This window comes from Dermochelys coriacea, chromosome 12 (genome assembly GCF_009764565.3).
Source record: "Dermochelys coriacea isolate rDerCor1 chromosome 12, rDerCor1.pri.v4, whole genome shotgun sequence".
Taxonomy (NCBI): domain Eukaryota; kingdom Metazoa; phylum Chordata; order Testudines; family Dermochelyidae; genus Dermochelys; species Dermochelys coriacea.
The window spans coordinates 33,274,057-33,330,758 of NC_050079.1; the positions used below are offsets into that span (position 1 = coordinate 33,274,057).

The window sequence follows — 56,702 nt, forward strand, 5'->3', positions numbered from 1 at the left end:
AGATGCAAATGTTTTTGTGAATCCCAGTCAAGCCTGATTCTGGGATTTAGGTACCTAAAGTGGCAGTTAGGCACCTAAATCCTTTTATGGATCTAGCCCATAATATCAAAATGGCTTGAAGCCAGACTCTAAATTAATCATGCAGTTTTGGGCATCCAACTATTTGCATGCACTCAAATAGATTTCTACCCTAAAATTTAAAGAGCCATTTCACAATGTGATGTGCATGCACAAATAGTAGTCTGAGGTTTTCAAGACATACATACACCACTCCTCTCCCAGTGTCCTAGAACTTGACCCACTAAGGAACAGATTGATTACCATTTGTGATACAGCATGGCCAGAAAGCAGCAGGAGAGTGATATAAGAGAGACATGCAAGTCCCAGGATGAGGAAAAGCCTTATTCCCTGTAGAGGGAAGAAAGGTTTCTATAGATTAATTAAAAGCACCTGAAGCCAATTAGAGCACTTGAAGCTAGTCACCTGATTAAAAAAACCCTGCTTCAATCAGCTAGGGGAAGGAGTTGGAGCAGTGCTGTGGCTGGCTAGAAGACCAAGACCCTAGGTAAAGAGACACCTGGCTTGTGCAGAGAGGGCAGGAAGCCCCACAAGCTGAAGAGCAGGAGAGGGAAGTAGCCCAGGGGAAGGAAGTACTAGTTCAAGTGGTTTACCACTATCCCTTAGGCTGGGACCCGGAGTAGAGGGTGCGCCCGGTCCCTCCCTCTCCACTACCCTTCTCTGGGTTCCTAGTGGGATAGTAGATACCCTAGTTCAGGGGCAGGAAACTGTGCCCTGAACACAACCCTCCCCCCAAAAGAAGAGGAAGTGCGGGACCCATCATAATCATACTGGCAATTTGCCACACATTTGATAAGTAACACAATAACACCACCAGTGTGGAAAACTACACTTACAATAAGAGCGATTATTTCCATTCTTTGGAGAGTGCCATTTTAAAAGAAAGCCAACCTACTGCCCTTTATCTGCAAACATTCATGTAAAATAACTCTCATCTTTACAACTTGTTAGGCTTCAGCCTTCAAGTGAAAAAACAGGTGTTTAACCACCACTGCAGGCTTCACTTTAGTAACGATGTGGGGTTTGGACTCCATCTGTAGTAGAAAACTCATTGTTCATGTTAATTACCATAGACTTGGTTGTCAATGTACAGTAAATGTGATTCTTAACCCAGTCAACTTCTTTAACCTAGTCTGCTTTGGGACTTTCTGACACTGGTAGACATAAAATATGGTACAGAAAAATGTTTTCCAAGAATAATTCAGATCTGTCTACTAATTTCTAAATAAGTATTTGGGATTTATGTTGAAGTTAGAAAAACAGTCAAAAGTCATTGTAAGACTTATTTTCTTTATTCATCGCTTTATTATGCCTGAGCTGCTCCATACATATTGGGTTATGTAATGCAGGGCGTGTTAACATTATTTCTACTGTCTGATTAAAATGAGAAACAGTACAAATGAAGAAAATTTTCAGATTCAACTAAAAGCCACTTACCAACCCAAAAGTATACTCCAGCTCCCATTGACTTGAAAGCAAGATGGTTTGGGCTACAACTTTTTAAATTCCCAACCTACCCATCCAAATTGATCCCTGTGGAATCAAGAATAAAATCACCCAAAAAGTTGCTCCAGCAGAATTGTGGAAGAAGTTTCTTCTTTTAAGATGTAACTTGTGGCTAATTATGACAATACTGTCACTTGTAGGCTGAGAATATCAAGGAGTGTGTGTTTTTGCAGACTGGGACAGGGCTCACTGATTACTCTGGTGTGGCAACTTGGCATAAATCTATGCCAGTGGAAAGGATATGTAGTAATCAGATGTATATCACAATGACTTGGACTCCTGCCATTCTTCATTATGAACAAAACTGAAAGGCTTCATTCTCCTCTTGCACCAATATAGATCTAGAGACTACCAGTGTAAGTCAGAGGAGAATCTAGCCTGGTGCCTTCAAACTGTAGTAATGTAGTTTAACTGGCCCCAATCGAATTTAGAAAACAAGAAATTATTGTGCAGCAGAATCAGGCCAGTCGGGATATAATTACTCCGGAGATGTGACCATTGGCCCTCTAACTGGTACCAGTACTCGTGATCTTTATCAACTAACCCAAATGTTTCATTAAATGGCCCAAACAACAAAGCAGGACAATTATTTTGTCCTACTAAAACTGTGTATTATTTGTTACATCTTCCCTTATTGACCTACATATACTATATGAGGAACTAAGTCATGGTTTACTAATTTGAAGGAAAACCAGACACACAACCATGTTTTCCCTATGTAATAACCCACGCCGCTGGCAGTAGAAACATAACACCTTACTTGTTTTTAAATAAATCAGGCCACTTAATGACAGCTTTCAAACTAATTTATTCAAAGCACTACTCCCTTGGTTACGCAAGCCCCAAAGTATGAGTTATAATGTTCCTTTCAATATATACTGCAGGTGCAGAGTGCTTGCAACTCCCACCCACCTCAACAGTTGAGGGGCCTTAGCACCTCCTTGAGTCTCCCCAGCCCAACCCCACCCAGTACCTTGCACCCAAGTGGAAGATTTAGCCTGCTGATATTTAAAAATATATATTTATCCATGTTTTATATCACACTGACCATGTAGTGGAAAGTATTTCACTGCTGGGGTTCTAAATCACGTAGTACCCTCTATTTTTGTGTTTTTCTTTCTTTCATGCTGTACAAGGACATTAAGCACATACTCAGTTTCTGGCAACATTCTTTTTCAGATGTGCACAACAAACCTGGAACATGATATTCTTGTTCTGTGACACCCATTCAGCAAAGCACATCAACAAGTGTCTAACTGTAAGTTTTGGCTTCAATGAGCCTATTCACATATTTAAAAGCTAAGTACTTGCTTCAGTGCCTTGCTGTACCAGGGCCTATCGTGCAGATCTCCCAGCGCCATCACTAGATCTGTGCCTTCATGAAGAACAAAATATCATAGTCTACGGATGCTGTGTGGCTTGGAGAGGAGAAAGTTGCCTTTGCAAAACCACTCATTATTTCACCTTCTCATGTTAAAATTTTATTTAAGGCTATTACATTTTGATTCTTCCGGTAGCAAGACAGTTGAACAAGACACCATCAAGCTGTTTAAGCCATACACTTAACATATGATAAAAGATAGTATAAATTTATGTCCTCCTGATTTCAAGTATATTTTTGTTGTTAAAATAATTTCTGATCTCTGCTTTAAAGAAAAGCGAGTAACAAAAATATGCATCTGAGCTGGTATATAAGGGGATCAGACACACTGTAACTTTGATAGAGCAGCATCACAGTTTTTAAGGCATTTGTATTCACTGCCAAATTGTAATTTTGATATCACTTAAACACTGAATGTTATTAAGGAAAGGAGAATCAGCTGGAATCAGGCCATTTCCTAATGTGCAATGAAGGCATGTTAAATATATGGCCTGAAAATCTTGTGTAGAGTTCTTTTTTAAATAAAGTCTCTATAACTTGAAAAGGGCCAGCCTCTGGTTCCCTTCTGGGAAGGTTACTTTAGCTGGCAGCTGCAGCTCTGAAAAGAATGAATGAATCCAAATAAATCTTGCTTTATTTATTTCTTATTTTCTTAAGTTTTTTCTTGTTAATGGTTAGTCTTTAGTTTCTCCTAATGTGAAAAGATGTCTTTCCAACAAAAGTATCAGATTATATAGAAAAAACATAAATATTGTAAAAAGCAGAATAAAGATTGAAGATGTGAACCTGAATTTGGGTGACTGATTTCCAGAACCCCCCCCAAAAGGAAAAACTGACTCACCAGCCTTATTTTATTTTTGCCTCAGCTTATTGCCCCTCCGTTTTAAAATTACCCTAGCAATACTGCCTTCAGGGATTTCCACTACCCAATAGTTCTGATAGAAAAGAATTGAAGGTCCAATCTCGCATGTTGCCATAAATTCTCATTGACATCAAACCCTTGGGGTTCTCCTGAGACTATCATGAGGAGGAAGAGGTGGAATTATATTTTAACTTTTGAGATAACACAAGTCCATTGAAGCTGGACTAAACCCACCATTTCATTTCCCAAATAAAAACTGAGGTAGACTAAAACCACCAATATATTTCACATTGGGCATTGGATAGCGTCAAATACTCTGGTGGTTTAAGACTTTGCCCTCAGCACAAAAACTACCATAACACTCCATCCCTTCCCCATTTTTGGCAAATTTCAGCATTAAGAGCAAGAATTGAATGGTATGAGCAAAGAGACAGAACAGACAGATCCAGGTCAAAGTTGAGGCACATTGGCAGGAAAATTTAGTGAAGCTTGCCCAGTAGTGCCTGTGCTGTAGCTGTTTTGAAGTGGAATTCTTCAATCTCTAACCCAGTCATGCTGCCACCTTTCTCCTGTGTCTCTCAACTATGGTCAAACAGACTGTCACCTTTTTTCAAAGCCAAATTCACTTTAAAGGAATACAGGCCAAAATTATTTTTATTTTACAAAACTATTTCCTCTCCTGTGTTGCAAACAACAATTTGATTAGACCTGGAAGAATATTTAAATCTAAATTTTCTTCACTCTGCTTTCCATTCTTTTCTGCTTCAGCAAGGTAAGTGAGTCAGTTTCTTCTTTGGGTCTCATGCACTAGATAGGATATGGCATTGTTTGGTTGGAGATTCTGTGAGAACTCTGTCCATTTTAACTTTGTTTTTAAAACTTTTACAACCCTAAAGACCAATAGAAATGTTTGTATACTGGAAAACAACACACAGCAAGACACACATTCACAACCCTTCCCCCCACAACTCCCCAAATTGAACATTGGGCTGAAAGTGACCTGATAATAACCCTTTAAAGCAATTTGTGATCTATAGAATTTGCCTTCATGGCATTGCACACCTGAGTCATATACAGAAGTGGTGTGCTTCTAGCTAGTTAAAGCATCCCCTAGGACATGTATACCTTTAATAATAGAATGTAGAGTTTGGAAGGGGCTGAGTGCATATCTTTCAAACCCTACATTCTATTATTGAAGGTATACATGTTCTGGGGGATACTTTAGCTAGAGGTGTGATCGTGTCCTGGGGCAAACTAAACCAATGTAAGGCCTTGTCTGTACACAAAAGTATATGATTAAAGTGGTATAACTGCCCCTAGCGTAGCCAAGCTGCTATACAATCCATTTTGGCTTTCTCCCACTTGCTCTTTGTCAGTCCAAGGCGAGAGCTGCTGAGTTTTTCCAAAAGCCAGCTTTTGTTAGGTGCAAACTGTTCGGTCCTTGGGGCTCCATTGTCTTTCCTGATCCTCCACTGATATGGTTTCAGCCAGTTTCAGCCAGTCCTCTAATGACCCTTTTATATCACCCCAAATGGTTCTGTAACACCCTCCCTCAGGTCTCCAGCTCTGCCTTTGGCACCCAATGGAGAGCAATCTCCAGTCAAATTACTACTGGCAAGCATATTATTCATGAAAATATTATTAAAAATTCCCACTGTGTCACATCTCTTTCCCCTTTGAGAGCAAACTGAGTGGGGTCACTTTAACCAGTGACCTAGGGAAGTTTGAACCTCCAGTCATTATTCATAGACGTTACAGCATAGTTCCCATCCACTTGGTAGCTATCCTATGGGGCACTTTCAAGATTCTTATGTACAGCACAGTTTTCATAGCACAGTACGGAGCAGTTCCACATCCTCCCCTTAGGACTTGTCTGAGATGACACTAGTAGTGTGCATATAGGGAGTTTTATGTACCGCTCTACTCTTTTGCCATCCCAAAACCTTTAGCTTTGAAACTGGAATGGGATCCTGCCATCACCTCTGCCCACTCACCTTCCAGGGGGTGAGGAGGGCAGTGATCCCACATTCCTCCATGTGTCAGCCATCTTGGCTGCAGCCTGGGGTGTCCTTACCTCTAGTGGGGGTAGGAAATGACCCCCCTCTTGAGCATTTGGGGGGATCCAGGTAGGTTTATTCACCTGGAAAGCTCATCTTAACCTAGCCATATTTCTGGGACTCTGGAGAGGCAGGATAGCATGGTGCTCCCCAGCACTGACAGACCCCCCCCGCCCCGGAGTTGTGTCTTCAGCCCAGGATTGTGCATATGGGAGGAACACATTTCCCCTTTTGGGATCAACCTGTTGCCCCCCACCCGGTAGGAAGTGATTTGGGGATCTCTTGGTTAAGAGAACCCACCATGACTATGGCCACCACATGACAATATGCTTCTTTTACTAGCAGCATTCTGGTTGCTTTACTTTTCTCTGGGGCTTCTCTCATGCCAAGACAGGGCAAACATGTTTGGCAGTCCTCGTTCCCTGCATGTGTCTCCTTGTGCTCAGCTCTGCCTCTGCTTCTGAGTAAGGATAGGCAGTGAGCTTGCTCCTTTGGTCATAGCATTGGGCTCGAGGGGCGTCACTCCTTAGCTAGTGTGACTCACGCATCCAGTGTGGAGATGCATGGGAGCTCTTCTTCCCACCACCCCACTCAGTTTCAGGTGTGTGCTTACGGACAGGAAGGTGTCCTGAGCTTAACAGCCTTTCCCTTGTGTTATCGTAAAGGGGAAAAAACCCCTCCTGCCAACCACTCCATTTGCATTTTGGCTAACACCTTGTGTGCAGCTCTCTGGCTCCCTGTCAGCGCCTGGTTCAAGCCCTTGGCTGTTACAAGAAGAGTCACTGGGTTTTGTCTTAAAGTGATGCAGTCATTCCTAATGAGGATGTCAAAGGCGAGATCATGAGGAACCCTGCTACCGATCGCTCCTGTGTCTGTACAGGCATTCAAGCAGTAGGCAGGGCACATGGCTTCACATTTGGAACCTTAATCCGAGTTGTACATCCCTTCAGCGTTTGATGGAGTTTTACCACACAGGGTTTGCCAAGAGTTCTCTGCCCCAGAATCTCTCTACCACATGAATATCTCCCCATTAACTATCACCTATCCTCCAAAGCACTTACAATCCCTCCCAGCTCGGTATCATATGCAAATTTTATAAGTATACCCTCTAAGCCATTATCTAAATCACTGAGGAAGATATTGAACAGAACCAGACCCACAACTGATCCCAGTGGGGTGTCACACCATTGGTGTTTTGCAGATCCAGAAACTTTTTCCTATGAGCCTCAGTTGTCAATTCAAGCTTAATCAGTAGAGCCTTTTTGAACAGTTCATAGTCCCCAGTATCACCTCCATCCATTTGGCTATATGCCTCTATCACCTTGGGAGCAAGTATGGGGGTGACGACGGTGGTGCCAGTCCACAGGATCAACCTAGTTCAAACTAAAGAAGTACCTGTGGCACCTTAGAGACTAACAAATTTATAAGAGCATAAGCTTTCGTGAGCTACAGCTCACTTCATCGGATGCATTTGGTGGAAAAAACAGAGGGGAGATTGATACACACACACACACACACACACACACACACACAGAACATCATCAAGTACTCCTTTTCTTTTTGCGAATACAGACTAACACGGCTGCTACTCTGAAACTAGTTCAAACTGCAAGCCTTCTCAAAGGCAGTGAGATAGTCATCTATGTCCCTCCCACACCTTAAATTGAGGCCACAATTTGGTATGCAGGTTTCCCCTGGTCTCTCCCATCAGTGCAATATCACACCTTTAGTTAAACAAGTACAACTTTTCATTTCATAAAAGCATACAATATCAGGGTTGGAAGGGACCTCAGGAGGTCATCTAGTCCAATCCTCAGCTAAATCGTCCCAGCCAGGGCTTTGTCAAGCCTGACCTTGAAAACCTCTAAGGAAGGAGATTCCACCATCTCCCTAGGTAACCATTCCAGTGCTTCACCACCCACCTAGTGAAAAAGTTTTTCCTAACATCCAACCTAAACCTCCCCCACTACAACTTGAGACCCTTACTCCTTGTTCTGTCATATGGTACCACTGAGAACAGTCTAGATCCATCCTTTTTGGAACCCTCCTTCAGGTAGTTGAAAGCAGCCATCAAATCCCCCCTCATTCTTCTCTTCTGCAGACTAAACAAACCCAGTTCCCTCAGCCTCTCCTCATAAGTCATGTGCTCCAGCCCCGTAATCATTTTTGTTGCCCTCCACTGGACTCTTTACAATTTTTCCACATCCTTCTTGTAGTGTGGGGCCCAAAACTGGACACAGTACTCCAGATGAGGCCTCACCAATGTTGAATAGAGAGGAATGATTATGTCCCTCGATCTGCTGGCAATGCCCCTACTTATATAGCCCAAAATGCCGTTAGCCTTCTTGGCAACAAGGGCACATTGTTGACTCATATCCAGCTTCTCATCCACAGTAACCCCTAAGTCCTTTTCTGCAGAACTGCTGCTGAGCCATTCGGTCCCTAGTCTGTAGCGGTGCCTGGGATTCTCCCATCCTAAGTGCACGACTCTGCATTTGTCCTTGTTGAACACCATCAGATTTCTTTTGGCCCAATCCTCTAATTTGTCTAGGGCCCTCTGTATCCTATCCCTACCCTCCAGCATATCTACCTCTCCTCCCAGTTTAGTGTCATCCGCAAACTTGCTGAGGGTGCAATCCACGCCATCCTCCAGAACATTAATGAAGATATTGAACAAAACCGGCCCCAGGACCGACCCTTGGGGCACTCCACTTGATACCGGCTGCCAACTAGACATGGAGCCATTGGTCACTACCCCTTGAGCCTGACGATCTAGCCAGCTTTCTATCCACCTTATAGTCCATTCATCCAGCCCATACTTCTTTAACTTGCTGGCAAGAATACTGTGGGAGACTGTATCAAAAGCTTTGCTAAAGTCAAGGAATAACACATCTACTGCTTTCCCTGCATCCACAGAGCCAGTTATCTCATCATAGAAATCAATTAGGTTAGTCAGGCATGACTTGCCCTTGGTGAATCCATGCTGACTGTTCCTGATCACTTTCCTCTCCTCTAAGTGCTTCAGAATTGATTCCTTGAGGACCTGCTCCATAATTTTTCCAGGGACTAAGGTGAGGCTGACTGGCCTGTAGCTCCCTAGATCCTCCTCCTTTCCTTTTTTAAAGATGGGCACTACATTAGCCCTTTTCCAGTCTTCCAGGAAAACCAAGTCCACATGGATAATGCTTTGCATCCAATTCCAGCCCTTCGATAATGTCAAAAAAGCAAAAGTGATGATGTTCCCCCCCCCCCCATAACTTTCAAAAATAAACAGTTCTCCAGTTTGTGCAGGCCAAGGCACCTTGCACCCAAACATCCGGAAGGCCATGAGACCAGCTACATGAATTCAGAACTGCCCTTGGCAGGGACCTACAAGACTCCCTAGCCTCGAGAACCACCTTCCTTCCCATGTCAGAGCAGTTACAACGGCTGGTGCCAGCAGGAAGGTCCCTGCTTCCTCGGCCCCACAGTGGGGCTCAGGGGAGGCCTCAGAGGGCATGTCTACCCTGCACTACATTGTAACGCCAGGTCGATGGGACCTGGCCTTGCAGACTCACTGTTTCCAAGCCCAGGCTGGCGCACCCACGCTGCCCTGTAAACCTGTGTTTACGCCCGAGTCTGAGGCGCTCACACATCCACGCTGCACTATGCCGCCCTTCTCGCCCGGGCCTATGGCTTGAGCGGCACCCACCCAGCAAGCCAACAGGGCTTGTAGCTAAATCCCAAGCAGCCTCGGCCCTGCGCCACCCCCGCAGCGCAGCCCTAGAGCCAGGGCCTGAGCGCCGGCTGACCCTGAAGGGGGCTGGGGCTCAGCCCTGAGGCGGAGGGGGGACGGCCCCAGCGCGGGAGCGGCGGGCGGCGCGCTGGGAGGGCCGGCCGGCCGGCAGCCTCTCCCCAGCCCCCCGGCCGCCTCTCCCCAGCCCCCCGCGCCTCTCCGGCTCCTCCCCGCCAGGCGGGGCCGGCGGGCGCAGGGAGATGATGTCAGCTCCGAGCCGGGCCGGGGCGGTGAGGGAGGAAGCCGGTAGCCGAGCGAGGCCGAGACGGAGCCGGCCCCGGTCTCGGCGGCGGCATGGCGGGACAGAGCGCGGTGAGCGACCCCCGGCACGCCGCCCGCCTGCTGCGGGCCCTCAGCTCCTTCCGCGAGGAGAGCCGCTTCTGCGACGCGCACCTGGTGCTGGAGGGCGAGGAGATCCCGGTGCAGAAGAACATCCTGGCGGCCGCCAGCCCCTACATCCGGTGAGGGGGCGGCGGGGGCACGTTGACGAGGCCGGGAGCGGGGTCCTGGGGCGCGGGCCGGAGCCTTCGGAGTTGGAGGGAGGCGGGGCCCTGGCGTGTCCGTGAGGGAACGGGGGCCCCGGGCCGCGCTGAGGCGGCTGCTCGGGCCCTGCCTCCGCCTCAAGACCCTCCGCTCCCATCGGCGGAGGCGGGTGAGCCCCGGGCGAGCCCATTGCCCTGCGGGAAGGGCAGCGGGCACAGGGGCCCTGCAAAGCGCAGCTTCTCCCCCCGCCCGAAAGTAAGTTCAGCCCCGCGCGCCAGCCTGGGCACTTGCTGTGTGGGTGCGGGCTCTGCCAGTTCCCCGCCCAGCCCCTCTCTTCCTAGGAGGCCGCCAGGAAATCGATGCGGGAAGGCTGATTTTTCCTTCTGTTTTGTTTACCAACATTATTTATTTAAGTGCTTATCAACTTGTTTCCACTACAACCTGGCAAACACAATCTCAGCTGCGGAGGGACAGGTTTAATTTTGAAAATTTAAGGGGAGAAACATTACGCATTTAGCTTTTTGTCATCCTCCCAGGGGAAATAATTAGAAGGTGGGTGGTTTTTGTGTGTGTGTGTGTGTGTGTGTGTGGGTACACTTGTGGTCATATAACTTTTAAAGCAAAAAAAGCTTTTGTTTTTAAGGAGGAAATCTAATTGCCCTTGGCATTTTGGAGACAAATTGTAAACACCTGAGATGGAAGTTTCGCTATCTGCTATATAGCTATGCTGTCAATTAGATTAAGGCTTTTAATACTTCTAAAGAGAGAGCTGCGACAGTTTAGTGATTAAAACACACAAAAATACATTTTATAAAAGAAAAGTTTAACTTGACCAACTCTGCAATTCAAGTTGATGAAAATTATATAACTGAGTGTAGAATGGTCTGAAATGCCTTTGGGGGAAAAATTATATTCTGTTGCATTAACCCATGCCTTTATTATGAGGTTATTTGTTTGTTAAACAGAATATGTCCCAAACTATTACACTCTGAATACATTTCTCAGACCTGAAGAAGAGCTCTGTGTAAGCTGGAGATCTTGTCTCTCATACCAACAGAAATTGGTGTAATAAAAGATAGTACCTCACCCACTTTCTCTTCCGAACTACTGAGGCAATATTAAGGGCATGATTTAAACCAACAAGCCAGGAAAACAAACGTTAATACTGAGTGGTAGGGAGATTATGAAAGTAAAGGACAGTGTTTCAGTTTGGTTTGTTGTTTCAATAGTATGTACTTTGTATAGTGCTCTCAGAGCAATGCACATATGCTAAGTAATTTCATCTTATAAAGGCTGGGTTTATTGTCTGTCAGATGCTCTAAACAAAGTCATCACTGTAGACTTGGTTATTTGCTTATTGTAAATTCATGTGACGGTTTGGCTCTTCCAGGGTTTGTAAACTAATCATTATCCTGCTTCACTGTTGGTTTAAAGATTTTTTTTTTTTTAAAGCTTGGTTTAGCATTAAATGTATTGCCTGTGTCACAGATGGTGTCAGATGTTTTATTTCTGGCAATATGTAAGCTTCCAGCAGACACTTATTGGTCCTGAAATACACCTATTTTAACTTTAAAACTTTAAACACAATATGAATGGGTTGCTTCTTTCTTTGTACAAAATTTTGCACTTCTCTTAACGTAACAATATAATGAAATGTTCTTTGGATCTCACCAAACATACCATAGCGGAGTCTGCACTGCGAAAACTGGCTGTTGTTGGCAAGGGGGTCACAGTTTAACTGCAAGTGTAGGACAGAACAGACAATAGTCAACACAATCCTGGTTTCTGAATTGGTGCTGAACAATTTGTTCTGGACTGTGCCCACAGTTAAACCATAATTACATTGGGTTCTGGTGCAGCCATTGCTAGCAGTGGGAAACTTTTCTAGTGTAGTCAAAGCTTAAGAATCCACTTATGTGACAATTTTGCCTTTGATGGCAGGGTATTTACAGTATGTGGCAGTGTGTGACTCAGAGTACATGAACTAAAAATGATTTCCATAGATTATTTTTTCAACATTTTAAAGGATTGTACGACCGTTAGCAGGTGACAAATGTCTAATTCTCTTCTTGTACCTGAAGAATGCTCTCTATGGAATAAAAAAAATATCATGCATTTTGAGAGCACATGCACTGCACCCCTCGATAATGTGCTAGAAGAGTTAAGGTTACTTAAGCACAAATCCCACCTTCACAAGGAACTTGCTAATTAAAAGTAACCTTCATTGACATATCTTAACGCTCAAAGATCATGTTACTCTGTTTCCTCATCTCTTCAGTGAATTCCCTTGGGCTTCCAACATAAAACCAGGTTCTTCCAAATCAAACTCTAAAATATAACTGTAATTTTGCCCCTCCCCACCCCCAACCACTTTTTACCAAGGCTGCTCATCTTCCCTACTTCCACCCTTCTCCCTGCCTCCTATACTCTTTTCCTTTTCTTATCCCAGCTGTCTAGCCTGACTTCCTGACTTCTCAGGGTCTTTAGTTGAGCAAAACTGGTAAGGCAGGATACTAGCATTGGAGAACAGAAGTGTCGAGCAGAACTTGACAGTTGAGCAGTTTTTCCTTTCAGATGAAATAGGTCATGGCAAATAAGGGAATTATCTCTTCACATCTAAACGAAAAATTTAGGAAGTAGCCTGTGACTGAGATGTTATGGGAATGTGTGTGTGAAATGTAGAAAGGCTAAAAGCAAGGCAAAAAACAGCTTAAAAATAATGTAGGTCATTTTTATGCATCATAAATGAGTGGTAAAGTGAAAATGATTTTATTACTTTGCTCTGTAGCTCATCTTTAACTTTTATGTAGGTGCTGTGAACATTAGTCCCATTTATTGTTGTACAAACCATATTAATTTTTAAATGGTACTGCATTTCTGAGATCTGCTTGATGTTTGCTATGTTTGGTGTCACTGTAAAATATTCTGGAGCTTGAAGTCATAGAAGCATAGAGTATTGGGTTTGGAAGAGACCTCAGGAAGTCATCTAGTCCAATCCCCTGCTGAAAGCAGGACCAACACCAACTAAATCATTCCAGCCAAGGCTTTGTCAAGCTGGGCCTTAAAAACCTCTAAGGATGGAGATTCCACCACCTCCCTAGGTAACCCTTTCCAGTGCTTCACCACCCATCTAGTGAAATAGTGTTTCCTAATATCCAATCTAGACCGCCCCCACTGCAACTTGAGACCATTGCTTCTTGTTCTGTCATCTGCTACCACTGAGAACAGCCAAGCTCCATCCTCTTTGGAACCCCCTTTCAGGTAGTTAAAGGCTGCTATCAAATTGCCCCTCACTCTTCCCTTCTGCAGACTAAATAACCCTGGTTCCCTCATCCTCTCCTTGTAAATCATGTGCCCCAGCTCCCTGATAGTTTTCGTTGCCCTCCGCTGGACTCTCTCCAATTTGTCCACATCCCTTCTGCAGTGGAGGGACCAAAACTGGACTCAATACTCCAGGTGTGGCCTCACCAGTGCCGAATAGAGGGGAATAATCACTTCCCTCCATCTGCTGGCAATGCTCCTGCTAATACAGCCCAATATGCCATTGGCCTTCTTGGCAACAAGGGCACACTGCTGACTCATATCCAGCTTCTCATCCACTGTAATCCCCGGTCCTTTTCTGCAGAACTGCTGCTTATCCAGTCGTCCAATTTAAGCCTAGACTAAGGATTCTAAATGAGGCCTTGTGTGTCTGTCTTGAGAACTCAGTGCCAGACACCATCTGCTAGGTCTAAACACAATATGGGTTCACTTAACTTCAATGTATAGGTCCCAGTTTAATGTTTAGAATTAATGAAACAATCCTAGAACCTTACCCTAGCCCGGAAAAAGTGGGTGGTTATGCTTGGGAAATCAGATTTGTACTTACCCAGTATGTGAGGTGATACTTTAAATGTAACCAAATTGGGAAGAAGTAGAGATAATCCTTAGAGCACAGGAGTCAAGACTGGAGTTCTGGTTTCTATTTCTTGCTGTGTCACATGCACTGAAACCTTGGGCAAGTCACTGGTGGTCAGATTTTCCAAAGCTGTGTACTGTCTGCCCAAATCAATGTGTAAATACTTAATTTAGGGTGTGTCAGAGAGAGAGGCTCTGCTTGGCATGGCTACAGAGAGGTGCATGGCCTGTTTTTAGATTTGCATGGGGATTGCTTAGACTGATGGTTTTGATCAGGCACATGTATGTCTGGAGGCAAAGATGAGGTGGTTTTCCACTGGTCCTCTGACAAATGGATTACCCACTGAAGTTAAAAATAGCAGCTGCTAAAGGAAAGGAAAGAAGGGTCTGGCAAGTATGCAGCAATTCTGAACCTGCACGGGCTTACCATACAGAAGGTCTACGTATGCTAGTTCCTATCTGCCTTTGCTTCCATGTGGACACCCATATTGCATTAGCTAGGATGCAAATAAAGGAAGTCTGCTTAATCCATGAATATTCGTTGGCTGAAGTGGCAGTAAGGTCTTCACTGCTGAGTTGTCCTGCGGGCTTGTCATGATCTTTCATCTAATCACATTTGTAATACTATGAGGGCAGTGAGATCCAGGGAGGCTGGGTGAGTGCTTCCAAAGGCACTTTATAGATGCACATATTTATCTGATGCCACAATGTGTAACCAGGGCAAAGTTTCTCACTCGCAAGAGGCGGAAGACTTCACCTGCATCTCTGGCACCTGAATCTTGTACATCACTAGGCTTGAGCAGAGGAGAATTACATCATACCATTTTGCAGCCTCTGGAAATGGCCCTTTTGATATCTTGATGTGTGCAAAGGGACTCTGTTACACAACCCAGGGAAGGTGAATAGAGCTAGGTCTGTACTGCTGGTTAGGGGTGTGATGGCTTCTTACAACATTTTTATACTGGCAGAAGCTCTAGTGTAAAAATAATACCTACCCCTTTCATAGGATGTTTCATCATTAGTTCTGAAAGTGCTGTACCAAATGAAATCGCATCATTATCTCCATTTTACAGATGGGAGAAACTGAAGCACAGGGAGGTGAAGTGATTTGCCCAAGGTCACCCAGTAGGCTAGTGACAGAGCCAGGAATAGAATCCAGGTCACCTGAGGCCCAATCAATACTCTAACCACTCGGATCCCCTGCCTCCTGTCAGGGAACTGGTATAAGCTATACCACCAAAAGCATTCTTTTACTGGAATAAGATGCATCTGTATTAAGATTCTTGGCTGGTAGTTTTACCATAATTTTCAATGTGCATACCTAAATCTTTGAAAATCTTAACTGTCTTACATGTGCAGAACAGCAAGGGCCTGCAAAGGCCTACAAACAATGCTGTGTGCTTGCATGAGACTCATTGAAAACATAAGCCTTACTCCCTCTGTGCCTCATTTTTTCCATCTGTATAATTGCTATAATAATGCTTTTCTACTTCACAATACTGTTGGGGCTGTTTAAATTAATATTTGCACTTCTATAGTATCTTTCCTCACAGGATCTTAAAGCACTTTACAAAGTTATTTCTCTCCTTGAATGTTGTGATCTCTTCTGCCTTTTTTAAAAAAGTGATATTCAGTAGGTAACATGCAAAGATTATTTGTCCTAACCTGGGTAATAGCATATTAAAGAACACTATTTACACTGGGCTGGACACTTGGGTACATCTCCACAGCAGTTAACTCAGGTTGTTACTTGGGTGTTGCCCCTTGACCCCCCTCCCCACTTGTCCACACACACGAAAACCCTCTCATGTGTACTCTTGAGTTTAGTGATGCTTTAAATTCCAGGCTAGCTGATCTGGCTGGGGGGGTGTAGGTTAGTGCTCAGCCTAGTAGCTGGCCCACTTTGCACTGAGGACAAAGAATAAATTATTCGAGTACTGATAGTCCTCCAGTGTCTTCCCACAATTGCTCCCATGTACCCAGAAGGACAGACAAGTTCTTCCACAATTCACTGGGAAAAAAATTGTACAGCAGCTCAGCTTACTGCATGCAGCACATGGAATATGACCAGGACTCCTAGCAACACACATGTGATTGCAGCACTGAGGATGCAGTAACTTGATTTGGGATGTGCATTATGGCTGTTCACTCCTGATCTAGGCTGACTTGGGTGCTAAGCACCTGAGTTGACTGCAGTGAAGACATAGCCTAGGATCATTAAAATGATCCTCTAATAGGATCAAATCAGTTCATTTATTTTATGGTAGACCTTGCTGTGTATATGCCTGTGGGGATTATTGTTAACAAAGAAAATTTTTCTGAGGTCATATTTATAGATAAAATAAACTTTATTATACAGTCAGTGCTTTGAAGGATTAAATATTGTATTTGAAATGAAATTTAGACTTTCAGCTACATGGACATGTTTTTGTCCTTCGTTTTCAAACTGTTGCTATGCTTAGCTGCAGTTGACATATGCACATGGTGCTATTACTAAATCTCCTAATTTAGTAATATATCTATTATCACATCTTACTTTTTCTCTAGTAATCTAATTTGGTTTGTCTCCAGTACAATAATCTATGTAAAAATAAGCACACAGTATTTTTCAATTTATTTAAAATTAACTCTAACCCCAGACTCATGGAAATAGCTTTCAGGCAAACAAATACTGTAGTTTATGTATTTTTGGTCATGTGCAAACTTTTCCATTCAAAACTTGAGACCAACTCATCTCATGGAGGTTCTTAAGTAGAACAAGCCTTGAAACTAACACGATATTTGCTGCCTTTACACAATTCACTCTGCCTGTGTTGTACTCCTTCCCTTATCCTGTGTCAGTCTGGTCTATTTAGACTGTAAGCTCTGAGGGGCAGGGGCTGATTACTATTCTGTTTGTGCAGTGCCTAGTGCAATGGGGCCCTGTTCTCTGTTGGCACTACTATAATGTACATTATTAACAATAAACAACCTTAGGATATTAACCTGTCAACATTTAACTGAACTGGATTTGAATTGGAGACCCAACTGTGAAAGGCTTTGTGTTACATTATTTATCCCGTGTTTCCTTCTATCCTAAGTACTGTTGATTTACAGCATTTTGATTTATTGTTGTGAAGTCTGTGAGAAGCCAGATAACTAAAATGTCTTACTCATTGTATACATTTAGTTCTAAGCATTGCTTAACACTGGACTTAATAAACAAGTGCTATTCAAAATCAGTCATAGAATTTATGTAAGATTTTAATTAGGAAAAATAATATAGCAGCCACAGTATCATTTGTCTTACAGCATTTATTGGCTAATATAAATGTTGTCTTTTTTCCTCATGAGTGCTGGAATCTTCTCTCTGCTTTTTATTTGTTCATTTGTTCAGTTTCTCTCTGCAGCTACAAAATTTCTATAGATGTTTCATAAACATTTCTATTTGAAAACAGTCTCCTTAACTGAATGAGATTGTGACATTAACAATGAAGTAATTTAATGCTAAATGCTGCTGTAGTTAAAGTTGCAGAAGCACTCTTGATACAAGGCCTTGTTTTTTTCCCCGACATGTACTGATAAAACTAACTTTAGGGATTGAAATTTCCTATACTTACCCACAGTCCAAAGTTCAACTCTCACCCTTCCTTTCAGCTCAGCTACTTTTTAATTACATACACACAAACCATGATATACAATGGTAATACATTCTTCAATGTGCCGGGTTTGAAGCCATTCTGTAGTCCAGGGATGTTATGGGAAGCTAGTTTTCACCTTAGCTTCTTTACCAATCTCCCTGCATCTTAGAATAGAATTTTTCTAGGATGTTTGGAATAAATCACAAAAGTACTTTTAAAAGTAATGGGGAGAAATCCTGGCCCCACTGAAGTCAGTGTAAAAACTCCTATCGACTTAAATGGAGTTACTTCTTAAACGCCATGCTTGAAAATTTATCTGAGTTGTTGACTTTCTGAAAAACTTTCTCTAATTTTCATTTGGTTTACCATATCCCAAAAAATAGCTTTGCCTAGAAACTCAATGTGTCTGGCCTTCCTGAGAAGTGCTTTTTAAGAATGTATTTATTTGGATGGAGGCATGGTGGAACATAATGATATACTGTATATAAAATGAGGTTGTAATGGAGTATACAATGCTCATGCTAAGGTTGATAAGGAAGATGTTAATTAGGGGCTTGTTAAAGCAGGACTATACAAAGAAGGCCTCACTGGCAGAAATTTAGGTACCTAAGGGATTTTAAGTGCCTAGATTATTGGACATCAGCTAAGCAAGGTTTTAAGAATCTAAATTTTTGATTTAAGTGCCTGAGTCCCTTTGTGACTCTAACCCATTTTGATTTTACACAAAAAGTTGTAATGCTAAAGAGACAGAGGTCACTACGATATGAGTGTCGTCTAATCTGTTATCTTTTATACTAAACACAATTGATTCCAAAAATGTATATTTACTGCTCGAGTCCTTAAGAATGTAGAGCCATGGAATTGGTGAAGGTCTGTGCAGTACCCTAGATGCAGAGTTTATTGAATTGATAAACTTGATTTTGTTTTCAGTGGCCTGTTCTACACAAAGAGACTACAGTAACTCTTTAGTCTTCAGTGGCTGGTTCTACACAAAGAGACTACAGTAACTCTATTTAAAGTCATCCCAATTAATGTTTCGTCGTTAGGCTGCTGATCAATTTAGGGAACATGCTTGTTTAAAGTTGTGCAGTGCTCCCTTACAAAGTCATTGGCAGCCACCTGCTTTGTCCACTGCTTGCAGGAAGAGCAGCCCGTTGCAGCTAGCTGGTGGGGGCTTGGAACCAGGGTGAACCGGCAGCCCTGGCTCTCCTCCCTCCATTCATGCTGCCTTGTAGAATGTGAGGCTACATTAACAACAATGAGTTAACCCTTGAGGGCTCAGCTGATTGCTAGTTCATCATTTAGCAGTAAGGCATTCCCTGGGAAATATCCCACCCTCTGACTTCACCGCCTCAACCAAGCTTCACAATCATCATCGCTGTGTACAGTATTAAATTGTTTGTTTAAAATTTATACTCTGTGCGTGTGTACATACGTACACACACACACACACACACACACACACACACACAGAGTCTTCTGTCTGGTGAAAAAATTTCCCTGGAGCCTAATCTCTTTCTCTCCCCCCCCCCCCATTTACATGAATTCTTATGGGGAAATTGGATTTGCTTAACATCGTTTCACTTAAAAGTTGCATTTTTCAGGAACACTACTACAACGTTAAGCGAGTTACTGTATTTTCTTTATTTGGACAAGAGAATTCAAATTTGAGAAACCAATTGAGAATCAAATAGCGCTCTCTTCTAGCTCCCTTGTCAGTTCAGACCAATTGTTTCCTCCACTGTACGTTCTCCTTGATCTCAAACTCTCTTTCTACCACACTTCTATTTATGTAAATCAGCCTGTCACTACCTAGGAATTGTCATCCTGGACCAGACCATCAGTTTATAGTGTCTGGTATCCTGTCTTCGGAAGTACCAGATGCCATAGAGGAAAATGCAAGAAACCCTGTAGCGTATGGTTATGGAATAATAAGAGGGAGATACTTTTTTACAGTTTTATTCTATCTAGTGCGACTGTAGCTATCTTTGCAAATATTTACCACCCCCCCCCTTTTTTATTTTAATCCTCCTAAATCTTGGCTTCAGTGGGTATGTCTACACAGCAAAGAAAAACCCGGTGCCAGCTGACTCTGGCTGCGGGGCTCTTTCATTGCTGTGTAGGCTTCTGGGCTTGGGCTGGAGCCCGAGTAAGCTGGCAAAGGTTTTTCTTTGCTGTGTAGACCTACCCAATATCTTCTGCCAGCGAGTTTGCACTCTGCAATACTGGCTGTGTGCATCACTGCCTTTGCTGAAATCCTCATCTGAGCTCTTTTTCTCCTTGACTGTCTCATGTTCCTTCCTCATAGCCTCCCAAGATCTCAGTTGTCCAGCTGACTGTCTTCTCTCATCTACAGAGTAGCATGATCATGTCACCCCTATCTTCACACTGTTTTACTAGGTTTTTTTTTTATAATTGATTTTCATTCACACTGCTTCATCCTACAATTGCTATAAAGGTTGGCTGCATTTTGCTGCTTTCTTCTTTCAGGTACCATGGTGATGGGCATGTATAAAGACCTGAAAAAATAGATTTCTCTCTGGTAACTCAATAAGGCCAATGTTTTCCAATTATGATGATCTCATAAGGTTGCAAGTTCTAAATTATTAGCCATCTCATATTTTTAATATACATCTTTTTTCTATAATGTGTAGAGTTAGCAACCCTAATCTGCAGTTGGTCTTGTTCCTTTCTAGTACATGTTGGTAAGATGTTTGAGAGCAGAGTGAACAAATTGGCAGACAGTTTGTATTTCTAAGCAAGGCAAAGGCCCAGCTCACATGGTTAAGAGCCAAACTCCAGGCATGGCATCCTTTGAACAGAAGTGGAGACGACAAAGTAGACAAGTAATAGTTTCAAAATAATGCCTAATACATATGGAAATGTTATAGTAAGAATCTGCAAGCTATTTTCAATTTCAAGTTGTTATGAAGTGGAAGTTAGAAAACATGAGCTATATAATGACCAAATTTAGGTGGCACCTGCAGCAGAATGATGGCTTGAAGCTTTATAATTGAAATGCTAAGTTAAAGTTAATCAAAGAGATATAATGACGACTAGTTTTTTGTGTTTTGTTTATACTAGCGAAGCTGGTACCTGTTGAATAATATTGTATGGGTTTTGGTAGTTTTTTTTTTTAAAGATTACTTTAGAATAGTTCAGTTCACTTTCCAAATGCGTTGACACAAAGGTTAAGGATTTTTAATATGTGCTTCTAAAATAAGAGGATGTGCCTCAAGCCTTGTCTATGTGCAGAATGTACCCATAGCTGAATTAGTTCTGATCACAGTTCAAACGAACACAAGCTGTGATCAACACTTTCAGTACGCCTGTTGTCACTAATGAGTGTATTTATCGTGGACAAGGTTTTCTAGTTGGGATTAATTATGATTTTCTCTCAGTGGCCAGCAACCTGTGTAACTGCATGAGTACAAATCACAAACGTAGACAAGGAAAACTGCAATTTGTACCAGTTGAGATTATCTAACTTTAGAACCAAGATGAACTCAACTGTTGCAAATTGTAGCTTCTTTGTCTGTGCTTGGGTTTTGCACGGGCATAGCTAAGTAGTTTCTGCCCACTGATAAGAGTGGATAAAAAGAAGTGATTTTCTTGGGGGGGGGGGAATCAAAATTTTTTTTTTCATTTACATTGGATATTTTTCATGTTTTTATTTAAATTATAATTTTTCTTTTTAAAAAATATGCTGAATCCCCATAAACCTTTATGAAAAACTTCAGTTAGGGGCTACTTCTCTATTATATAAAGAAAAATCAGGGGAAAACATCTAACTTTTGAGATCAAGCTTTATAAATATGTCGCAATAGGTCATGTACTATATTAAGGGCTTGATCCTGTGGGGGAGCTAGAGGTTGTGCTACCGGGTGCAAGAGACTGGAAAAATCATCACAAGCATTGGGATACACCATCATTAGGATCGTCCATTGAGCTCGCCCCGGTGGTCTCATGCACTTATTTTATAGTCTCTTTTCCTACGCTTTGCTTGGCTCAGTTCTCAAGTTATGAATATTTATGATTCCACCCATCATTCACCATTTTCTAACATATTAACAATGTTCAGCTAATAAGAATCTGAAAATAGTAAGCTATGTAATTGCTTAAATAAATGTATATAGTTACAGCTTATCCTCCTAGGTAGCAAAGAAGATGTACTAAATTGAATATAAAGGCTCTGTTTAGTTGTAAATCAACATGTTTTAGTAGTTATATCAACCAGTGAGACTGCATCTTTTTTTAGAAAATAACTGAAGAACAAATAGAAAAGTTGACTAAAATGATAATTTAAATCAAGGCTTTCCACATGGTAGTTTAAATCAATTCATCTTGCCACTGACAAGGCCTCAGGCTTGACGGCCAGATTCCAGTCTACACTGGCTGTAAATTCTAAATCCATTGACTGCAGCAGAATAATATCAGATTTCTAGTGGGGCAAATAAAATCATGATCCAGCACAATGCCTTTAAAACACAGTAAAATGAAGCAAAAATTCCAGTGACATTATAGAAGTGGGGCCCTAACTTGGTAATGCTGATAGTGCTAGAAAAACATGCTGAATGCTATGTATTAACTGTCTCTGTGGTTGCTGTTGAAGGAATTGTCTTGTTCCTCCTATAATATACAAACAATTATCTAATTTTTAGCCAAACTTAATTTTTCTATACTCCGAAAGACTTTAAACTATATGCAATCCTCTTCTCCTCCTCCTTACAAAACAAAAAATAAAAAAACAAAAACAAAACAATTCTCCTTTTCCCCTCCCCCTCCACTTTTTTATTTTTTGCACTGAGCTGTTGTTTAGATTATTTGCCTTGGGATCTGACATTCGTTACAGAGCACCTAAAAACCAAGTACGTCGGCAAAATATTTGGAAAGCTGGCACTCTTTACAGGGTGTGGTGAAGACAGATATCTTTCATGTGTGCTGCCAAAGGGCCAGGGTGTGACCTGAAAAAGAAATCCTACTTGTTTCATTGTAACATGTATTTTGGAGGAGGGGGTGGATGGTATTAAACTGCTTCATCATGTTTCTATGTCTGACCTATTTTATAATGTGATCTAAAAAATTTTGCACGCGCAAAATTCAAGCTTAATGAGAGGAAAGTGTTACAGGTATAAACCCAAACACATTATCAGATATCTAGCTTTTTTAATGGTAAAATTAAACAAGACTTAGTGTTAATGTGGGGAGGTGGTGCTCTGATGTCTCTCAAACCCATATGTGGGACTTGAATTGGGAGGAGACCAAGTTAGCCTTAATTGTGTCTTGGCGTGAGCAGGTTTGTACCTAAATCTGCAGAGGAGGTTTCAATGCTTATTATTGATGGGGATTCTGGAGTATTGCCTTGACATGTCAAATCTCTCTAACTAGTATTGAGTAGAGCTCACTTTCTGAAATTTGGGATTGAGTCACTACGACAAACATGTTTTAGCCTTAGGCTAGGTCTACACTAGAAACTTGTCAGTACAGCAGTGTTGGTAAGGGATATTCCTTTTTTTGGCACTTCTGAACTGCCCAAAGTCAAAGTGTAGATGCAGTTATACCAACAAAAAACTGCTTTTGCTGGTATAGTTTGTTTTGTTTTTTTTTGTTTTTTTTTTTCCCCAAGGAACTGGTATAAGTTATACCGGCAAAAAAACCTCTTTTGTTGATCTAAGCTGTGTCTATGCTAGGAGGGTTTGCAGGTCTACCTATAGTTTAGTTATGGCTTAGTCTTCCTGGTGCAAAGTGATAATCTGGGAAGGAAGGTGGGAGTTTAAGTGAGAAATTGTAGGTGTTTGTTTCTTGATTTTTGTTTTTTGCCATCCTACAATAGCTTTGTAGGCATTTTTATGAAGCTGGGTGGTTTTCAATGTGAGATAAAGTAGCTGAGAATTTTTTTACTGTTCAAAGGAAAGGAGTACTTGTGGCACCTTGGAGACTAACAAATTTATTTATTTACTGTTCAGTTTCAAAGACAAGATTCATTTCTTATTGTAACCTATCAAAGGTAAAATAACTGGCCATGAAGACTGTGCCCCAGACTTCCTTATTGTAACCAATTGAGGTACACAAGAATAGGGCAGTACTCTTCAAAAAGGCTGAAATTGCATCTCTTTTTTTGAGAGTGTGGAGCCTTTGCAGACATATGTCCTCCACTTAGGAATTTTTTTTTATTTTGTCATTGAGGAACATGCCAGCATTCTGAAGGTTAGAACTGTATTATAACTGGTGTTACTATTATAGAAATATATACTGTTATCTTGTTACTGTCAGTTTACAATTAGTAAGCTATGCATTTTATTCATATTTTTTTCCCCTTTCACAAATATGTCTGACTTGGTTGGATATTAGAGACACAAGGTGAGTGATGCAATATCTTTTATTGGACCAACTTTTGTTGGTGAGAGAGAGACAAGCTTTTGAGCCACACAGCACTCTGCTTTAGGTGTGGGAAAGGTATTCCCAGTGTCCCAGCACAATGGAAGGTGGATATGTCATTAAGTAAAATGTTTATTTCTAGATGTGCCTAGAAGGATCAAACTTAAATTGACCAAGAGTAATGTCACTTTGAGTTTTACTGATTTGAAATGGATTGAATCTGCTGGCGTCATTTTATACCCTTGGTTGTGAATGTGTGGTTCTGGTCAACTTCAGACTTTGTCCTTAAACATGGGCCTTTTCTTTTCATCGGAAGTACTCCTTTATATATGTGAATTGTTATATGTTTACTGAACAGCTGTCATTCTGTGTTTTCATATTGTCTTTTTTATATTGTTTTTCAAGAGCAGATTCTGGATTTGCACATCTGATATCACACGCTTTTTTTTTTTTTCAGATATCCTACGTACACTGTTGCTTCCTAACAGGAAGATGGGATTTCATAATTTTATTTATTTATGGGTATCTATACATAATTGCACACACAACATTTTGTATTTATTATTACTGAATAAATAGGAAGCAACTTCACGGTATTATACTGATATTAGAAATTAAGCACTGTATTCAAATTTTAAGTGGAAGTAGGGAAAACAAATTCTCAAAATATCCTAATAAAATATGCTGTCAACCTGTTGCAAATTAAATGGTTTAAATTTAACCTTTCTCCCTTATTTTTCTTCTACTCTTCCTCTTATAGAAATCTCTCTCTCTCCACTTCAGTCAGCAGGGCTCTTCTCCCCAGGATAACAATAATATACTTTTGCTTACATTGTTTTCAAAGGTGAATTTGGAACAAGAGGCTGTACTTACTCCCAGGGCATACAATGTAATAACAAATATTGCAGCTATTCTGGTGGGGAAAAAACTTGATGCTCTGGAAGGGGAGGGCAGAGTTGAGAAGTGGACAAACAAAAACTCCGCTTTAGCCCTTCTTCCCTACTCTAATTTCCCTTTTTACTGGTTGTTTTTTACTCTTTACAATGTTTTCTTGGCTGTTTTGATATGTTGAGGTGTTCTTGTTTTTGTGGGTGGTTTTTTTTTTTTGTTTTTTTTGTCTTGCCTTGCATGTAAATCTTAGTGTTGTATTTCCTTAAGTTGAAATAAGAAAAGCTGAAGCAGCCTTCTCTGTTGATGCCAAACTCCTCCAAAGTTCAGAGTATTGTATAGGAGCCAATCGGAGAAAAGACCTTTGCCTATTCCCAAATTAGAGACTGAAACAACCAAACTGCAATTATGTAAATCAATGTACGCTGGTTTGCTAATAACAACTGTCAGCCTCCCCAGTCACTTAGATGTATGTGACTATGCAGCAGGTATGCAACTCAGACACTCAGAATAAATCAGTGTCCTGGGAATTTTAATTAAGTATCTGCTATTCTACCATCCGTGTGTACTTACTGGCTGAAACATCTCTATTTAAACAATTTCAAAATCTTTTACAATTAAATTATAGAAATTCACAGTTAAGCACAGCCCAACCTCCATGCCTATACCTACTTTTTTTTCACACACTGAGAACAAATAGAAATTCCAAGACCACTTTATCTATCACATAAATTAATTAAGATTAAAAGTAAACTATTAACATTTTTGTCCTCACTGATAAGGTTAACCTGTCTAATGGATAGATGATGTGGTCTAATTGTTTCCAGTTGTCCTCAGGATAGAATATGGGGATAGAGTTAAGGTTGAAAGGGGTATATTCAGTGTGCATTTGCATGTTCTGAATAGATATGTTTCTGGGCTTCTTATATTTGTACTTTTTCTCAAAAACATAATAGCCCATTCCCTAAAAGTACAATGTTCTCAAGATTTTTTTTTTTTCTGTTCTTGTTTTTTGGATTTGGGCTGAAGTGATTTCAGGTTAACCATTATTATGGCCTGAAATAGGACATTGTTTAAGACAGTCGTACATTTGGTTAGATCTGAAACCTCTAAACTGCACCGTCTCATTAATAGGAGAGTTTCTGTGTGAAGTCCATACAATGAAGTGATCTAAGTAGGGTGTGTTCTGATTCTAAGATCAGCACCAGTGGAGGTCCTGGGCGTGCTCCGCCCCCCTGAGCACCCAGGTTTTTGTCGGGTATATAGTACAAGCCGTGGACAGGTCACAGGCTGTGAATTTTTATTTACAGCCTGTGACCTGTCCATTACTTTTATTAAAAATACCCGTGACTAAAATGTAGCCATAATCATGATTACTGATTAGTCGGACTAACCTCTTAAATTATATTAACCTAATTTCCCCAACATAGATGGTATAAAGTCTGTTTGTTATATACATTACATCTAGATTCGGATCCCCTCACCCTGTTGGAATGCTCAGGTATCTGTGTAGGATATCACAAAAATACCTTTCTTCTAACAATATTCTGGTACCTTGCTTTGAGAACTTCTGCAAGGAAGTACCACCCATGATGTTCTGGTAACCAGATACTGCAGACTCATTGGTTATTGTTTTCCTCCTAGAACAAAATTGAACTATAATCCTCCAAAGGATGATGGATCTACATATAAGATTGAACTCGAAGGGATCTCTGTCGAAATCATGAGAGAGATACTGGATTACATCTTCAGTGGGCAGGTACAGTGTTTAACAGAATTATTGCATCTCTCACTGTCTAATTCAGCAGCACCATTTAGAGATAAACCCCTGTTTTTTGTCTTAACCTGTCATCCAAAAAAGGCAGTAATAGTGAACTTTGTGCTTTAAGTCTTTGCTATGAAATGACTTCTATATGCCAGAATGCAGGCTACTGGTATGAACCAAAAATAGATTGTAAGCACTTCAGATGTGCTTCTCTTGCTCTGCTTAATGTCATGTATCCCAAGACACAAACTTTAAACAATAAATGTTAAACTTAAAAAAACCCCCAAAAAAACAAAAAAGAAAAACCCTACTAGTTTCTTCACTGAGTTGGTTTTAAAGCATGTATGATTTGATACTTGTGAAAGGTGTCTGGATTGGGAGACTGAAGACCTTCCCACAGAACATTTTCTATCTGGGCAGTCCATGCTTCCCACCTCATTGCCTCGCTGGTATCCATCAACTCCAGCCATTTAAGGCTGGCAAAGTTTTATTTGTCTCCACAACCGTTCAGTCTTCCCTAGTTCCCTAGTTCCTACTAAGACTCCCAGCAAAACACAGATTAAAATCCGCTTTTGTCCATCAGGATCCAGATTGACATTGTCGAGGTCTCCAGACAGGCATCAGGTGGCATCGGCTCTTGGTTAGCTGAAACCATTTTTTTAAAAATAGTTTCATCATCAAGGCCACAATAAAGAAGAAAAAAGTGCAGTTGGGGCTGTAATGTCTCTTTTCTGTGTGTGCTGATTTGTCTTACCAGCAAAATATAGTTCATTTTCCCGGATGAGTTTAACAATTTCATGGTTCCTTTAGACAAAACACCCCTTTAGATGCCCTCTACCCAGCTTGCACCCTCCCTCTCCCCAGTTAAGTTGCCCACCAGCAGTGGCTTTATCCTTCTGCATGGTAGTTTCGAATCATCTACACCTATGTTATATTCCGTTATTCAGCCTCTAAGGGCAAGTCTGCACTGAAGCCTACATTGGCGCAGCTGCAGTGCATCTGGTGAAGACAAGCTATGCCGACAGGAGAGCACTCTTCTGTCGACATAATTACTGCACCTCCGTAAGGTGTGGACAGCGCTTACGTGGATGTAATTTATGTCATTTAGGGGGCTGTCTTTTTTCATACCCTGAGTAAGTGTGAACATCAACGTAAGTGATAGTGTAGAACAGCCCTAAGAATCAGTTATAAAGTTATATCAGACAGAATTGTGAATTGTAGTTGTAACTTTTTACAACAAACTCTTGCAGATCAGGCTAAATGAAGACACTATCCAAGATGTTCTGCAGGCAGCTGATCTCCTGCTTCTTACAGATCTTAAAACTCTCTGCTGTGAGTTTTTAGAAGGTTGTATAGCTGCTGAGAACTGTATTGGTATTCGGGACTTTGCACTGCACTATTGTTTGCATCACGTTTACTACCTTGCCTCGGAGTATCTGGAAACTCACTTCCGAGATGTCAGCAGCACAGAGGAGTTCCTGGAACTGAGTCCCCAAAAACTGAAAGAAGTGCTATCCCTGGAAAAGCTGAATGTTGGAAATGAAAGATATGTATTTGAAGCAGTAATTAGATGGATCTCCCATGATTCAGAATTAAGAAAGGTTAGAATGCATTAAATTAAGTAGTTTGTTTAGTAAATTGGGCTCACATTCTGTGCTTGTTTAAAATTCCCTGATGGGAATACAGTGCAGATAAATTTTCTTTTTCCTGTATTCTTGCATTTCTAGGATTTAGATTTTACACTATGTATATAGATGGAAAGTAGATTGGGGCTGTTGAGCTGAGGTCTTGCTTATACTGTAGCTGCATCCCTTCTTGTTGCAGATAAAAACACTGAATGAAGTTGTTAGTCTTTGTGTTTTTGATGTATGAGCTTATTGTTGGGTGAGGGAAGTAACCATTGTTTGCCACAAGACCTAGAGACTTAAACTGTGCTTTCTAAAATAGTTTTATTTAGAAATTAAGTTGTTTTATCCATAAAATATTTTTCAGTATTTTCTGTGTATAAAATAAATACATCACATAAGAATTCTCTTGGAGCTATATTCTAAAGTATGGTGAACAAAATTCTGTCTTTTAAACTGTTCTGGAAATATTTAATTTTTCTGGTTCTCTAGGTTCACCTGAAGGATGTCATGTCAGCAGTGTGGGTTTCAGGATTAGATTCAATTTATTTGCTTGAGCAGATGATGAGTGAACCACTGGTACGGGAGATTGTCAAAGAATGTAACAACATTCCACTCACTCCACCACAGCAGGGGGAGGCAATGTTAGCCTCTTTCAAGCCCAGAGGTTATTCTGAGTGTATTGTGACTGTTGGTGGTGAAGAAAGAGTGTAAGTATTCAGTATGTTACTGACAGAAATAACTTGCACTATTTAAGCAATTAGTGGGACGATGGTAACTTTCATAAAAATTGTGTTATATTGCTTCTATATAAATCCATGGTACACACAGATCTTGAATTCTGCATGCAGATGTGGTTGCCACATCTCAAAAAATATATATTGGAATTGGAAACGGTTCAGAAAAGGGCAACAAAAATTATTAGGGATATGGAACAGATTTCATATGAGAAGAGATGAAGAAGACTGGGACTTTTCATCTTGGAAAAGAGACGACTAAGGGGGGATATAATAGAGATCTATACAATCATGACTGGTGTGGAAAAAGTAAGGAAGTTTTATTTACTACTCCTTCTAACTCACGAACTAGGGGTCACCAAATGAAATTAATAGGCAGCAGGTTTAAAACAAAAGGAAGTATTTTTTTCACATGACACACAGTCAGTCTATGCAACTCCTTGCCAGAGGATGTTGTGAAGGCCAAGGCTATTAAGAACTAGATAAGTTCATGGAGGATAGGTCCATCAATGGCTATTAGCCAGGATGGGCAGGGATGGTGTCCTTAGCCTCTGTTTGCCAGAAGCTGGGAATGGGTGACAGGGGATGGATCACTTGATGATTACTTGTTCTGTTCATTCCCTCTGGGGCACCTGGCATTGGCCACTGTCAGAAGACAGGATACTAGGCTAGATGGACCTTTGCTCTGACCCAGTATGGTCAGTCTTATGTTCTTATGGTCTTATTAATGATAAAGAAGTGAAGTTAATATTAGCCCACTTAGTGCTGAATTAATTGAGCACATTTACAAAACTTGCTTTTTAGCATGGTTAGATGTGCCTAGAACACCCTGATGTTTGATCCATTTTAGAATGTCAGATTTCTTCAGTGAACGAGTTACTTAACTTAAACCTCTGAAAATCCATCTTTATTTGTATTTTAATACTTGTTAAATATTTAGCATTATCCTAGTCCTTAGACACCATACAAACAAAAACTGCTCTAATCACATTTAATCATAAGTCCATTGATTGGCTGAGTGAGGTTTCTGAGAGACCTTATAATAGCAGTGTGGTTCCATAGCAAACTTCGGAATAAAACATCCTTCGTGTTGATAGTTGTTGTGTCTTCGGCTTTTGCCTCACTTTTTGTGGTACCATATGCTGGTGCCAGAAAAATTTTGTTCAGACTTGTAAACTGAGCAGGTTTGATGTGAAAGTCCTGAATAAGAATAAATATGGAACACCAAAAGCAATGCTTATTTTACAGGGGTTTTTTTTCAGATCAGTGTTAAATTTTAATAAAATATAAAATCTCTGCTTTAGCAGCAGGACCTAACTGCAGTGCCAAAGTAGATTCTCTGTTTGTTACGTTGTGATTTAAGGTGATAATGTCCATTCTCCTTTCCTTTTTCAAGTATTTTGTGGGGCTGGGAGGAGGGAATTGTTCTTTGCTGACCCAGCTCTGACCTTTGCTCACTATAGATAAAAACTCAGTAACACATCCTGTTCAGTTACATTTAAAACTCATTCTACTGGGAGAAGAAATACTAATGTTCTATGATAGTGTACTCTGCTTTTTATATAAAATTCCTCATTGGCTAGGGCCATATCTAATTACCTTGCATCACATATTCTCCCCACTTCCCTCCCTCTTGCCTGTACGTTTACAAACTTAGATTGTAAGCTCTTTTGTGCTGGGACCGTGTCCTTGTAAACTGAGCAGGTTTGATGTGAAAGTCCTGAATAAGAATAAATATGGAACACCAAAAGCAATGCTTATTTTACAGGGGTTTTTTTTCAGATCAGTGTTAAATTTTAATAAAATATAAAATCTCTGCAGCAGGACCTAACTGCAGTGCCAAAGTAGATTCTCTGTTTGTTACGTTGTGATTTAAGGTGATAATGTCCATTCTCCTTTCCTTTTTCAAGTATTTTGTGGGGCTGGGAGGAGGGAATTGTTCTTTGCTGACCCAGCTCTGACCTTGCGATGCATGTGCCCTCTTTATGATCCTAATAGGCAACTCTGGATTGAACTTGCCCCTATGAGTATTCCAAGAATCAACCATGGAGTACTTTCAGCAGTAATGTTCTATGATAGTGTACTCTGCTTTTTATATAAAATTCCTCATTGTGAAAGTACTCCATGGTTGATTCTTGGAATACTCATAGGGGCAAGTTCAATCCAGAGTTAAATCACAACGTAACAAACAGAGAATCTACTTTGGCAGCAAAGAACAATTCCCTCCTCCCAGCCACAACGTAACAAACAGAGAATGATGCATGTGCCCTCTTTATGATCCTAATAGGCAACTCTGGATTGAACTTGCCCCTATGAGTATTCCAAGAATCAACCATGGGTCACGGAAATCAACAGCTGTGATGCGATGCAACTCTGGATTGAACTTGCCCCTATGAGTATTCCAAGAATCAACCATGGAGTACTTGCCCCTATGAGTATTCCAAGAATCAACCATGGAGTACTTTCAGCAGGTAAATGACAGCATTAGCCAATGAGGAATTTTATGGGGAGGAGGGAATTGTTCTTTGCTGACCCAGCTCTGACCTTTGCTCACTATAGATAAAAACTCAGTAACACATCCTGTTCAGTTACATTTAAAACTCATTCTACTGGGCTGAAAGTACTCCATGGTTGATTCTTGGAATACTCATAGGGGCAAGTTCAATCCAGAGTTGCCTATTAGGATCATAAAGAGGGCACGAACAGGTTCTAGTGCAGCTTGCTCTAAGAAAGCAAACTACATTACAAACTATACCCCGCATAAAATTCCTCATTGGCTAATGCTGTCATTTACCTGCTGAAAGTACTCCATGGTTGATTCTTGGAATACTCATAGGGGCAAGTTCAATCCAGAGTTGCCTATTAGGATCATAAAGAGGGCAGATTCCATCAGAGGGAATCCTGACAAAACAAAGCAGCAAACTGGGGAGGAGGGAATTGTTCTTTGCTGCCAAAGTAGATTCTCTGTTTGTTACGTTGTGATTTAAGGTGATAATGTCCATTCTCCTTTCCTTTTTCAAGTATTTTGTGGGGCTGGGACTGTAAGTATTCATTCATATGTGTATACATAACATCTGTATTTCCTCCTTTTTCAGGTCACGGAAATCAACAGCTGTGATGCGATGCATGTGCCCTCTTTATGATCCTAATAGGCAACTCTGGATTGAACTTGCACCTATGAGTATTCCAAGAATCAACCATGGAGTACTTTCAGCAGGTAAATGACAGCATGTTACTTTAAGCCAATGGAGTGTAACTCACCAGATTGTCAAAACGGGGTATAGTTTGTAATGTAGTTTGCTTTCTTAGAGCAAGCTGCACTAGAACCTGTTCGTTTCCCCCACCGCCATCCCCCAGTTTGCTGCTTTGTTTTGTGAGGATTCCCTCTGATGGAATCATAATTTGATATTTTGTTGGAGTCTGCTGAATCTGTCGCTATGGGAATGTTTTACTCAAGTAACCACACTATGAGTTCAGTAGTGTTGCACTGGATAGACCAGTGCTGAATTTGAGTATAGAGTCTGCACTGATGGGTTAAACCACAGGTAAAAGTACATTCGTTATCCTTTGCCAATCTGGAGTTCAATACTGCATTTTTAGGAACCTATGATTTCCAGGATGTAGCTCAATGCCCCGTGACAAGTATTGGTGTGACTTCCATTTTAAAATCTTCACATGCACTTTGTTTTACAGAAGGATTTTTGTTTGTACTTGGAGGTCAAGATGAAAATAAGGAAACTCTGAACTCTGGAGAAAAATATGATCCTGATACCAATTCATGGAGTTCCTTGCCACCAATGAACGAGGCAAGATCACTACTCAACTGTATGAGGGTTTATTTTTCCTTTGAAAAATAGAGGATGGATGCTGTAGTAGTTAGACCACTAGCTTAGGACTTGGAAGATCCCTGCTCTGCCAGAGACTTCTATTGGGCAAGTCTTTTGGCCTCTCTGTACTTCAGTTTCCAGTCTGTAAAATGATGGTGATAGTAATTCCCTACCTAACAGGAATGTTGTAAGGATAAATACACTAAAAGATTTGGAGGCACTCAGATTCCATGTTGATGAGAGTCATATAAGTACCATGGACAGATGGTACTTATAGGATGCAGTTATAGACCAGTTTGATTTTCCAGCTGCTTGCACCTGATCCAACCAAAGCCATGATGCAGATTTTTTTTTCTTGTATATTTCCTAGATGCCAAGCTTGGATTAGTAATAACTGCAGCCACTGGAAAACATTGGGTGTTACTGAAGAACTAGCTATGGAGCTAAGCTGTAGAATTCCTTATGAACTCTGGTGTTTGGTTCTGTTCATGAAGTAACCCATTAGAGTTTATTGGCCTTTTAAAAAAAAAAAGTGTATATATAAAAATAGTATTGAGAATCTAACATAATGAGAGGATTGGACCATGCAGAAGGATGGGCAGGAAATGGGGTCGGAGCAACGCATGGATAGTGCCTAGAACCTTATCTTAAACTTGCCAGCTTGGCTTTGTGGGTGGGGATGAGGGGTTCTTTTTTCATGTTTTAGCTGCCATCAAAAAGTGACTATTCCACTTTTTATGAATTTAGGTCCTGAAAGTCACATTTATGGGGTGTTGATTTTTTTAAGCAGGTATAGGATTTTATTTTATTTAAGAAGTTGATTGTGCTCCAGAATTTTCTTCACCAAAGGCCTCCCATTAAATAACTCATCCTTGCACCTGAGGAGATCTCAGCATAGCTCTTTTGGTGATGATGGTGGAACCTGTAGCAGTGTTTTTACAGCCTACTGTGAATAAGGTTAGAGAAAATGTGTTTAAAAACACTTGCACTCGGACTAAACTACAGGTTCCACCACTGCTACCATCAGGAGAGCTGGACCAATGGGGAATTATGGGTCCAGATTGTTTGTTTGCAGCATTGATTGGCCAGACCTGGTCACTGTAAGGGGAAATTCTTGCTTCCGGATTAGTTGAAGAATGGAGCATGGTCCATAGCTCAGATCCTTGAATGCTAAAGAAACATGCTACAATTCACTTGCTGAACCTCTGTTTTAACTTAATGCTCTTATTTGTCCTATATTATGTTCTTATATTAAATTAGAGTATAAAAAACTTGCTCTGGAGATTGATATTTTGCATCGTGACTTTTTTTTTTTAAACAGAGGTGATCTGAGTTACAAACTTCTGCAGTAGGGCAAGCGTTAAAAATGATTACACAACCATTACTGTTGTTGTAAATATGCTACTACAATGTTTATTGGTGTCTCCTATAGGCACGACATAATTTTGGTTTGGTAGAGATTGATGGAATACTGTATATTCTGGGAGGTGAGGATGGAGAAAGGGAGTTATGCTCTATGGAGTGTTATGACATTTATAACAAGACCTGGACCAAGCAGCCAGATCTGACCATGGTTAGAAAGGTAAGAGAACTAGATCATAATTTAGAAAAGCATTATTGTTAAACTCTTTTTAAAGTCCCTATTCAAACACTTGCACTGTTTATATTACAGCTTTTACTTGAAATGAACATTTCTCAATGAAAATAATATGGGGGTGGGGTGGGGGGAGAAGAGGAGTCTCTCTTCTCTTAATTTATATATCAAAGCAAAATGTTTTTCTAGACCAAATTTTTATAGACTTTGCTGTTTGAGATGCAGTTTGGGTAAACCAAATGTCTTTTTCTTTCCATAGTTTTCATTGTTCCCTTAGATGCAATATTCATCAATGGTGATTAATTTTAAAATGAAAGAAGGTACTTGTGCTGGGCTTTTTTATGCATGTTGTTTACTTGTTTAATGATACTTCCCTTTCAAAATAATGTAAAATCTTATTTCATTTGGTCTGATCTCTTTTATGTTATTACTAAAAATGAACAAACTTGAAGAAAAACTAGTGCAACTACATCAGTCTGACTAATGAAAATTTGAAAGCTAATATATCCTATAGCTAATTCATTGGCTTTATTTTCTAAGCAAAATGTTAGTAATGCATTTTTGTACAGTCAATACATTTTGTTGAAGAGAACCTCAGGAATCATTGAAGAAGGTATAATAAATGGAAATAAATGAGTTTAAAATGTAGGCATCACTGTACAAACTTAACCGCAGCCCAATGTGAAAATTGCTTTGCCTTCACTCTTGCTGTACTTTCCCTTTGGACAGGGATTAATAAGATAATGGACTGTTGTTTATGGTGGTGGCCACAATCAATTATAAGTCTTATATTTTTAGCTAATTATAAGGGGCAGTTTTAGGGGGTACTTGTTCTACTGGTTCTACAGAGTAATTCTAAGTGAAAATGGGGTGTGTAACTCAATGTGAACTTGTTTTCTTTTCTTTTCCAAGCAAATGCAAATGTTGTTCTTATGCTGAAAACTAGAAATTCAGTATTATTTATTTATTGTTAGAAATTGCTTCCTTACTGCTCAGATTGTGTTGTATTAGTGAGACTGGCTGACTACTGAACAATGAATTTATTGCCACATCTAGAACACGGAACATTGTCTGTTTAAGGTACTGTAGATTTCAACTTCTGATTTTTTTCTTTTTTTAAAGATTGGCTGCTATTCAGCTATGAAGAAGAAAATCTATGCCATGGGCGGAGGCTCCTATGGAAAACTGTTTGAATCTGTTGAATGTTACGACCCTCGGACTCAGCAATGGACAGCCATCTGTCCACTAAAAGAGAGAAGGTGAATAAGATGCACATGCACATCCAGGTTACGAGGACACTTGTTTATCATTTAAAACCAAAAATAATATAGATTTAAAAACATGGTCCAAACCCACTTATTTTTTAAAATTAATTTCAGTGTGGTTGTGTGCGTGACTGACATTAGTGTATGTTTACTAGTCAACAGCTTGTGAAGCTGTTTTAACACTAAGGCCCGGGTCATTTGGTAAGTTGAGGCTGTTTTGTGCCATTCTGGTAATGCAAAGCATAGAATCATAGAATCATAGAATATCAGGGTTGGAAGGGACCCCAGAAGGTCATCTAGTCCAACCCCCTGCTCAAAGCAGGACCAAGTCCCAGTTAAATCATCCTAGCCAGGGCTTTGTCAAGCCTGACCTTAAAAACCTCTAAGGAAGGAGATTCTACCACCTCCCTAGGTAACGCATTCCAGTGTTTCACCACCCTCTTAGTGAAAAAGTTTTTCCTAATATCCAATCTAAACCTCCCCCATTGCAACTTGAGACCATTACTCCTCGTTCTGTCATCTGATACCATTGAGAACAGTCTAGAGCCATCCTCTTTGAAACCCCCTTTCAGGTAGTTGAAAGCAGCTATCAAATCCCCCCTCATTCTTCTCTTCTGCAGACTAAACAATCCCAGCTCCCTCAGCCTCTCCTCATAAGTCATGTGCTCTAGACCCCTAATCATTTTTGTTGCCCTTCGCTGTACTTTTTCCAATTTATCCACATCCTTCTTGTAGTGTGGGGCCCAAAACTGGACACAGTACTCCAGATGAGGCCTCACCAGTGTCGAATAGAGGGGAACGATCACGTCCCTCGATCTGCTCGCTATGCCCCTACTTATACATCCCAAAATGCCATTGGCCTTCTTGGCAACAAGGGCACACTGCTGACTCATATCCAGCTTCTCGTCCACTGTCACCCCTAGGTCCTTTTCCGCAGAACTGCTGCCGAGCCATTCGGTCCCTAGTCTGTAGCGGTGCATTGGATTCTTCCATCCTAAGTGCAGGACCCTGCACTTATCCTTATTGAACCTCATTAGATTTCTTTTGGCCCAATCTTCCAATTTGTCTAGGTCCTTCTGTATCCTATCCCTCCCCTCCAGCGTATCTACCACTCCTCCCAGTTTAGTATCATCCGCAAATTTGCTGAGAGTGCAATCCACACCATCCTCCAGATCAGTCCTAAAGTTGGCAAAAGTGGCCTGAAGGTGGATTCCCTGTGTCTCACTTAATTGTCGGGTGGTGTGAAGCTGTCATAGTAGCTGCTGCCTCAGGTGTAGTGCTGGAGAGGTGGGATGGGAAAGGGGATAGCCAGGGCACCATTGTGTAGGCCCCAGTGATTTCTGGCAGCTGACAGTCCTTTGGTTCTCCTATTGCTACTGCAGTTTAGAGCAGTATTCTCTGACAATTCCATGGTCTAAGCCACCTTTGACCCCTTTGCTCCTAGGAGCACTGGATACTTCTCAGTTGCAGCTGAGGATCTGTGGCCAAAGATGGTTGTTTCATGTAGACTTCCTGTGTTGCAAGAATTACTGCTATTATACAGGATGAAAAACATAAATGGTATTGTCAGTATTACAATTCATACTGAATTTGAACTTGGAGCTTTGTCTCCAAAGAGATACTCTGCTGCTCTATTATTTTGTACAATGACTTATGAATGGTTTTAAATATTACTTGATCTAATTCTGCTGAATATGGAAGAGCTAGAGAATTGTGCTAGGGCATGTACAGGGTTATAGGTGTGTGTGTGTGTGTGATGTATATAAAAATTTTGTTTCTTTCTCCTTTTGGCTCTCAGATTTGGGGCAGTGGCATGTGGAGTTGCCTCAGAGCTTTATGTATTTGGTGGAGTCAGAAGTCGTGATGATAATCAGGCCAGTGAGATGGTGACATGCAAATCTGAATTCTATCATGATGAGTTTAAAAGGTAAGTAGTTCTAGGAGTAGACCTAGAAAATCTCTAACTCCGCTCTTACTCTTTTTCTCCCCTTGTGGTGTAATAGAGCATTGCAGTTCATGTAATTTTTCAACAAATGCCAATTATTCTTTTTCCTCTTACCTCAAACAAACTGACCTAGATATTTCTACCTGTGGTATCAGTTTTACCAAAGGAAGTGGCTGTTAGCAAATTAATGGCTGTGCATAATTCCTGGTTGTTCATAACTTACAAGGTCTAATATCTGCTGTGTTTCTTTCTCTCCTTATTTCACTATAAATCAGGAATGTGCTATAGTTTTTATAATCTGAAACAAGATTTGTGATACTTTCAAGGAGTGAGCTGGTGGGGATAGAGAGGATAAAAATGTTCATGTCTCAAGACCTTGTCTTTATATTTAAAGACTTGTGGGCTTTCCATAACATGAAAATAAAATAGTGGGATCTAGGTTGATTTTTATCTCTGAAGATGGAGATTTAAAGTGACATCGTCAACTTTGGTATGAAAATGTTTTACCTGTAGTTACAAGTAAAACTCAAGATGACTATAACTGAAATAACCTAAAAGAAAAATAACTTTTTCTATATTTTTTCCAGTTTGTTTACTTTGTGTATAGTCCAACTGTAATAGGTGTCTCCTGTTGCTTCCATGGTCCCTTCATATAGCAATAGAGGGGAGAGAGGCTTTGGGGAAAACGTGATTATAAACCAACAAAAATGACAAGGGGGTTGGGGGCTCAGAAAAGAAAGAACTAGCTTCTGAAATTGTGTTAAACACCCACCCCACTGACTGCCACTCTTTTGTACTGAAATGCTTCCAGGTTGCATCTGTTTCTGAAAAGTTGTTTGGAGTAGGACTCCAGATCCTATGTTAACATAATCATTTTAAAACTTCCAGCAATGCTGATTGATTCATGTTAAAGTTTTCTAAAAAGTTTTGGCTATGGATGGGATGACCGTGAATTGTTGTCATTGCTTCTTAGTGGGTTTAGTACTAATGTTGATAACTGGCAATGGTTTAAAAACTCTTCCAAGGATGCCACTTTTGGGCAGAGACGTTAGATGAGGGAACCACAGTAGATTCTATTCAACTGAGTAAAGCTAAACTATTCAGCAGTTAGAATGATGGGTTTCTTTATAGTAAGTTTTGGTATTGACTCTTGTAAAACTAGTAAAGGAAAAGACAAATTAGTAGTACTGTAACTGTCAATGTTAATTGAACTTGTCAAATTTTTAAAGAGTATCTCTCAAGACTATAAGAGCTCTTTCCCTCCCCGCAGAAAAAAATAACCTTCGCTTTCTTTTTAGTCATCATCTGGGCCAGGATTTCAGACAATAGCCTCCTTTTCTTGCAGATGCCAATAACTAAGAGTGCATTTATGGACCTGGAATTCTAAGCATCTTGAAGCACAAGTGTAAAATTATACTAGGTTTATTGGTGCCTGCAAAAATGGAGAAGTGATGAAGACCAAGATAAAAATTTGGCCCATAGTCCAGAAGTAAATGATGGTAATATTCCACTTTGAAACTTATGCTTCCTGTCTTAGATGGTATGGTAGCTTCAGTAACCACAGCTAGAAAGGATAGTATTTTTTTTATAATGCTGTTTACCAGAAGAGGGTGCTATATTACCATATGATATTTTAGTTGAATAAATCTTGGTAATGAAGATAAGCAGTCACTGAGTGTTTCAAATACATTCAGAATGCTGCATAACTTGAATATAGTTCATCTTAGTCATTAAAAGCATTTTAGAGCTCAGTGAAGTTATAACTATTGCAGTTACATCTATTTCAAAAAGACTGTATACAAAGAGGCTGCATTTTACGAAACAAAACACTTTTTATAGTGCCTCGATAGTGCTCATATTCTTGGAAGAAAGATTGCTGGTATAATGAAGTGATCTTGTTACTGATATAATACAGTGTGTGTTAAGTTTCAAAATGAAACAAAATGAGGATAAGCTGACTGCCACTGGAAAAACGTGTAAAACTCATTTTTCTCATCTAATTCAGCCTTGTCAGTTCCTACTTTTCATTACTTGAATTTGAGTGGAAGGCTGACATTTAAATAATTGTTCAAATCTGTGGATAATATATTCTAATAATAATAAAAAATATCTGTACTGCTTTGCTTGGAGTACAGAATCTTCCACATGTGTCCTATAAAAGATATGCTTTGTTATATACATCATTATAACTTCACTAACACTCTGCTGAGCATGAGTTTTGAATTAAATTAGTAACATTTGCTCCTCATATTAAGACTGATTCAACAGTATGTCATTACTATGATATACACAAATATTAAATCTTTACCTGTTTGCCTCTAATTAATCCATCTTCTCTTAACTGCATAGTAGTTTGTCACTGGACAATTTACGTGTTCCCACAGTAGGGGGATTGTGAAGGAAACTGCATGCTTTGAAGATGTCCCTACAAAAAGGCTTCCCTCATATAAAGGAAGAGAAAACACATCTCAGATCCCAATACCATTAGAAAGACGGTGCACTTCAAAATTTGTGTCTAGTTAAAATGCATGGATGATATTGGAACCACTTATTTTCTGACTAAAGCTGCAGTGGTGTTGGTGTGTATGCATATGACTCACAGCTATCCAGAGTGTTAAGTTTAAGGCAATATAATTGGGATTTCGCCTCTGTGTTAAATGGAGGAGCAGAAATGAGATTAGTGCATAATGTACATATTTTGGGAAGATACTTGCAAAAAACCTTTTAGACTTTTTCTGTTGATTTTTGTGTACTGTACCACAGAGAGCCAATTACTGTTGTGTAGACAGAAACTAAATGTTTTCTGGTCTCTGGCTTTCACTTGTGGTGATAGCAACATCCCCTTCTACAGTTTGCTGCATGAATAAACATCTTTAGGCTATTGACGGGAAGATTCTCACGTTCTCATTCATACGTTCACAGCAGGAAATCGAAATGTAAATGGGCCCCAAAAATGAATTAAAACAACAACAAAAACTTTGCCTGTTTTGGCCCAACAGCTCTGAGAGAAGCAGAAAAATGACAGCTGCTGCATACTTGCAGATTGTGGAGATTTGAGGTTAGTTACAGGTAGCAGATGTTGGAATAGTCTGTACATTGTCATGAAGTACATCTCCTTTTGTGAATGTAAACAAATTTTTCTCAATAAATCCCCAGCTGTCAACTCAGCCATTTGATATTAATAATATTTATTAGTTATATAGCAACATATATGTGCAGGATTATCCAATCCCCTTCTTACAGCCCTCACCCCTTCAGTAGCATTCCAACTCCTGGATCTTGTTACTTGAGAACTTGGGCCTCATTTTGGTTAACTGATCTGCACAGGCTCAAGGGTGCATTGGTATGGAAGCAGAAGGTATGAACTGAATTGCAGGAGCGAGGCCTTAATTTGTTAATGTTTTTACCTCACTCTGACAATAGGCTGCCACATATGGTTTTAGTATTCATAGTTCTCCCTCTGCCCCCACCTAAATTACTATCTTTTTCTGTGGTCACAAACTTCTATAATGCCTAGCAGTTTGCCTACATCTCCTCATACCAGATGAGGCATTTTTAGAAACAAACATCTAAATGTTGAGACCTGTACAAAACTTAATTATAAAGACAAGTAATAAAATAGCTTTCAGAGCTTTTAAAGGGAAGCAAGGTGGAGTGTCAGCATACACTATAATATGATGTGCACAAGATTAAATAGTTTTTAGTAGTCCTCATGACGTCTTAAGTGTTGCTATATCCGATAATCTCACTTTTTAAAATTCTAAATCAGTTTGGTTTTGGAATGATCTTTCATCTAGACGTATGAATTTGACTGACAGTATGTAGGTAATGTATTTTGCTCTCCAGGCCTCTTGAGATTGTTCTATTATCCACATTGTTTGAGTTCGGTTGTGAACTGTATGTCCAAGTTAAAACAGTTTAGATATATTTAGATAGCTTTAAAGGAAGTTTTTGAAAAGATGGGGTGGGGGTGGCTTTGTGATGTAGCATCAGACTTTGTGTCCGAACTCTCAAGACCCACAGATCAAGGCAACTCAGTCTTTCATGTCTCCAAAGTTTTATCTGTTGAGTGACATCCAGCTCACCCTGGTGTATCAGGTGTGGCGATGGGAGAATTTGGATGATGACTTTAAGCAAAGATTTTGCCTGTTTAATGTGGGTATTGGGGATCCTATGACTCCATTCAAAAACGTACAGAATGGCCCTAAGTCTTTCATAAGAATTCTGCATTCCTCCAACATATAGTGCCACATTCTGTGAGAAAGCTGACTTCCTGGCTCTGCCCTCGACCCCATAAACTGCTGCATGGCACTGGTGTTCTGTACACTGGATTTGAGAGTCTCTGGGTTGAGAGGCACTATTAAAATTTGTATGCATTTTTTTTGGCTGTGTTAGAAGTGATGCCTTGTTAAACTGAATTTTTAAAAATGACTGACTAATTTCTATAATATTCCAGTATTTGATAGAAAGAGAAGCCTTTAAATAGGATGTGCACAGATTTTTTTTTTTAATTTGCAACAAAATATTTATAACCAGAAAAAGAAAAATGCTCCCATGAAATGTACCAGGATATCTTCAGTATGAGTAAAGGAGATACGGACGATGCATGAAGTGCTGTCAAATGTATAAAGTAAAATTTGAAAATAGACACTTTTTTTTATTTATAAGGATTGTGTTCACAGTAAGTACACGCTTTAGACAGAGTATTTTTCATGTAAACTGCTATATTCTGTCTCTGTACTTCACTTTTAATTCAGAATTAGAACCCTTACCAATTCTTATTATGAATTACAGCTGTTTGGGCCATGTCTTATGTGTATTCACTTACTGCTTTAAAAAAAATGAAAAGCTCAAGTGTCCTTCTCCCTCCCCCATCATCTTCAATGGAGACATACAAACATATGTTAGTCTTACATGCCTTATCTATCAACTCTGTCTACAGTTACAAAGGAAGCTGTCACTGCCTCTTCCTTCAGTTTGATTTCAGCAGACCGATTTGCAGAAAATAAGTGCCCAAAAGAGTAGCCTACAAAAAAGTACTTTGTAGCTCTTGCATATTGTGAACTTCTCAGTACAGTATATTTGCATACTGTGCAAACAGCAGGCAAATAAGCAACCTACAGTAAACTGGAATCTAATCAAACTCTGATGAAAAATGACCTCTTGCCCTTCCTGTTTTTGTTGCTTCCTTGCTTAACTGTTAGAACTGCTGTAATCATTCCTGAAAAATTTGGCTATTTTTTAAATACATAATTTGCATGAGCAATTACAGCTTCTATTATTTCTATTTTTGGTTCCAATCCACACTAGAAAAGCTATTGGGCTCTCAGCTAGTTTTAGGGTCACAGAGGCTCATAATCTCTGAGTTCCTTGTGTAAATGAACCCAAAAACTGAATTGATTCATGTGATTTCCCAGCACAAACTGACGCCAGGTCCATTAAGAAAGAACATGTTTTCAGTGGAGTTGTGAAAAGGTCTCACGCTTCTGCATATTCAGCGTACCTTTCTGTACTGGTGTACTTCCTAGGGGTTGCGAACTTTGGTTGGATGAATTCCTGAAGATTTCATCACAACATAATCTTTAATTCCTGGAGACTCCAGGCCAATCCTGGAGGGTTGACAACCCCAGTACTTCCTCCTACTCAAAGTAGTCTTATTTTTTTTATTGTAAATCGAATTTAATTCCCCTTCCTCCCTGCCCCCCCCGCATTTGCCTTTTATTCAAATTTAAAATTTTTGTCAGTTTATCTAGATCTAATCCAGAATGAGATTCTCGGATGTAGTGAAAATATTGGTATGTGCATTCCTTGCAGTAGGTGGAAGCAAAAATGAAATCTTAGAATCTATGCCTCCCTGACCGTCCTTCAGTAAGGGAGGTGGAAGAGACGCAATGAAGCGCCCTCCTAAAGTGTCTGCTCTGTAAGGGGGTAGCTGATGGTAGAAGGTTGCTCTTCTGCCCCATATCTCTTCAGCTGCAGCCATAAATGAGAGCTATAACAAGATCTGGTGCTTTCTGCAGAATCCCCTTCATTCATGCAAAGAGATGTAAAATTGCCAAAAACAGTAAGGGGTTGTTTCCATACAGCTCCCACAGGGGTACAGAAGGGAAGCAGTGTGTTTGCAGCAGAGGGTGTTTGTCTGTAAACTCTCTCTTCCTCTGATTCACGAGTTTGTAGTCCGCAGGGTAGTGTGAACGCAACTATTCTGGTAGGTCACAGTTGAACTTTTCTAGAGTGCTGTGATAAGAGAAGTTGTCTCATGTTGCCTTTCATTGTGAATGTTGTCCTTGGGCTCCTGCAGAACTGGCTGTGGCTTTCTCCCTATACACAAATTACATTGTGTATGTGGTTTGTTTTTGTTAAATAATGTGAGATGCCCAGATGTTGTACCAGTTGGTGCTATATAAATGAATAAAACCCAACCATTTTAAAGTCAGACTGCAGTGGTGAATTAGACTGAATAGTCCTTTTTCCAGATTATAGTGATTCACTGTGAATTTCTATGGGAACTAGAGTGAGCAGCCACAAGCAGAGTAATTGGATCTTTCGTAAATTTCAGCTGATCTTGAAACCTATACTTGTAGACTTGAAGGGACCCGATAGGCTGTGTCAAGTTAACTTGGGGGATGGAGAGAATCAGGCAGCGCAGATATATGTATCCACCTTTCATAAAAGTTTCGTGTGAGGGGGACTAGGGCATGGGAACAAACTAAAAAAAACCCTGCCCCTTTCTCTCTATACCATACTACCACAGCTGAGATCAGTGGAAGCACTCAAACTGGAGCTACCCTTGGCCGTAGGAGGGAGCTGTTGGCAGGCTGTTCTCTGTAAGGGCGGGCCCCATGACTTTACAATTTTCTTATCCATCCATGTTAACTTTCAAGGTATGCTCGAAAGCTCATCATCTTAAGACAACACTTGAGGAAGGCTGATGTAGCGGACAGTGGGAATGCAAACTGGAGGAAAGAAGTCCTTCGCTAACATTAGTCCCAACTGTAGTTGGACATGTTGGGGGGGGTTAATACATTTTATCACCACCAGATCCCTGGAAAAGGTAGCAATTACAATGTGTATTACCTATGTTGCCTGTAAACAGTGGAAAGAAAACTACCATCCATACTGTAATAATTCAAATGTTTCAAATCAACTAGGGAAACAATAATGTAGTTATTACTCTATCAATGAACCTTCTATTGACAAACCTCAGTATTGCATGACTGCCTTGCTGATGAATTCAATGTAATATATACATGGCAGTTTAGAACTAAAATGATGAGTTTTAAAAGGGTGCATTATTCAAGGTGAAGTGATGCAACAACTGTTAAATTCTGAGGTTTCTCAATTGTGCTGCTACACAGCTCTTAAGTTTGAACAGCTGTTTCCATTTACAAACGCATCGTTTTCAGGGATTTATAACTGTTCTATAAAAATTTACTCTGGATGAAACTTGGAATGCAGCATAGTGTCCCTGAAGCACTTTTTTAAAGATATTTCCAAAGTAGTTTGAGCCCATTGAACAGTCTCAACACAGAGGAAGATACCACAATTTTTTAAAAAGAAAAGGAGTACTTGTGGCACCTTAGAGACTAAAAAATTTATTTGAGCATAAGCTTTCGATGAAGTGAGCTGTAGCTCACGAAAGCTTATGCTCAAATAAATTTGTTAGTCTCTAAGGTGCCACAAGTACTCCTTTTCTTTTTTTACTGTAAGGAGAGTGATCACTTAAGATGAGCTATTACCAGCAGGAAGGGGGGGGAAGGAGGAAAACCTTTTATGGTGATAATCAAGGTGGGCCATTTCCAGCAGTTAACAAGAACGTCTGAGGAACAGCGCGGGGTGAGGTGGGGGGGAGCAATAACATGGGGAAATAGTTTTACTGTGTGTAATGACCCATCCACTCCCAGTCTCTATTCAAGCCTAAGTTAATTGTATCCAGTTTGCAAATTAATTCCAATTCAGCAGTCTCTCATTGGAGTCTATTTTTTGAAGTTTTTTTTGTTGAAGGATAGCCACTCTCAGGTCTGTAATCGAGTGACCGGAGAGACTGAAGTGTTCTCCGACTGGTTTTTGAATGTTCTAATTCTTGACATCTGATTTGTGTCCATTCATTCTTTTACGTAGAGACTGTCCAGTTTGGCCAGTGTACATGGCAGAGGGGCATTGCTGGCACATGATGGCATATATCACGTTGGTAGATGCGCAGGTGAACGAGCCTCTGATAGTGTGGCTGATGTGATTAGGCCCTATGATGGTGTCCCCTGAATAGATATGTGGACAAAGTTGGCAACGGGCTTTGTTGCAAGGATAGGTTCCTGGGTTAGTGATTCAGTTGTGTGGTGTGTGGTTGCTGGTGAATATTTGCTTCAGGTTGGGGGGCTGTCTGTAAGCAAGGACTGGCCTGTCTCCCAAGATCTGTGAGAGTGATGGGTCGTCCTTCAGGATAGGTTGTAGATCCTTGATGATGCGTTGGAGAGGTTTTAGTTGGGGGATGAAGGTGATGGCTAGTGGCGTTCTGTTATTTTCTTTGTTGGGCCTGTCCTGTAGTAGGTAACTTCTGGGTACTCTTCTGGCTCTGTCAATCTGTTTCTTCACTTCAGCAGGTGGGTATTGTAGTTGTAAGAATGCTTGATAGAGATCTTGTAGGTGTTTGTCTCTGTCTGAGGGGTTGGAGCAAATGCGGTTGTATTGTAGAGCTTGGCTGTAGACAATGGATCGTGTGGTGTGATCTGGATGAAAGCTAGAGGCATGTAGGTAGAAATAGCAGTCAGTAGGTTTCTGATATAGGGTGGTGTTTGTGACGATTGCGTATTAGCACCGTAGTGTCCAGGAAGTGGATCTCTTGTGTGGACTTGTCCAGGCTGAGGTTGAAAATGGGATGGAAATTGTTGAAATCATGGTGGAATTCCTCAAGGGCTTCTTTTCCAACACTACAAAAAGGAGGATTCTGGGTGGACTCCTCCTGAAGGTCGAAACAGCAGCCTGGACTTCTACATAGAGTGCTTCTGCTGACATGCACGGGCTGAAGTTGTGGAAAAGCAGCATCACTAGCCCCATAACCTCAGCCATACAGAACACAATGCCATCCACAGCCTCAGAAACAACTCTGACATCATAATCAAAAAGGCTGACAAAGGAGCTGATGTCGTCATCATGAATAGGTCAGAATATGAACAAGAGGCTACTAGGCAGCTCTCCAACACCACTTTCTACAAGCCATTACCCTCTGATCCCACTGAGGGTTACCAAAAGAAACTACAGCATTTGCTCAAGAAACTCCCTGAAAAAGCACAAGAACAAATCCACACAGACACACCCCTGGAACCCCGACCTGGGGTATTCTATCTGCTACCCAAGATCCATAAACCTGGAAATCCTGGATGCCCCATCATCTCAGGCCTTGGCACCCTGACAGCAGGATTGTCTGGCTATGTAGACTCCCTCCTCAGGCGCTACTCTTCCAGCACTCCCAGCTATCTTCGAGACACCACTGACTTCCTGAGGAAACTACAGTCCATCGATGATCTTCCTAAAAACACTATCCGAGCCACTATGGATGTAGAAGCCCTCTACACCAACATTCCACACAAAGATGGACTACAAGCCGTCAGGAACAGTATCCCCGATACTGTCACGGCTAACCTGGTGGCTGAACTTTGTGACTTTGTCCTCACCCATAACTATTTCACATTTGGAGACAATGTATACCTTCAAATCAGTGGCACTGCAATGGGTACCCGCATGGCCTCACAGTATGCCAACATTTTTATGGCTGACTTTGAACAACGCTTCCTCAGCTCTCGTCCCCTAATGCCCCTACTCTACTTGCGCTACATTGATGACATCTTCATCATCTGGACCCATGGAAAAGAAGCCCTTGAGGAATTTCACCATGATTTCAACAATTTCCATCCCATCCTCAACCTCAGCCTGGACCAGTCCACACAAGAGATCCACTTCCTGGACACTACGGTGCTAATATGCAATGGTCATATAAACACCACCCTGTATCAGAAACCTACTGACCGCTATTCCTACCTACATGCCTCTAGCTTTCATCCAGATCACACCACACGATCCATTGTCTACAGCCAAGCTCTACAATACAACCGCATTTGCTCCAACCCCTCAGACAGAGACAAACACCTACAAGATCTCTATCAAGCATTCTTGCAACTACAATACCCACCTGCTGAAGTGAAGAAACAGACTGACAGAGCCAGAAGAGTACCCAGAAGTCACCTACTACAGGACATGCCCAACAGAACGCCACTAGCCATCACCTTCATCCCCCAACTAAAACCTCTCCAATGCATCATCAAGGATCTACAACCTATCCTGAAGGACGACCCATCACTCTCACAGATCTTGGGAGACAGGCCAGTCCTTGCTTACAGACAGCCCCCCAATCTGAAGCAAATACTCACCAGCAACCACACAACAGAATCACTAACCCAGGAACCTATCCTTGCAACATAGCCCGTTGCCAACTCTGTCCACATATCTATTCAGGGGACACCATCATAGGGCCTAATCACATCAGCCACACTATCAGAGGCTCATTCACCTGTGCATCTACCAATGTGATATATGCCATCATGTGCCAGCAATGCCCCTCTGCCAGTACATTGGTCAAACTGGACAGTCTCTACGTAAAAGAATAAATGGGCACAAATCAGATGTCAAGAATTAGAACATTCAAAAACCAGTCAGAGAACACTTCAGTCTCTCCGGTCACTCGATTACAGACCTGAGAGTGGCTATTCTTCAACAAAATACTTCAAAAACAGACTCCAATGAGAGACTGCTGAATTGGAATTAATTTGCAAACTGGATACAATTAACTTGGGCTTGAATAGAGACTGGGAATGGATGAGTCATTACACAAAGTAAAACTATTTCTCCCCCCCCACCCCACCCCGCGCTGTTCCTCAGACGTTCTTGTTAACTGCTGGAAATGGCCCACCTTGATTATCGCCATAAAAGGTTTTCCTCCTCCCTCTCCCCCTTCCTGCTGGTAATAGCTCATCTTAAGTGATCACTCTCCTTACAGTGTGTATGATAAAACCCATTTTTTCATGTTCTCTGTGTGTGTATATAAATCTCCTCACTGTATTTTCCATCGAATGCATCCAATGAAGTGAGCTGTAGCTCACGAAAGCTTATGCTCAAATAAATTTGTTAGTCTCTAAGATGCCACGAGTACTCCTTTTCTTTTTGCGAATACAGACTAACACGGCTGCTACTCTGAAACCTACAATTTTTTTAGTGGACTAACTTATTTACTTTCCCCCTTCCCCCTCCCTCCCCCTCCAGGTTTGAAGGTTGGGCCTCTATAAAAGGATGGATTTTAAACAAATTATTTACAGTATTAGCACTGACCCTGGTAATGCACTGGTATGTTTACCAAGGTGTTGCAGATCAGTGGTGATTTAGAAAGGATATTTTGGAGAGATTAAGTGACTTGTCCAAAAGAATACAACCCAAGTCTCCTGACTTTTAGCCTTGTACCTAAGCACAAGACCATCCTGTCTCCTCGTTTTAAACAAAGTATGATGCTATTTGCTTGTTTTAAAGATATAAATCCGAATGTACTGAACCGTGAGATTGGAGTAAGCTTCTTTCATACGATACATACGAAAGCTTAGAGCAAAGTAGAAATGTAGGCGTCTGATTCTTAATCAGCCCTTACAAATTGTTCTGTTTCTTTCTAAAATAACTTATTTGTGTATCAGCCTCCCCTCAAATTGATTGAGTTGAATCATGAAAGAATTACTTTTGAGTAATGGATGGGGACGGTACAGGAATACAAAAGTGTCAGCAACATCTGTGGGGATATTTTTCCTTAAATCTCCAGGCATTTTATTCAAAATCTTCAGGATTCCTGTAAATTTTTTTTTCCCCAAAAAGTTCTTTTCCTTACCCATATTGTCCTTTATGGCCTATGTAAGGTTACCTTTAAGTAGTCTTGATTATTCTGCACTGAACTGTAAATAAAAGTATATCAGCATCTGTAGAAATGTGGCAAATCTGTAGATTTGCTTCAAAACCATGGAAGAGACAATTAAATTGGCAGCTCTGTACTTTAAGTATTTACAATCACACAACTGTATAAACCAGTCTTGTCAGCATATTTGTTGTGAATGCACATTAGTTTTCTGGCTTGCAAGGGTATCTGTAGGAACAATTGGTCTTCTTCAGTCAGTAAGAAAGTCAGACTGACATGGTGTTGAAGATGGAGGATCCTTTTAATGAGAAAACAACTGTGATTCCTAGTATTTCAACAGGGGTGGAAACCAAATAGAGCATGATATAAAATTGGAAAAACTGTCTTCCTCTCCGAAAAGGCTAGACATTTCATTCACTTACCAAAAATCCACTAGCAGTCTGAGTATCTACTCTCCTGTTCCTGGTTTGAAAATAAAACTCATCAACTGCTGCATACTTCTTAAGTAATAATTTACCTCTGACGATGACTGAGTAGGACTACAAGGTTGGCATGAGAATTTTAGAGAGGGGAGATACGGGGAGTGCCTGGTAACAAAAACATAGTATAAGAGCTTGCTATTTCCTGTACTGTGTCCTAAAATCAGCATAGATGTAAAAGCAAGTATTAAAGACTGAGACTTTTCAAAGCTTGCTGAAGTCTTGTCTACCCAGGGAAATTGACCGGCATAGCTGTTGTGGAATAAGCTATTTCAGAATAGCTCTCCATGTGGAATTCTGGAATAACGTCCACACAGGGAACTGTTGTGGAATAACTGAATAGCTTATTCCACAATATATTTGCTGATCAACAAGGACTAAGGAACTTGGATGCCCAATTCCCAGTGGGAGCCTCTTTCTAAAATGTCAGTTTGCATGATTTTGCTTACGTTTATAATTGGCAAAACTGTTTGTCGAAAAGCGTCTGAGTTTTTAGCTCACAGATCTTGTCAATAATTCATATACAAAATTTTTGCTTTTTCTTACAGGTGGATTTATCTAAATGATCAGAATTTATGCATCCCAGCCAGTTCTTCCTTTGTGTATGGAGCTGTACCTATTGGGGCCAGTATTTACGTCATTGGAGATCTTGATACAGGTTAGAATCAGAACTAGTAACTTCAGGTTGCTTGTTTTCTTCTAATTTTCTTATGTTTTTAAAATTATTTAAATTGATTTCTTAGAATAAAAGAGTAAGATTTTTATATTTTGGTCCAGGTTTCAAGATTTTGAGTCACATTGTGCTCTTAGTTGCCATTGACCTTGCAGGGGAGGGGAGGTTGTTAAGTTAAATTGACAGATAACTAACAGCAGAATTTAGCCTTTTGACTGGGAATCCTAAGTTTGTGTTTCTGAGCACCAACACGATTTAAAATGCCACAGAAGATTTAAGAATTCTTTTAGGATATTGTTTGATTACTGCTGCTAAGGTTAGGAAAATAGACCAAGGCTAACAGCAAGTTCTTGGATTTGTGTGTACAATAGAGAAGCAACCTCATAACTGTTCCTCAAAATCATTGTCATTGGTATGTCAGCAACTTGGTGCATCTGACTAGCCTACAAATTTGAGTAACAATAATAACTCGTAGTAAGATTATGCTGCGGAGATTTCTGCAACAATGTCATTGCTTCTTTGCACTGGTAAATGTTACGAAGAGAATATATACCAATGACAATCACCACACATTTGAAAGAGAGGGGAATAATGAAGTTATGTAGGAAACATTTTAGAAACTAGTGTTACAAGTTTATCTCTTCAAGATGTAATTTTTTACTGTTTGAATGAAAAAATCCTGACCTTTGATATGTATCTGAATAGATTATAACTTTAAAGCAAAATGGCAATGCTAAAGAGGAGGAAGAATGAGGAAAAAGCAGGGAACCATGTTCTAAAAGTAATTTTTCTAAAAACTATAAACATTTCTAAAACATTTATAAAATAACTTTTTTTTTATTTCTCAAGGAATTCTTAAGAGGCAGGTGAAACACATTAAATATAATAAAAATCTGGGAGTTAATAATTTGTAAACATGACAGTGAGTGTTTGTATTTTCTTAGTACTGTTATAAAACAGTCTGTATAACTGATCAAAAGCTTAGTTTTTCACATAGGGCTCTTTTTTCCTAAGTATTTTATAAATGTGCAATTTACATCTGACACACAGAGCTGGCATAGTTGCCAAGCAAATACTAAGAAATCTTTATAGTAGTTTAAAAAAAGAAGAGCAGATATGCATGGCACTTCCAGTAATGATTAGAGGGGGATACTGGTCTCTGAAACATTAAAGAATTAGTTCAGTACATCCGTATAGGATATTGATTTGTACAGCCACAGAACGTCTCTCTTTAGCTTCTGAAGTATATGGACCTATTCCTTACTTGTGGTGAATGTCTGACTTTGTTTTCTACTTGTTTTTTCAAAGACCTGTATTATAATTATTTGCTTTGGAACTTGCCCAAAATGATGCTCTGTCACAACAGAAACTAGGTGTCATATGAACACAACATACATATTTTAATCGTAATTGCTAAACCTTCTTTTTCCTGGATGTTCTCTTTTCACATGGAGTGCTCCATCTTCCAGCAAAGAACCCATCCCACTGGTGTTTTGAAATCCTCAAACATTATAGCTTCTAAAATTGGCATTGCCTGTACCAACGTTTGAAACTAATTACTCTTGATGTCACCTACCTCTCTACTGGCTCTGGAAAGATTTTTAATTTACTTTCATAGCTACCTATGTGTAACTGAGAAAATAAGGTAAAATGGGTCCCAAATTTGTTGTTGCTCTTTCCTTTGTTTTGTTCTTCTAAAACAAGTTTTTCTCAGCTTTTCTTTTGAAAACTGTTCTGCCAACATATTCAGAAATTGATCAGAACAGTTTTTGTTCTTCCATTGATCTGGAAATATATTGGCGTCATTAGACTTAAATTGCTTGATGCTGTGTAACTGAGTGTACAATGAATTTCTGTTTTTTATTTAACTTTAGGTACCAATTATGACTACGTTAGAGAGTTTAAAAGGAGCACAGGAACGTGGCACCATACTAAACCATTATTTCCATCAGACCTTCGCCGCACTGGCTGTGCAGCCTTGCGGATTGCAAACTGCAAGCTTTTCCGACTGCAGCTTCAGCAAGGATTGTTCCGTATTCGTGTTCCTTCCCCATGATTAGTCCTGCAAAAATGGAGGAGATGGGAAGAAACCTAACACAGTCCACCTTAACATAGCTTAATATAAGGAAAAACAAAGCTATTGCAACTGAAACTTACATTATATGCTGTGCTTTGGTATGGTATCTGTTTTTGTTTGTTTTTAAAATGCTTAAAAACTTCAGTCTCGGCTCTTGTTTGGGGATAAATAGCTGTATATTAAACAAAAAAATACCATGACAAAGGGAACACCTTCAGTCCTAACTATCTAAAAAAGTAAACTACACTAATGAAGGAGTTCCTTGCGTCTGAAGCAGGAAGGAATGGATAATATAATAAATTGTATCGAAAAGTAAAAAAAAAATTTAAGGTGCATTTTCCCCTGAGGGGAATTGATAAGAGTTAGCATGCTATCTTCGACTGGATAGCTTTAATACAGATATGCTGTATGAAAATCAACCTCTCTGGTATACTGCAAGACTGTTCTTTATCTGAATCGGCTCGAGGGAGATGTTGGTCATTGCACCTTTATTTCTAGCCCTTCCTCACTAGTCAAGGTCTGTGCCTACAAGGGTGGAGATGTACATATGTTTTTCATTCATTTCCGATGTTTTCACTCCTAAGAATCTTAGTTACAATATATTGTAGATGTGTAAACTGTTTTTCTACACTGTGTCATTCAAATGATCTGAAGATTGTGTATTCGTGGGCCAGCATGCATTCTTTGTGTGGATTTTGGAAGCTGCAATGAGTGAAGTAAAGGGAAGGACTGAGGCATAGAATATGTCACACCTTTACTGTGGCTGGTAAAGGAATGCAGCACTAGTTGCTTTTCTGAGAGAAATAGGACTCCTTTTCCCTTCAGATCACATAAAAATCACTGCACGTTTGCAGTGTTGAGGATGTGTATTTGTGCAAAAGGGGAGAAGGAAAGGTGGAGCATTAAAAGGGATATATATGTATTGTGGAAAACTTGATTTCAGGTTCCTGTTTTAAAGGAAATTGTACAGGCAACTTATATTGGGATCAGAAGCTGGTTTACTTATGATTTCTGTGCTAAGGTACAGAGTCTTGATTACTGCTGTTTTGGCTTTGAAAGCTTGTTTTAGAATTCAGTTGTAGTGAAGAATTATCTTATGGCTTTTTCCTTTTAAGTCTTGTTACCACTGCGAGTAATATTGAATTGAGTTACGTTAGTAGGAAAGATCTGCTGGTAGAACACACTTTACCTCATTACTTAATTTCATTTTTGTTGCTTGTGATGGGTGACACACAACACTATTGGCGGGGGGGAGGGGGAAGAAAAGAAATGGAGCTGGAAATGCAGTTGAAACTTATCCCTATCTCCACTCTAAAGACTCTTCTAATACTTTGTAGTGTTGCCGGTACTGTTACAAGACACTGTTCTTTCCACTCTGAAACTTTGAAGGACCTCAACCAAAAATCAGTGGGTCAGGTTTTGCGCGCGCGCGCGCACACACAGAGATTAGCTCCTTTGATCCATCCTAAATAATAGTCTCAAATACAGGCCACAACTATAACAAAATAGCTAGTGTTCAACTATCTAAATTTTCCTTAATGAAACATTCCAAGACTTACTAATTTTCATCATCATTCTCTAATGGTAACAGAATAATCCAATTAAATCAATAACTGCAGGCAGAATTGAGTCCATTGATTTTTTTTTTTTTGTAATGCTGAAGTGCTGCAGAACTTGAACTGTATGCAGTAACCTATTTTTAATCAGTATATTTTTAATAGTTTTGTACACATTGCAGTAGAAATTTACTTGACTTAATATTTGTCTTTAGATTTGTTATATTATGCTTTATTACAAAAATGTAAACCTCTGTTTCCATCTTCAGATTTTTTTGTTGAAAGTTTTGTAAAGATTTCCACTTTTTATAAATTAAAGGTTTACTGTAAAATGTTCAAAATCACATAAGTTCTGTTTTCAAAAATGATTTAGGCATTTAGGAGCCTAAGGCCTGGTCTACATTTAAAATTAGATCAACCTCACTATATTGCGTAGTGCTGTGAAAAATTGTGTACATGGTACAACATAGTTAGAGGTTGACCTAACCCCAGGTGTAGACGCAGCTAGGTCAACAGAAGAGCTTTCTGGTGACCTGCCTAGTGCTTCTCAGAGGTAGATTAGCTACATTGACTGAAAAACCCCTTTTGTTGATATGGGAAGTATCCATACTACGGCAGTATAGAAGCTGTGTGTAGACATGCTCTAAGTCTAAAGAGCTTAAGTACCCAAGTCACTTTGAAAATGAACTTTGGCTCCTAAATTATTTAGATGCTTTTGAAAACTTTATCTAATATCTTGCAAGAAGTAACTCCTGAGTACTGAAGTTAGTGAGAGCTAATGGCATTCATCATCCAGCAAGACTGGGTAGTAAATACACAAAATAAATTTAAATAAATCCCAAATTCTGTATGCTCTGGCCATGTTTTATGGTAAAAGTTAATAAGTAAAAGTTAGTTTACATTTAACAAGGTAAAGTAGGATTAACATTAGGGTTATTTTTGCATTTTCTAAAAAGGAAAATAAGATAATTGTCTTGTGTAGCTAAAATACTCTGTTGGATTTGATAGAGGAGTGTAAGCAACTTATTCTGAAACACCTACACACATTTAACTTTAAGCATGTGAATAATTCTATTAGCTACTGCAGGACTGGGGCCTAAATTTTTTGAACCAATAAGTGTACATTTAAGTGTACAGCTAACTAACTTCCTGTGTACACAGTGCATGCGTTAAGGAAAACATTCATCATGCATGGTTAGTGTGCAGTTTTTAAATGGTTGTGTCTTAATGAAAAGTGTTTTTTGTAAACTCAAAGGGCTCAGTGAGAATTGTTTCGGTCAAGTTTCAAACTTCAGCCATTTTTGTTTTAGCCCTACCTTTTAAAAAAAAAAAAAAAAAATTGAAAATGGTAATTGTGGTGGTTTGTGTTGCTTTACCTTAGGTTGAACTTTACAATGAATAAATAAAAAGAGGACTTTATTCACTTTACCAAAAAAATGCACCTTAAGGTGGAGGCCTAGAATTGAGAACTTCAGAATAAAATGTGAATGTTTTGGAAAGTTATTAAAATAAATAAATAAAATAAAAAGGGGTTAATGGTTCTGCAACCTTAACCATAGTGGGCACTGTCATATTCCTGTTTTAAGAATGTAAGCCTGTGGTTTCTTTGCCAGAGGGGTAGAGGGCATGTTCAAAAACAGAAATAACTAGTATAGTGCATGATTTCTGATAAAGTTTTGCTTTGAGGACTCTGGCAAAGGCTAAACAAAGATCTACCTGGCACCTTTTTCCTCCTCAGCCAACCAATAACCAATATGGCTTCAGTGTAGTAACCAGTCTCTGGTCTTTTAAACCTGGGAATCCAAGTCTATTTCTACACATTGTATAATCATATGGCAGATTTGTGCTGCTGAACATCCAGTGCTAGATTGGATTTCAAATTCACAACCTCTTTGCTTGTTTCCCCTTTATACAGCTCTAGTTAAGAGTCCTCTGCTTAACTATAGCAAAACAGGTCATTTTTCCTTTTAATATTTTACCAGCAACAGCACATGATTTATCCTGACAATGCCATGTCAACTTTGCTGTCCTCAATCAAGTGACTTGTAGTAGCCCTGAAGCTCTCTTTAAAACTAACAAACAAGAAAAGATGAATCTGAAAATTAATCCCAATTTTTAAAAGCTTATTTATTAATCACTGCAGACAAACTTTGTCCTGTGTGCCTGTGGAATCATAATACTCAAAAGCGTGTTCATACACTGTCTTATGAGTAGGCGTTATCACTGCAAATATAAAAGGTGGATATTCATCAAAGCTACTGCAGCACTTGACTTAACCTTTATGTATTGG

General features: G+C 40.1%; 1 protein-coding gene and 1 long non-coding RNA gene across 4 annotated transcripts; one reads left to right on the top strand and one right to left on the bottom strand.

Moving 5' to 3' along the window:
• Window positions 1-9,858: 9,858 nt before the first annotated feature.
• Window positions 9,859-54,100, top strand: GAN (gigaxonin). Of its 3 annotated transcripts, none has more exons than XM_038368835.2 (11): window positions 9,859-10,120; window positions 26,570-26,684; window positions 27,941-28,291; window positions 28,808-29,025; window positions 32,148-32,269; window positions 32,746-32,858; window positions 34,312-34,461; window positions 35,596-35,732; window positions 37,537-37,665; window positions 50,655-50,764; window positions 52,654-54,100. In XM_038368835.2, exons 1-11 carry the CDS (start codon window positions 9,954-9,956, stop codon window positions 52,833-52,835), a joined length of 1,794 nt encoding a protein of 597 aa, XP_038224763.1. In that variant the 5' UTR covers window positions 9,859-9,953; the 3' UTR covers window positions 52,836-54,100. The 3 variants fall into 3 exon arrangements, with proteins under 3 accessions (XP_038224763.1, XP_038224767.1, XP_038224765.1); XM_038368837.2 differs by lacking the exon at window positions 9,859-10,120 and adding an exon at window positions 10,154-10,397; XM_038368839.2 differs by lacking the exons at window positions 50,655-50,764; window positions 52,654-54,100 and adding an exon at window positions 39,029-40,113 and having other exon boundaries at window positions 9,890-10,120.
• Window positions 29,342-48,470, bottom strand: LOC122456349. Its single transcript, XR_006275221.1, has 3 exons — window positions 48,460-48,470; window positions 46,700-46,702; window positions 29,342-29,530 (listed from the first exon to the last, which is right to left on the bottom strand). It is a non-coding gene; the product is annotated as an uncharacterized LOC122456349 (long non-coding RNA).
• Window positions 54,101-56,702: the final 2,602 nt, after the last annotated feature.

Coding starts and splice junctions, on each gene's coding strand:
- GAN (XM_038368835.2), top strand. CDS start 9,954: ATGGCGGGACAGAGCGCGGTGAGCGACCCCCGGCACGCCGCCCGCCTG. Junction 28,292..28,807: donor ATGATTCAGAATTAAGAAAG/GTTAGAATGCAT, acceptor CTGGTTCTCTAG/GTTCACCTGAAGGATGTCAT. Junction 34,462..35,595: donor ATCTGACCATGGTTAGAAAG/GTAAGAGAACTA, acceptor CTTTTTTTAAAG/ATTGGCTGCTATTCAGCTAT.